General features: G+C 37.3%; 1 protein-coding gene and 1 long non-coding RNA gene across 2 annotated transcripts; both read right to left on the reverse strand.

The window, feature by feature from the left end:
- Positions 1–31,456: 31,456 nt before the first annotated feature.
- LOC129876942 (thioredoxin-like protein Clot) lies at positions 31,457–44,737 on the reverse strand. Its single transcript, XM_055952421.1, has 2 exons — positions 44,443–44,737; positions 31,457–32,003 (listed from the first exon to the last, which is right to left on the reverse strand). Exons 1-2 carry the CDS (start codon positions 44,585–44,587, stop codon positions 31,756–31,758), a joined length of 393 nt encoding a protein of 130 aa, XP_055808396.1. The 5' UTR covers positions 44,588–44,737; the 3' UTR covers positions 31,457–31,755.
- A 5,120-nt stretch (positions 44,738–49,857) lies between these two features.
- Positions 49,858–51,271, reverse strand: LOC129875505 (uncharacterized). Its single transcript, XR_008763207.1, has 2 exons — positions 51,114–51,271; positions 49,858–50,139 (listed from the first exon to the last, which is right to left on the reverse strand). It is a non-coding gene; the product is annotated as an uncharacterized LOC129875505 (long non-coding RNA).
- Positions 51,272–72,089: the final 20,818 nt, after the last annotated feature.

The raw sequence follows: 72,089 nt of genomic DNA on the forward strand, positions 1-72,089 counted from the left end.
ACATACTTATAGAATTCTCAACTGAAATGAAGGCTAATATAACTAACTGGAAGTAAAGCATGCAAGTAAAAAAGAAAATTTCGTAACTTTGCAATAAAAATATAAAAATATATGCAACTCATAAAAATATACTTTTTCCTTCTTGGAGAGTTTCTCTAACCGACAACCATCACTATGAGTCTCGTGATAATACAATATACTGCTCACATTGCTAGAGCCATCCATTACTTTGCTAGGGTAAGGGACACAAATTCAACTTATGGATCCATATAAAGTCTGTATTAGTGATTGAAGTGAGGAGTCACCTGAACTAATGGCAGGATTAATATGTTGGCTACATAGTTTATGGGGTTTGAGTTATCTAAATGCTTACACAAATCAGTGCTTAATACTACTCCCAAAATATGCAATAATGTTCATATAATAAAGTGCGTAAGATACTCAAAATACATATCATTTAGTCTCATTTGACTTTACTTTGATCAACTCAACTCTTTCTCAAACTCTATGTCTTTTCTTAAAACTCAAAAAATGCCTTTGGGACTAGTCATGGTTCCTCTAACTCATGCTCAAAATATAGTTAATGCATAATAATCTAACTTTCTCAAGCTTTGCAAATCATGCATAATAATAGTAAAGTATAATTTCATAAATTCAAGTAATGTAATGCACTTGGGACACTCATGTTCCCTCAAACGACTCTTTTTCTTCTCATGTCATGGAAATATTCATTCTCTAATCTAAAACAATGCATAATAGTAAGTAATGTAATAACTCGATTAGGGATCATATGGAAGTAAACATGAATAACAATTCAAGAATCAACATTATATCAATATTCACAATTTCAATAAGTGTACATAGAATTCAAAAAAAAAGAAATCATAACTCATTCGAAACTAAATACAATTCATACTAAGACTCAAACTTGAACTCTTTAAAGATAGAATTGAGATGTAGAGTATGAGGACGAACTCAGTCCAACGCTATAATTAGCCTCACATATCTAGAAGAACAATGTTCTTGAAGAAACTTAAAGAATTCGATGAATGCTCTTGAACCCTAATATTTTCTCTTCTTGGAACCTTATTAAGTCTTGGAAGGAAATATAAGAGAAGCTCGTGATAAGGGACTTAATTTGGTACCAAAACATCAAGGTTTTAGCTTTAAAAGGGTGGAAAAAGACCTAAATACTCTTCACTTAAAACTTTCTGAAGCCGTCTATTGGTACATCCTACGGTTCATAGAAGGTTCTACGGGTCGCAGGGGCCCTCTCATATAACCTTAGTCAAGCTATTAGAGCTACTAGAATTGCAAGGGTTGGGTTCCATAGAACCTCCTACGGGCCATAGAACCCCTTCTTCCAACATACTTAAGTCTCTGATTCTCTAAGATTTTTCTAGGGGCACCATCTATGGTCCATAGGAAATCCTACCAGTCATAGGGAGATTTGAAGTAAAACTTAAAATTATTCTAAATATAGAAGTGGACTACTAGTCCCACCTACGACCAATAGCTCTACCTACGGTCCATGGGTTCCACTCGTGGTTCACTGGTAAGGGAACTTTTCTCATTTTCTTCTGGGCTTTTTCTAAGGGGTTTGATCTAGAATACTTTAGGGTGTTACAAAGTTCTTCCTAAAGTCCTCAATTTCAAATCTTCTAACACAATCAAGGTAATTTTTTGTGTTTAATTTGAAATTTTTATAAAAAAAATATGATATAGTTTTATGTTTAACTCAATATTGGAGAACTTTCATGAAATTAAAAATAAAATTATCAGGTATTGGAATGTTTTGCTATTGTCACTTTTGTTTGTGCCCAAACAGTGATGAGATAGAAAGAACCATGGAGATAATATGAAAATTCATCAATTAAGAATCCAAAGTAAGTCCTTAATTCATCCTTTAATTGTTCTTGATTAAATTCAATTTGTACTATTGTTATGTTGTTCATGAGATGTTATAAAGTTGTAGATCTTACTAGGTATATAAATTTGTAAAAGATTGTTTTCATTTTAGAGATAGACAATTTTTATCGCTAAACATTAAAATTTCGTTGCTAATGCTATTTGAAAATGGATTATCAAAAAAATGTTACTTACAAGTCAATATGTTTAGACAGTTTATTTCATGATGAATAAATGACGATTTTCATAGTTAGTTCTTATTTTACTCCATGAAGTCTCTAGTTAAAATTGCAAAGGAATACAAAACACCGTGTGATTTCATGTCATGATCCGTCTCACGTCTTGATGGATAGAGTTACATGTAGTTGTGCTAATGAGAGGCAATATATACCTCGTGAAATTAGTTGAAATACGCATAAATTAGCTCGGACATCATAATTATTATTTTTTATTTGAAATTTGTTTTTCATTTAATGATATTACTGTTATGCAAACGAGATTATAATAGTTCAAATATTCAATATATTGTAGGTTAAAAGAAAACATAAACCAAATGTTGTTGCTGCAGCAATATCAGCATGGTCTCTCCTCCTAGCAGATATAAATGGATGGTGTGTTAATCACAAAAAATGGAAAGAGTATGACATATGCGCCTCTTCCTTTTTTACGCGTGTTTATTTTTTTATGTTTCAAATCTCTTTAGTTAGGGAAGATCTAGTGGTTAAATTATGGATTCACGTGAACCTAATAACTTTTTTTCAATCATGTATAAATTTTTAAAAATCCACTAAATATCTAACTGCGAACCCAATTATTATCGTAGCATTAACTTGAGATCACATATAAGAATAATAACATTTTTGGTCCCTCTCTACTATTAAAAAATTCTTATGATAATCCTTGTGATATTCGTAAAAAATATTATACCTTCAAATTAATTGGGCGTGTGATTTTGTTCCCTTTATGTAAGAAATGCGTTGTATTTAGACTATTTTGAGGATTATATTTTTATTAAAGAGGAAGTAAGAATATAACACTATAATGACCCTCCAGATCAAATCCTCCATTTTTTGATCTTTCCGACGTAAAGAGCTAGTGACCCCAAGTCATTTATGACTTGCTGGGACTGGCAGTTCGGTTGCTGAGTCATTCGTTTGAGCTAGTTGCGAGTTTTCCCCTTCTTAAGTGAAAGAGTTGACTTTAGTCAGCATTTATTATTTCGGGAGTCAGATGATACTTTCATAGATTCCATTATCTTTGAAAGAGCCATTTTGATTTAGTAGGATGGCTGGTTTAGATTTTAGGGTGTTCATTTTGAGTTTGTGTCGTTATGCATTTTGGCTTTGAAGTTTTGGTCAAAGTTTGACTTCGGTCAATATTCTTTTTAAACATGCTCGGATTAAAAATTTGTAAGTGCAGTAAGCTCTGGAATCCCAAGTTTGGTCTAGAATGACCTTTGGCTTAGTTCTTGAGGCTTTCAGGATGAGTTTGTGGCTTTTGGCATTTTATTTGGATTTTTCTTGTTAGTGTTGACTTTGGTCAACATTTTTATGTGGCGAACTCCCCTGGTTGTTTCACTGATTTCGTTGTGTCCAAAATGTCATTTCAGAGTGGATAGCACTTTCTATTTGAGTCGCTTAGACCCTGAATAAGTTCTACGGGTTCGTTTGAAGTTTAGAGCATTTAGGTCAAACTGTACTACTGATGCCATGGCTTTTGCGAGACTTGGCCTCTTTTTCGATAGCTTCTTTTGCGACCAAGGGGTCACTTTAGTGAGAGGCGTTGGGGGGGGGTTTCACTTTAGCGGCTGGCTCATCACTTTAGTAACCAGACAACCACTTTAGCGAGAGACGCCTAGTGGGTGGGGGTCACTTTAGCAGCCATTGATGGCTAAAGTAATGGCTGCTTTAGCGACCATTTGTCTGTTTTTGTGACTTTTGCTGGGAATTTAATCCTCTTTCTTCCTCTCTTCTTCAAAGAAAGAAACCCATTGAAGGAAAGCTCGGGCTTAGGCAATTTTGAGCATTTCTTGCCCATTTACAATGATTCTAAGGTATATTCTTTCCTTTCCCTTTGCTTAACACATTTTTAGCTTTATTTCATTGATTCGATTGTATTTTTGGACCTCAATTTCCTTGATTCCTAAGTCTTTAAATTATGGTATTTGGACCATTTGAGGTCCTAATTGGAATCCATTTTTTGCCAAATTTTGGGAGTGTGATCCTCACTTTGAGGATAATATAATGAAGGTTTAGCTTCTTAATTTTGTAATGGCATTTGAGGGTCAATTTTTGACCCGATTCTGTTCTGATATTTGTATTTATGATATGGTATCATTCTTCCCATTGTAATGCGTAGTTGATGTTGTTGATAGTCTTGAGGCATTTTGATAATATGGAGAAGAGGCAGACAACTCGTGGATAATTCGAGATTGTAGTTTAGCTTTGAGGTAGGCTACAATCTACTTTGTTGATTGAGATTTATTAGATAATATTTAGTATGAACTGCATGTTATATAGGACTTTGCTCCTCTATATTTAGACTCCCTTCTAATCTATTCTATTTTCTTGATTCCAGATTGAATCTTAGACTACGTAGTCTCATGATATACTTAGTTTAGGCTAGAGGCCTTACGTATGGTATGAATTTGTGTGAGTATGCCTATTAGGATTGATATTGTTGGGATTAGGGTAGGGTTGAGACTTAGATACCTTAGAGTGTGAGTTGGAGTGGCATGATTAGGATTGGGTGTCGTCCCTTGAGTTATTTTCTCTCCCCTTATTGATTCTGGGGCTCTTCTTGATGCCTTCGCTTGCTGATTGGCGGTAGGCCTGTTATGTTTTATTGAGATATTGTTATATTATTAGGCCTAAGACCATTGAATTGGTCGAGCATTCTCACATGTTTTGTTGTATGGTAGCCATGCATGTATTGGATTTTCACTACTATTTTGAGAAAGATTATTTTCACACTTTTAATTATTTTAAACTAGTTTTAACGGGAGTTGTACCACCCAAATCACTTGATAAACTAATTTTTGAGATATATTAGGCATCGAGGATGTGCTCCTTTTCTACTTGAAATATTTGATGCATCTGGAATATGCTCAAACTTTACTTGACTAGCCGATGGGTTATCACCCTTTCCTGCCTATGTTTGGCTACTCATTCCTCTAGTACCACGATCGACATGACTTATTGTAAGACCTGATTTGGGCCCAGCTAGTGTATATGGATTCCCTCATCCCTTATAGGTCTTTCTTGGCCATGCATACTAATGTACCGAATGAGGGAGCTACATTGGTCATACATGGTAGGCTGAGGGCCGAGGTGGGTCTATACACTTGAAATGATACATGGTTATAGATGGCACTATTTACTGATGATTTTATGGGTTTTACTCCAAACTTACATTCATATGCATCTCTTATCACCAATATAATTTGTTGTTGTTTGGTACCCCTGGTTTATGGGGGTCAGGGGTTATGTTTGTCGTTTATACCTTCTGGGTTTATGGGAGTCCGGTTGGTTATTGGATAATTTTAATTATTGTTATCTTGTAATGCATTGGTAGTTGGTTAACTGTGTGGCCTATTCTTGACCTCTTGTTGGTACTCCCTATTAGGTTTAGTTGGATTAGTCTTTCGGTTGTTATGTTGTTCAGAAGTATTGTCGATGGACCATATGGCGGTCCCCCAAAGCTGGTCACCGGGAGCAAAGATCCTTCTCAATTCTTTCACTGCAGATAGCAAGCATCCAAAACTCGGTAGGTTGCTTAGTTGAATCCTATAGTACTTTTTGTTGCGAGTAGGTTGTTGGGCTTGCATTTTCAGGTATGTTCTTTGACTCATTTTGTTTACTCCATATATCCTACTTCTTTATTCTCATTACCTATTCTATTATGTTATATCTCCTGTGAAGTTACCTATGTTGTACCTTTCTTATTTATATGTTATTTATATTTGCCTTATCTGTGGAGTTCAGTCAGCCTATGCCTACTAAGTACCATTTGTTTGGTACTCACACTACACTTCTTTATCCTGCAGATCATTATATAGGTTATCGCCGTTGATTTGGATCTCATGTAGCCACTACATTCAGAGATTAGGCTGAGCTCCAGACCTTTGGAGTTGCCGATTTCAATCTATTTTAACTAGGACTAGTCTTTATGTTGTATTCAGAGACAATATATACTTTTATTGTATTTGTAAAAGCCTTGTACTCCTATTTCGATTAGATGCTCAACTAATGACTGAATCCAGGCCTTGGGGATGGGTGTTGTTATGTATTCAGTTACCCCTCTTCCTTCTCATTATTATTTGTCTTCCATTTCATTTATTTATATTTCGCTTGATAGCCCTTTGCTTCTGGTTTCAAAATATGGGTTAGGCTTACCTACTGGTGGGTTGTAGTAAGTTGCATCATAACCTAAGAAATCGAATCGTGACAAGTTGGTATCAGAGCCCTAGGTTGATCGACAATATTGGAATGAGAGGAAAAGCCTAGTAATGTCCTGTGGATCGGTGCGGAGACTTCTGTATCCTATCTTGTGTGGCGGGTAGTATTTATATCTAGAAAATACCAGATTCATCCTATATTTCTCTAAACTTTGGATCTCATTTTTGTGAGCATTTCTTATCCGATTTGGGTATTTCAAAAAGGCAACTTGTGAGATTTTTCAAGGAGAATGCGTTGGTGAGCTTGAAAATTGATTTGGTGCATTCCATTGAGGTATAATCTTGATTTTAGTTGCTGTACTAGGTAATGTTTGGAGTGAATTTTTGAAGAACTTTGAGAATTAATTTCTTGGTCTATATAAATCCGATTTTGATGATTCAAAGGTTAAAATTGTGGATTTTTTCATGAGGATCATTGTGGTGTGATTGGTTTTAGATGTTGAGTCTTCGTTTTGGTAATTTTTTAGTTCTTAGTCTCAACAGGTAGTTCATTTCTTGATGTGGTGGACCATACTCGCATGCTTGTGTAGCTCCGTCGCGAGGCCCAATAGGGCAGCGATAAAAGAGCTAGGTAGGAGGATAGCCAGAGTGGGCAACGCTTTATGCCTAGGGAGTCATATGATCGACCCTGATAACGTCCAAATATACTTCTCGAAAAGAAATATAAATGATCGTTTGCAATATATTTACCCAACTATGAGTCGGGGTCGATCCCACAAAAAATATAGAAGAATAATGTCAATAGCAAAATTTAACTTGATAATCGTTATTTAAAAAGGGGAGATTTAAATTAAAACAAAAATAAAAAGAAAAATAATAGCTTGGACTAAATATTTATTTGTATTTATATTATTAGAAGTAACTAGGAATGTATTCCCCATGATTTCATAACTCAACAAGAATATTGTATTAGTAATTGATTATAGTTCTTAGCATGCATAATCGGTAAGTTAAGGTCACCCAAGTCTTTGATTCGGCAAATAAGTGAATTTCACCATGCAACTCAATCCGTCTACGAGTGTATGCTTTACTAACCCTTACTAATGATCCCATATTTAGCTATTTCTTGATCCATTCAATCTAATTAGATAAGAATGATTAGCCTAAAATCTCGTTGTTAAATTCCTTTTCCCATTTGTTACCTCCTTGATCTGGCAAGTAAGAATAAGGCGAGTTCTAACGTTTGCAACGGTTAAAAAGAAATCAAAGAGAAGGAAAAAATAATACATGCATAAAAATCATTCAAGAATTACTTTTTACATTAACTTATTTCGATAATTCATCATGGCTCCCACAAACCCAATTATGCAATTTAGCTACTCATAATTTGAAAATCACAATTTAGAAATTATAGACAAAATCTTAATTATGAACTTGCATAATTGAATAGAATAAATTTAAAATCTTGAATATATAATAGAAAAATAAAGAAGAAAAGAATAAACCAATTTTCTCCGATTTTCACGACGGCTCTTCCAAAATTTTCAATCTATAAAAATCTAAGTCCTAGGTTAAAAGTTAATTTTGCGTTGTGTGTTAGTTCCCTAAAATAATTATTTTTATGTACTATTTATAAATGTAGAAAACCCTAAATAAAATAACTGAGTTCAAAAGTAATTAAGAAACCCAAAACCCCGGGAGGAATTGGACTGTGTACGTGTAGCCTACTTCAGTAATTTCTTGTAGCCTCGTGAGAAACTGCCACATGGCAGTTAGTAATGAGCAATTTTTTGTTGTTGCAAATTCTGCAAATATTTGAATATTATATAAATAAAATATAATGTTCAATTTAATTCATTAAGTTGTCTGCTTGATTTTCTTCTTTGATCCTTAATCTTTAATTCGTTTTGTCTCCGAATTTCTTTATTTTTATGTCAGATTAATCTTACAAATAAAATACACTATTTAGCATAATTCATAAAATTTATGCTAAAAAATGATCAATAAAAATAATAAATATGAGGTAATTAATGATTAAAAATATGTATTTTAGTCTCACATCAGATCCCGCCAGAGATTCTAACAGGGCTAGTCCAGTCACCCATTTTAGGTCTCTCTACACACCTGAGAGAGTGACCAACACCCGTCAGGGTGGCTCTAGTGCCGCTCCGAGTCAAGGCCTAAGTGGTTTTCAGACGGGTTCTTCTAGCCTAGGTGGCCGATCCTCAGTTCGAGCCGATAGTCACAGGTGTGATACGAGTGCAAACAGCTAGACTTGCCACAGCAGCAACACCTCCAGTTAGAGGCAGAGACCAGGTCCAGGACCATCAGGGTGGTCATCAGGGTGCATGGAGAGGTCCTCGAGGAGGTAGGACAGGAAGTAGAGTCGATGCACAGGGAAGAGGAGCCCATGCCCACTTTTATGCTGCTCTAGTTAGAGTAGAGGTTGAGGCCTCGAACGATGTGATCATAGGTACAGTTCTATTATGTCACAGCCTACATCCTCTTTATTTAATCTAGGATCCACCTATTCTTATATATATGTATATTGTGCCCCTCTACTGAGTATGAGTCGGGAGCCCTTAGTTGAGCCGTTGCGTGTTTAGACCCCGGTAGGTTATTCTTTAGTAGTGGATCAGGTCTTTAGATCCTTTGTGGTGATTATTTAGGGGCGAGACACTAGGCATGACCTCATTTTACTTAACATGGTGGAGTTTGACATAATTCTGGGCATGGACTGGTTGTTCCCTTATTGAGCGGTCTTAGATTATTATGCCAAGACGGTTACCTTAGCCAGCCTGATATTCCACCGATGGTGTGGCAGGGCTCTTGTAGTCACATACTGGTTAGAGTGATTTCTTTTATTCAGGCTAGGAGATTAGTGGCTAGCGGGTGTTTGACATATTTGTCTTATGTTAGAGATGTTAGTAAGGAGGGCCCTATGATTGATTTAGTTCTTATAGTCTGAGAGTTTGCAGATGTGTTTCCTGCCGACTTGCTTGGCCTTTCTTTGGATTGTGATATTGACTTCACCATTAATTTAGATCCGGGTACTCATCCTATTCCCATCCCACAAATACCATATGGCCTCCGCAGACCCAAGGAGCTTAGTGTTCAACTTCAGGATCTATTGGGTAAGGGATTCATTCAGCCTAGAGTATCACTTCGAGGTGCCCCAGTCCTGTTTGTTAAGAAGAAAGATGGTACTATGCGGATGTGTATTGATTACAGGTAGTTGAATAAGGTGACACTGAAGAACTGTTACCCTATCCCTAGGATTGATGATCTATTTGACCAGCTTCAGGGTGTTGTTGTATTTTTTATGATTGATTTGAGATCCAGCTACCACCAGTTTAGGATTAAGGCGGTGGACATCCCTAAGACCGCAATCAAGACTCGTTACATCCACTATGAGTTCCTAGTGATGTCTTTTGGGTTGACTAATGCCCGGCCATATTCATGGACTGATGACTCGAGTGTTCTGGCCCTATTTGGACTCATTTTTCATAATCTTCATCGATGATATTTTGGTATTCTCACGGAGATGAGATGAGCATGAGAAACATTTGTGGGTAGTGCTCTAGACTTTGAGAGATCAGTGGCTTTATGCTAAGTTCTCAAGGTGCGAGTTGTGACTTGAGTTTATAGAATTCTTGGGGCACATGGTGTCCAAGGATGGCATTATGGTAGATCCAGTGAAGATTGAGGTTATTTGTGATTGCACCAAGCCCACCTTGGTGACTAAGACTCGTAGCTTCGTCGAATTGGCAGGGTACTACAGGTGCTTTGTTGAGGGGTTTTCTACCATAGTATCACCTCTAACTCGATTGACTCACCAAGATGTTCCGTGTCTGTAGTCGGAGGAATGTGAGAAGAGATTTCTGAGGCTCAAGGGGTTGGTTACTACCGCTCCTATATTAACTCTTCTAGTTGAAGTTGTGGTGTGGTGAAGTATGGTGGACAGGATATCTAAGGACCACCAGGGTGCTCCTAATAGGCAAAATATTAGATTTTAGATTTGGGGTAGGTAGTCCAGATGGTAAGGTTATTTTTGTTTCTCCTTTGGTTCCTCGTTGCTTAATTCGGTGGTTCCAGCATGGTTTGGTTTTCTCGGGTGATTTTTATAATTTTGGCTACTTTTGACTCATTTGATTGGGAATTGGTGTTAAGGAAGGAAATAGACAAGTTCTTGAAGTTTTGGTATAAACTTGAGGTTTTCTTCGAGGCCGAAGTTACACCCTGGCGATGCTCACTTCGTGAGGGTTCCTTAGAGTCTGGTAAAGCATGCGGGCCCAGCTTACTCATCTTTTTATGCCTTGAGACTACGATTATCCTTTACTTTTGCAGACGAAAGTCCTTTTAGTAGTGGATGTTGTAATAATCCTCTAGGTCATTTTCCTTATACTAGTTTTGTTTCATATCTTAGAGCGTTCCTATAGCGACTCTAGGTCATTTATATCCTGTTGGTGCTGGTAGCTCGATTGTCTGGTCGTTCATTTGGATTTTGTGTTGGTTTTTCGTGTTGGAAGGCCTTTATAACTTGAAAAGTAATTTCTGAGTTAAATTGCGGGGAAACAGCCTTAAAACAGATTTCTGACAGTTCTATCAGCTCTGGAATTACCAAATTAGGCTATGAGTGTGGTTGAAACGAGGATTTTCGGTGCAAGTTTGAACCATTTTTAGCATTTAAGCCTTGAAAAATGGCCAATGGTTTACTTTGGTCAATATTCTTATAAAACGTACCTGAATGGGAATTCTTACAGTGCGGTTAGCTCTGAAATATCGAGTTTGGTCTAAAATAACCTTTCATACGTGTTTCGAGGCTTCCGGTCTCATTTTGATCCTACTTATAGAATTGACAAAAATGGTGCTTAGATGTGGGACCCACTTTTATCGAGGAGACCTCTAATGGAAGTTTCGACTACACCGTTGAGTCCGGAATGTCATTTTCAATTAGATTCCACATTCGGTTTGTGTTTTTCCAACTTCGAATGAGTCTGAAGCGTTGAAAAAAAAGGATTTGTTAATTACTAAAATTTGGTGTGCAATCGATGATGTGGCATGACGTGGCAGGTAGTATTTGTATTTGGAAAATGCCAAATTCATCCTTTATTTCTCTGAACTTCAGATCTTATTTTCTAGAGCTTTTTTATTCAATTTTTGGTGGTTCAAAAGGCAAACTTGAGAGATTTTTGAGAAGAACTCATTGGTGAGCTCGAAAACTGATTTGGGTCATTCGATTGAGGTAAAATCTTGATTATAGCTACTGCACTGGTTAATTGTCAGAGTGAATTTTGAAGAATTTTGGGAATTAATTTCTTGGTCTATATAAACCTAATTTTGGTGATTCAAAGGTTGAAATTGTGAGTTTTTTCGTGAGGATGATTTTGGTGTTATTGGTTTTGGATGTTGAAGCTTCATTTTGGTAATTTTTCCATCTTAAGCTTCTTTTCTATGCTATTTTTGTATTAGATTTTTGGTGAATTATGAGATTTGATATCTTGACCATTTTGGGTTTGTTTTTGATAATTCTTAAGGCTAAATTGCAGGGTTTTTTGTGAAGATCCTTGTGGTATGATTGGTTTTTATTGTTGAGGCTTTATTTTGGTAATATTCCTCTCTTTTAGCTTTTGCCCATGTCTTTATTGGTGATCAAAATATGATTTTTGTGCATGTGTGTGCTTGGGCTGTATTGAGCACCAAATTGTGCTCCTTTTTAAAGCATAAGTTAGGGGGTGGCATAGAGGACCCTTGTATGGATTTAATTCCATAATTTACGAAGCAGTTCCACATTCCCCTTTTTATTTCGAAATTGTTCCATCTCTGAAGTCGATAATTTTAATCTCAAAGCGATCGTATTGATGTTGTGATTTTATTATTGGTAGCGTGATAGTGTTTGGAGGCCTTTCAAAAAGGAAAAGTTCCAATTTCTGAGTTAGAGCGCGTGCGGTTGGCCTATCGGTATCTACAGTTTTCCCTTCTTTAGACTGAGCTTCTTTAGGCATTTGTATAATGAATTGTATGAGATTGGAGGGGTTTGGGCGTCGAACATGCTAAATTCATAGATTTCATGTCCTATGCATTATTTTCGGACTATTAAAGCATGTCTTCTGTTATTGTTGATCATCCATACCTTGTGGTGTGTGCTGGGCCTTTGGTTTATGTCTTTGGAAGCATGTTTGGCCTTAGTCTAGGCTTAAACTAGTGTTGCCTTAGACTTGTCCGATTTTGGTGTAGTTGGGCTTTAGAACTTCTCCGAAGATTTTTTTGGACAGCTTAGCTCCCTGTAGACTGATATAGCAGACTTGAATCTGATAGAATGAGTTTTACCTAAGTAGTAACACAACTTTTGAACCTTATCTCCATAATGTCCCATTCTTCTATCAGTTCCACATCATTTGGTTCTTCATTTTGAAAGTCTATTCGTCGATTCTGGTTGGATGTGATTCATACTAGAGTGATTTATTAATGGTGCTTGGTTTGGAGGTATTCCCCGTGATGCTTGATTGGCCGCCAATCCTAAATCTGACTGATTCACCTTCATTCATGGTTCAAATCCCTAATTCACTCCACCAGGCGGGGTTCAAGTCTTTGCCTAGGTATTATTGCCTCGTTTTGAGTCCCTAGCCTTACTTAGCCATGGTTCAAGTCCACCTTCGATATCATCGTTGGTTCAAGTCCATCGCTCCTTATGAGCTTTGGTTTGAGTCTGTAGCTTCTATTACCTTGGTTCTAGTCCTTAGTATCATTTGCACGTGGTTCAAGTCCATGATTATCTATACCTTGGTTCAAGTCCTTGGTCTCTCTTTCACATGGTTCAAGTCCACAATTATCTATCACTTTGGTTCAAGTCCTTGGTCTCTCTTGAATGTGTTTCAATTCCATGATTATCTATTACCTTGATTCAAGTTCTTGGTCTTTTTTGCACGTGGTTCAAGTCTATGATTATCTACACATTGGTTCAAGTACTTGGTCTCTCTTGCACGTGGTTCAAGTCTACGATTATCTATAACCTTGGTTTAAGTCTTTTGTCTCTTTTGCACATGGTTCAAGTCCACAATTATCTATACATGGGTTCAAGTCCTTCGTTACTTTCAAATCTCGGTTCAAGCCCCCTGATACTCTTATGATTTTCGGTTCAAATCCTTAGCTATGATTCGGCTTTGGTTAAAGCTTCAAGAGAATGGTTCGGTTCAAGTCTGCGGGAAGTTGTGGCATTGTTGGAACTTCATCGGATTCTCTCATGATACTTCAACTATCTTTTCTTCTGGCGGGCTTATGGGAGTCTGTTCAGGTTGTTACTTTTAGACTTGTACATGAGCATACCCATTTGGTTTATAGAAGCCCGTTGGATTTAGCTAGTTTCTCTCTCTTTGTGTGTTGAGTATGCTCGTGTACATACCCACCTTGATTTCTTGTTCCTTCTTTAGTGGTGATTAGTTCTCGTAGTTCAGTTTACTTTTGCTTATCTTGATCAGTTCGCCTATGATTCCTACTGGATACCTGTTGTTTTGGTACTTATACTACACTCTACATCTATTTTCGTGATGCAGATCCGACTACCAGCTATCAACGTAGATCTCGAGCTAGCTGCAGCCGTGATTGGAAATGGGGATGAGCACACAACGTTCTGGATTTACTCGTCTCCCTCATTTTATATATATTGTATGTCTTCTCCTCTTTGAGACAGTCTTATTTCCGTGGTCCACTTTTGGAATTTGTACTCTTTTTAGAGTAGCTCTGCTCATGCCATTTTCAGATTCTGAGAGGGATCTTTTGGTTTGTATATATTTCGTTGTGCTTGCGCCGTTCAATTATGTTCTTGTTATTTCTTTATTGTTTTTAGTTGTATTATTGGTCTTCTATCCTGGCATCCCATTACTCACAGTTCCGAGATAGGAGTTGACTTGCCTACTGGTGAGTCATAGTAAGCGTCATCATAACCTTAGAAATCGGATTGTGATAGTAGGGTATCATTTGGTCAAGTGACTAAGATACCTCCCTAATGCTTTCACTTCTCATTTGAGAACACTACTTATATTTTCAGCTTGCCTTCAACTTATCTCTCCTAATCAATATTTTCACTCATTCAACACCCATTTTCCTTTTCACTTTAGGCTTGTGCACCCTATCATCTAACACCACCATTGTTTTCCTTGTTTGTATTCTTTCATTTCTGAATTCACTTAAGCACTTCCCATTTTGAAGCTTATGATGCTCTATGTTTTTTGTAGCTTGTTCCTCTTTGTGTTTCTTGGTGCACAATCCTCCAAACATAGGATTTTGCCTACATCACAATTCAATCATTTCTTCTCCCCCAAATTTAGGCTTTTAGACTATACTATTTCCAATAACCAATTAAGGAGACATGAGGGTGCCAAAATAAAGGATTACAAATGTTCAAGGTATGCATCATGGTGTCCAAAGAATTAGATTCGGGATTAATGGGTCTGACTAATATTACATAAAGGGAAGGAATATTTGTGTAAGGTAGCTAGTAAAAAAGGGCATCGATTCATCTATCATGCTGAGTCATATCTAAAATTTTGCCTTAAAATATATTTTGGGGCAAGTTCTAGACAACGTGCATATAATAGAATGAATCAAAGCCTTTTCGCACAAGGCATCACAACAAAACAAACTCTCAAGTTAGTCTCAAAATTTATTAAACCAAATGAATTTTGACAAACTATAATGGAGAGAGTTTTACTCCTGCTTGTAAATCACAAATCCAGACAAAGAATGTGTGTGCCATGACAAGAATTTCTTCAAATTCACTTTTTCCCTCATTTTGAAATTGTTTTCAACCTTCCTTTGTCAATTAATTCTTTTTGTAGTGGTCCCTTTTGCAAGAATTGTGGCAGTAGACTCAAATTAAAATTAAAACTTGCAATTTTCCCTTAAGAAAGTCGCATTATCATAGGGAAACGCCAACCTGGTTCAACACAAAATGACTCAAAAAAAAGAAAGAATTTTTTGCTCCTTGGGAAAGAATTGTGGTATAAAGAAAACCTTTGGAGCTTATTCAACTAACTAGTATTCACAAAGACAGTTTTGAATTTTACGCTCATAAATTAAATAAGAGAACGAGACCTATTAAAGGCACTAAGAGCAGTTTCCAAGCACGGTTAGGTAGTAAGATAAAGGAGCAATGTAACACTAACCCGACAAACATCAAAATTAAGCCATCATTCCAAATCCATCAAGTACTTACAAAATCTACATCTTATTCATCAAGACATAATAACAAATTTATCCACTACTCTGGCATCAAAGCCACATCTACAGAAATAACAATAAGAATGACAAAATGAAAACCCCAACCAAAATATAGCATTGTGCCCAACGCTAGAATAATAAGATTAGATGGAGAAAACACTCCCTTAATCACTCTACCTCGGTACCTTCATCATTTGCATCAACTTCATCATCATTCGCTGCTCGAATGGCGCATTAGACTTTGCTCGACCTCTCATGAGTGAGTTGACCTCAAGGATGCCTCTATGGTATGCTTCACCACCGCTTCTTCTTTATCCATCTCCACCTCTGAGATTTACATGCTCCACATCAAAGCATCTATTGTCCTGAGTGTGTTCTTCGTGGCTCTCATTACTTCTGCTAACATAGACATATCACCTGTGTCCATTGGAGCTTTCCCTTTTAGCTCCTTCATGTCGGTTCGAAGAGTGTAAATTTCTCCCTCTACCATATCAACCCGTTTGCATGGGTTGTCCACACTATTTACCAAACTCGTCACCACACTTTCAGCTACAGCGATAAGCATTTCTGGCAAGGATCTAGCCACCTGTTTGAGTTGGCAGTCATTGGAGTAGGTGACTTCCATCAATGTGCGGTAGACACCTTGATTAGGACCTCATTTATTTTCATTAAGATTAAAACTTTTGAATCTAAATAAACAATATTCATGTACATTGTACATTAACATCTAGATGTGTAAATGTGAATATACATCTGAATATTAAGATGTTGTATCTGGATCTGAATACTGAATGATTAAGATTGTTTGTTCTCAATATCTAAATGTGTGTATGAAGTTAAATGTAATATCAATAAATTTTTATAGAAAATAATATTTTGAATATTTTTATTGTAACAAGTTAATATGATTTATCTTCTAAGAATGTAACATAAGTTACTTCATTAATAAGTCTATTCTTTGCACTCAAAAACTGAGAACTAAATATGATATAAGGTAAAATAGTTTATATATAGTAGTAATATATTGTTTATAAAAACATTTTATCTTACAATAGAGATTTGTTATTGTTACCAATCAAATAATACTTTCTTATTTTTTGGTACTGTGCTAAATTTTATAAGATGGGAATGCTTATCAACTCTAATATTGTATTGATTAATTTGTGAAAGTAAAAGACTTATGCTAAGTTAATGAGGATAAAGGAAATTATAACTGTAAGCATGATATTAACATTAATTAAATAAGAAAACAACAAACTTGACTTTTATTACTTGTTGTGCTGTAGTTGAATTAAGATAGGAGTCTTATTTTAAATTAGTCTGAATAGTATTAAGACTCTGTTACAAATATATTTTGGGGCAACTTCTAGACAACATGCATATATAAGAATGAATCAAAGCCTTTATGCACAAGGCATCACAACCAAACAAAATCTCAAGTTAGTCTCCAAATTTATTAAACCAAATGAATTTTGACAAATTATAACGGAAAGAGTTTTACTCCTGCTTGTAAATCACAAATCCAAAAAAAAGAATGTGTGTGCCATGACAAGAATTTCTTCAAATTCACTTTTTCCCTCATTTTGAAATTGTATTTAACCTTCCCTTGTCAATTAATTTTTCTTGTAGTGGTCCCTTTTGCAAAAGTTGTGGTACAAGACTCAAATTAAAACTAAAAATTGAAATTTTTCTTTAAAAAAGTCACCTCTCAATCTATCATAGGGAAACACCAATCCGGTTCAACACACAAAAAAAAAAATTTTGCTCCTTGAAAAAGAATTATGGTATAAAAAAAACTTTTGGACTATATTCAACAAACTACTATTCACAAAGACAATTTTGAATCTTGCGCTCGTAAATTGATTAAGAGAACGGGACCTATTAAAGGCACTAAGAACGATTTCCAAGCACAAGTAGGTAGTAAGATAATGGAGCAATGTAAGACTAACCCCGACAAACATCAAAATTAAACGATCATTCCAAATCCATCAATTACTTACAAAATCTACATCATATTCATCAAGACATAATAAGAAATTTATCCACTACTCTGGCATCAAAGCCACATATACGGAAATAAAAACAAGAATGACCAATGCTAGCATAATAAGATTAGAGGGCGTAAACACTCCCTAAATCACTCTTCCTCGGTACTTTTATCATCGGCATCAACTTCATCATTCGCTGCTCGAATGGGTGCTAGACTTTGCTCGACCCCTGATGAGTGAGTTGACCTCAAGGATACCTCTATGGTATGATTTAACACCGCTTCTTCTTCATCCATCTCCACCTCTGAGATTCACATGCTCCGCATCAAAGCATCTATTGGCCTGAGTATGTTCTTCGGGGCTCTCATTGTTTCTGCTAACATAGACATATCACTTGCGTCCATTGAAGCTTTCCCTTTTAGCTCCTTCATGTCGGTCCGAAGTGTAAATTTCTCTCTACCATATCAACCCATTTGCATGGATTATCCACACTATTTAGCAAACTCCTCACCATGTTTTCTGGTGCAGCGACAAGCATTTCTGGCAAGGCTCTAGCGAGCTTTTGAGTTGGCGGTCATTAGAGTAGGTGACTTCCATCAATGTGTGGTAGGCACCTTGATTAGGGCCTCATTTATTTTCATTGAGATTGTGAATTCAAATACACATTTGAATAGTAAAATGTACATTAACATCTAGACGTGTAAATGTGAATCCACATCTGAATATTAAGATGTTGTCTCTGGATTTGAACACTGAATGATTAATACTGTTTGTTCTCACAATTTAAATGCGCATATAAAATTAAACGCTATATTAATAAAATGTTATACAAATCCCATTTTAGTAAAATGTATATTATTTTTATAGAAAATAATTTTTTGAATATTTTTATTGTAACAAGGTAATATGATTTATTTTCTAAGAATGTAACATAAGTTACATCATTAATAAGGCTATTCTTTGCACTCAAAAACTTTGTGAACTAAATATGATGTAAGGTAAAATAGTTTATATAGAGTAGTAATATATTGTTTATAAAAATATTTTATTTTATAGTAGACATTTGTTATTGTTACCGATTAAATAGTAATTTCTTATTTTCTGGTACTATGCTAAATATTATACTATAGTTTATATAGAGTAGTAATATATTGTTTATAAAAATATTTTATTTTACGATAGAGATTTGTTATTGTTACCAATCAAATAATACTTTCTTATTTTTTGGTACTGTGCTAAATTTTATACCATGGGAATGCTTATCAACTCTAATATTGTATTAATTAATTTATGAAAGTAAAAGGCTTATGTTAAGTTAATGAGGATAAAGAAAATTATAAATGTAAGCATGATATTAACATTAATTAAATAAGAAAACAAACGTGACTTTTATTACTTGTTGTGTTGTAGTTGAATTAAATAGGAGTCTTATTTTAAATGAGTCTTAATAGGGTTAAGACTCTATTGCAGATATGATTCATTTAGATATATTCAAACTCATTAATAGGCTTATAAGGAAATAAAAACAATTAAACTTAATGAGTTGAATCTAAATAATTAAGATTCAGACCTTAACTACAAACACTCTTAATGTGATAAATTTGAATGATTATGATTCAGACCTCCATTAAATGCAAACAAATGAGGCGTAGGACAGGGCTTCTATGATGATCTTGATACACCCAAATTACACCTCCCAAAAAAGTATAAAGTGTTCTTTGTTTAAATATAGAACCTAATAAATGTTAGGGTCGATCCCATGAGAAATATGGTTCACGCTTAAGTCAATTATAATTACTTGTGAATTTAATCATATTATTTCTGAAAGGGAGAGTTGTGTAAAATTAATGTTTGTAATATTCGAAAGTAACAAGGAATAAGGTATCAATTTTACGTTTTTTGAATCAATAAAAGACAAAACTAGGGTCTTGTATTCCCCATGACTTCATAACTTAGTAAGATGGAATACTAGTAAGTAGCCTTTTGTAGTGTGTAGCATGCAATATTGGTAAGTTAAGTTCATCTAAGTGGTTGATCCCCTAGATAGGTGAATATCAATGCAACTTGGTCCATGTACGAGTGTATGATTTACTAACTCTTACCTTTGATCCTAAATTAGCTATTCTCGGACAATGTTAAATTATTAGATAAGGGTTGATAGCCTCAGATCATTATTGCATAATCGCCTTTTCCATTCGTTACCACCTTGGTTCGTCAAGTAAGAATAAGGCGAGTTCTAATGTTGGACACCGTTAAAAAAGCAATCAAAGAGAAAGGAAAAATAATACATGCATGCACACTTATCAAGGATTACTAGTTATTAGGTCTTCTTCATTAATTCTTCATGGTTTTCACAACCCTAGTTGTGAATATAGCTATTCATTCTTGTATGATAACAGTCAATGATAAATATATTTATCATAGCTATACACTTACAAGATGAATCATAGAAATCTAAAATCTTGAATTGAAAGTCAAAGTAAAAAAAAACATCACTACGTAATTGATCTCTAAAACCTTTTCTTTTTATACGCACCCACCTTCTAGTGTTAGGTCATTCAACGTCTTTTTAGAAACTTCTTAACACTGCCTTACATACCATTCTGACTTCTATTCAATTATTGGTGACTTCCAGACCTTCCTAACTTGGTTCAGCAAGGTTTCTTATTGAAGTTTAACCATCCATGTTATTTATGTTGTCATATCAATTGCCTCCACCTTACCCTTGCAATTTTCTCATTGGTTTCCCCTTTTAGAGGGTACTTACACCTTTATCTGCTTATACCTTGCTCTATGTCTCTATGTCCAGTCTTAATTTCATCAAATATCCTTCTCCAATCTACTTGGTACTGTATCATGTCTCAGTCTATCTGTATATTTTATAACTTGATTATTGTAACATCCCCTAAAAACGTTATATACGCTATTTCAATTTTCACCTAAATATGATACAGCCTCTGTATTTTGGGCATAACTTTTCATAGGAATATCCAAATTGAGTAATTCAAATTTCTGAGTAACCACAAGATCATTACCTACAACTTTTATAAAGACCATATTTTAAGATGCAGAGTTTAAGTAGGTCAAATAAATTAATTTTTGTAAGGTAGGATGCTGTGACGAAAATGAGTGTTTATAGAAGAAAAATCATATCTCATTGTAGGTTTATACAAATTGGTTGATTCCTGAAAGATATGAAACTAGACTTCCATATCTACAATTCTTATGAAGACACCAAATCCTAATAAGGAATTTATCTTATTCAAACGCAGCTCCCAAAAAGAGTATTCTGTCAAAGATAACTCATTTCACCTACCATAGAAAGATCTAGATACATTTGACATCACTCATGACATAAATTGTCCTCCATTTAACATCATCCATGATATCAATATATTCCACTAAATTTTCAGATTTTTTTTTTATAATTATTTTATTTATTGTTAGGTCCCTCTTTCCCACCTATAAATACTCACCTTATTTCCTCATTTTATTCATCAAGCTTTCTCAAGCAAATCTTCTCTCTATACACTTCTTTACACATTCTCAAATATAGTTTTAGTTCTTAGTAGTGAAGAAATACTATTTCGGTGATTCATATACTCTGGGTAGTACACAAAACGTTCCGACGAGGAGAGAAGCTAGGACTCAAGAGTGTTCATTAAGTCTTTCGGTACCAACTAAAGCTTCGGTCTCCAGGTATGTAAGGTTTCAATGAGAGTATTCCTTCCACTCTCATGTATAAATTATTTTGATTATATGATAAATTATGTTTATTTTCTTTAAGCTTTACTCTAAGTTATGTAGGTGTTTATCCATGGGTTCTTCCACCCATGTAGTCCAAAAACTCTTTCAATTAAATATCTTGATTTCAAGTAATATTTTCTTATGTTAATTCTTAATTTTACTTAATAGTATGAATCATGGTTAAACTAATGATTATTGCTCTATTTTGATGCAACATAATTTCATATGTATGAATTGATGGTTTACAAGTAATTCTTTTATTTATCTATTTAAAGGTTCTTGAAATTCATGGTGGGTTATTTAAAGCATGATTTTTAATTAATGGATTTCAAAGTATTTATGTATATTTATTTACATACATATTTGCAAGTTGAAGTGATTTGAACCCACCTAGTTTTACTATGTTTTTAACAAAGTTTGACTTGAAAGCTTTGACTCCAAATAAATATTTATGAAAGCAATATCTATGATAAAAAAGGGAGTCATATGAAATAAAAAAATGATGAAATGATATGAATCATGGATTCTTTATGCAATAAGGACAATTCTTGCATATTTGAATTATCAAATGTTTTAATGAGCTATTCTACCGAATATGATGTTTGAATTCTCAAGTTATATGCTATGAATATTTTGAAGTATTAAATTATTCCGTGGGATTGACTTAGCACCGAATGAGGCATTGAGGTGGAATTCGGTAAGGGAATCCTAGTAGCAATCCTTTGTCTCATTAACTATGTGCCAACATAGGATCCCTTGTAGGCTTAGGCTAATGGATCCATGAAAGCCCTTAAAGTTAAAGTTAAAGAAATAAATAAAGTTGACGGAGTTCTACCTGGCAAGTAGTCTCTCCGGCCAATGTAGGGGGTTATGTTGGATTCCATGTAATAGCTCGCATGGTCTTAAATGTCGGTTATGGTTAATTTCCCACAAAATAAATGTTTTAAAGGATATATATATGATTTATTATGCATACATTAAATTATGTTCCATATTACATAAATGTTTTAATATTTTCCTCAATGTTCATGCATTCTTACATACTTAGTACATTCAAAGTACTAACGCATACTCTTTTGCCTACATGATATCACCATGTAGGGATCAGTGCTCCTCCTCATTCTCCTCCACATGGCTAGTTGATATTCTATTGAAGACTACTTTTGGTGAGTTCCCATGTTCCGGGAACAATACTCCTTTATCTTTCTAGCTTATGATATGTTAAGATATTTTACTATGGCATTTCTTCTATTATGATTGAGGGTGAGCTAGGGACTTGTCTTAGCCCCGTTAAATCTAATAGTTAGAGGTATTGTTGGACATATGTAAGTTGAAGATTTACTATTATGATTTCCGCTTGTTTATTTATCATCATTACCTATGAAAGGCTAAAAGAATGTTAAGAGGCTTGATTGAGGTACTTTCGGGTTCCTCATTCTCCATGTCACGTCTAGGCCCTAGGATTGGGTCGTGACAATTATCCACACACGAAACCTTGGCTAAATCAAGAAGTGATGAGAACCCTTCTATACATAGTGCGACACCTCATCTATTAATTTGTACTTGAGTAATGGGACCCATGGAACAACTCATCCAAGGCCACATTCTACTTGTCTTCATCAAAAATTAATTAGTACTTGTAGTAATCCCAATTTTAATTAGGCGGTACTAGTATTCCGATGATAACTGTCCAAGGTTCTCTTGAAGTAGTAGATTTATCCCAACCTATATCCTTTGCTTTTTGGGGTGAATGGAAGTTGATCCACTTATTCCTTAAGTTTGCCATTTTTATCTCCTAAGAATTCCATTATTTTTGGGGCGACGTTGTGTATACGCACCATTCTTTTATACCTTATGCCCCTTGCCCTTACTGTGTACCCAACACAGGTTTTTAACTTAGGCAACACCTACTAAGTGCGCCTTACTAGCAGACTTACTTTATCCCCGTATTGTTGTACTACACCTTTAAATTCATACTTATGTATCCCCTTTTTAGTTCATACTCATATTCAATTCATGACAGCTCTCTGGGGTAGTTCGATTAAAATTTCCTTCTCCAATTAGTTGGTGGCGAACTAATAAATTGTTATCATTGGGCATTTTCCAAAGATCGTTAGAAGGAAACTGGAATCCCTTAAACATCACAGTACTTCTTAACACTTAGCTCACGTGGTCTCCCCTTGAGGTTATCCTCGAGTCATGAACAACCTATCTAATTTATAACTAGGAGTTGGGGGCTTGGTACTTTTCAAGGAAAGTGAAACCCAATTATGGGACATTTTACCCTTCAACCTTAGCTTCTCTATTTTTTTTGCACAAATACGGTTGGAAATGCCGTGGTCTGAACTTTATTTCTCAGATAGGCTTTTGTTTCTCCGAAATAAAATTCCCTAGGTAAAAAGGGTGCCCCATATCGACGACATGGGAGTACCTCTTATATCTTTAGTGTAGCATAATATGGGTACTCGGTATCAACTTCCAGGACATTTTATAAAGCTATGTTTCATTTCCTTTTCTTATTTTGGGAAAATTTCGGCAGAGTTTCTTCTATACTCCTCACTATTCCAAAACCTTCACGCAGAAAATACCAGCAACGCCTCACAGAGCCAACATATATATTCACATCATATCATATCACAATCACACAGGGCGCCCACAATTAACAGTATGGAAATGGACTTACCTCGTATGTCCACTCGAACTGCACCTGTTGCACTTTTCTGTTTCCCTTTCCCTTCACTTTTCAACTTTATATGTCAACCGTATTTCAACACCTTACCTGACACATGTCTTTCATTCCTTTGCTTACCTACATGCTTCGTAACTTCCAATATCGTCAGTTACTTTCTTTTATCGATGTTGTTCTTCGGCTAAAATCACAGGTTATTATGAGGAATTTCATTTCCTATGACTCATCTCTATCGCACGATCTTAGATATGAAAGAAAAGTAACATCCTAAATGTCCTGTAGTCTCCTATCTATAGATGTGGTGCACAAAACACCGATAAAAAAGACTCTACTAGACATGGTCTGTAGACATTTCAAGGACGAATTTCTTTGATACTACTTGTTTCACGACCCAACCCCGTAGGCCGCGACTGGGGTCCGACCTAGACCCCCTTATGCATATCTATCAGCTATACTCAAGTTGAACCGTGTGTGATGTGATACTATACAAAAAAAACCCAATGGGTCAAAAACTTTTTCATATACCTGTCGCCTCTTTCACCTGTATCATGACATGAAATGACACGCAAGACGACAAGGCTGCCATAACACAATAACATGTATAACATGACATACTCACAACTAACCCACATACACATATCCACAAACCTCTAAAAAAATTAACTGTATCATATGGCAGGATGGGGCCCCCGCCGTACCCCTGAATAAACTAATATATACATCAAATGACTAGCATCAAAAGTTAGGCCCTAAAACAGTGGAGCACTTCCAACATCACTGAGTGGAAACCCGAAGCTGGAGGATCTCCAAAATAAACATCTGTACCTGCGAGCATAAACGCAGCTCCCCAGAGAACGAGGGGTCAATACGATATATGTACTGAGTATATAAAGCATAACATAACATAATTGAGACAACACTGAAATAGGGATGCAAGTAACGAGTATCACAGTTAACAATTCACTATACCTGTATCTTATGAAAAGAGGGCATGTATATCATACTCACATATCACTCCCGGCCCGCTGTAGGACTCGGTGTTGCCATATAATCGTATACGGCATCATACCATTATATACAATATCATTTCATATATTACAAGTACCTCACTATATTTTCATGTGTATGCCTATCTATCATATCCGGCCCTTTAGTGAGGGTCGTGGTGAAATAGTGGTGTACATATCGTACTGCACCCGACCCACTATGGGACTCAGTGCCATTATTATATAGTAAAATATACCAAGGAACGTTCAACCCAATCCATACTTTAAAATAGTGTCGAGGAACGTACAGCCCGATCCATATTTTAAAATAATGTCGAGGAACGTACGGCCTGATCCATATTTTAAACAATCCCGAGGAACGTACGGCCCGATCCACATTTTCCATCATATAATCATGTACATACCCGACCTGGGACGCTTCACTTTATCATATATGGTATTTCATCATCGTATACTTCTACATATATATATAATCGGGTCGGGACTCGGTGAGTGAAGAGTAAAGCTAGGCACAACTGCATTCCCAGCCCCCTTATGGGACTTGGAGGAAGATGGGTTACCGCGTGAACGAGTAGAGTAGTGAGAAACCATATGCAACTAAGTTATCAGTTGAGACTCAATGAAACAGTCAAGTAAACCGTCACCTGAAGTCCAGAGTAGTAGTCGTCTTAAGTACCTCCTAAACACCATTAGAGATCATATTAGCTAGAGTCTCAGGAATTGTAGACGTGTATCAAGACAAGGTTAAACAGCTTACGGAAGTAGAGACGTTTTTCATCGCAAAGACCTTAGGAATAGGAACTTATGCATTCCATTATTATTCATCAGATAAGAGACTCCAGGGTAGTAGTTCAACTACCTTAAAAATTCTAACATAAAGTAGTGAATAAAAATCATGAGTTCTACTCGGAGCTTATAATTGGACTACCTCCACCCCATATTATATACTATTTCATTTATACCTAACACATTCCGAAAGGAAGAAGATACAAGCTTTACATATACCACTTTCATCATACAGGAGCCTTAAAAGGCAGTAACTCAACTATTACAAGGGCTTTAACCTCACGAAATGAATAAAGTTTATGAATTACATTCGGAGTTTCATGAGTGGAATGTTCCCCACATTTCATATACAAACCATTCATAACTTATACCTAAGACATGCCAAAAGAAAAGAAGAATAGCTCTACATACCTGTTATGGGTTAACCGCATCCAGACTCACTTCGTTAATCCTTTAACCTATTTAACATGAAAGTAATGCTAAGGTTACTGACTTTCGACTTTCTAGATCCTAAATCCACAACCAAGCATCCGTAGGAATCAATTCCTTATTCGCCTTTCTCGACTAGTCTCGACTAGTCTTTTAGTTAGTTAAGGAGTTAACGGAAATTGGGCAGCACCTCCCCAATACCATGCCCTATCCGAATTTCCACTTACACCCCTATTCACTACATCCAACCAAAAACAACACCCTACAGCATATATACAAGCAATTCCTATCAACATTACATAATACAAACTTCCAACGACTCGCTCAAAATTACGATATCCAAAATAGGGTTTCTAGTCTCCATGTTGTAACACCTTTAATCATACGTAACAGAGGGTTATGTGGCTACAACCAGAAACACCCCCACCTTTATTAGGACGTGTTCCATACCTGCAACATACCATAGCACCACCTACATCCGTAGCACCATAAGTACAACATTCTAGTCGACTTCAATTTAAGCACAACGACTTCACTTTAGGTTATTTCTAACGTCAAGCATTTCTATGATATTTTCACATTTATAGCCTCTTACACAACATATAAATACACTTCATAAGAATACCATAAAGCCCAAATTGAAAGGAGAGGTCTTACCTTATCCAAAATTGGCCAAAACTCGCCAAACTAGCCTCGGAAGTTTCTTGTCGTGCTGAAACTTTAGCGGACTGTTTGTATCGCTTCTTCGCTGTTCTGAATTAAAGTTTCTTATTATTAAACACCGTCATATCACCGTGGTATAACCTAAATAATTAATTCACGGAATGAAATCGGGCCTTACCCCTTTTCTTGCTCAAACCCGTAGGTCCCTTCCTTGTGCTCCTAGCATTTTTCTCTTCTTCTTTCTTACTTTCCTAGGCGAAAAGCTAAAGATATGATTCCATAGATATTGTAAGATACATATATACATCTCCACGTGCTTGAGGAACACCGTATATAATTAATTCACAGAGAAAAATTGGAGACTTACCTTTTTTTTCCTTGTTGTCGTAGCTAGTCTCCCTTAGGCTTTAAGATTCTTTCCTTTGGTTTTGGCTAAGTTTTGGATGAAGAACTGAAATAAGAGTCATAAATATACATATATGGGCTGCCTTAGGAGGTGACATGTGTCATCCCCATAGGGTGACACGCGTCCAACCCTTATTGGACCAATGTAACCATGCAACCAATTAGGGAATGCCACATGTCCTTAGTGGGCCCACCCCCAAGTAGGTGGGTCACCTACTTGACCCCAAGAAGGTGGGTCACCTTCTTCCATGTGGCACTTTCCTATGCTGCCACATGGTGACTCCTCTTGCTGCCACGTGTCGTTCTATTCTTCTACGCGTGGGTTCGTAATCTCGTCTTATTTTAAGAACCTATGTAATCCTTTCTTCGTAAGCTTGGTATGTACTCAAGTGGCTTTGGTAGGAAAGACTTCTAAATTGGTAGCTTGCTTAGGTAGATCGAGTCCTATGACTCATTACTTGGCTTACAACTCCCTCCGACTTCTCATGACCCTATTTCCAACCTTTCCTACCGTGGGGTATCACATTCTCCCTTCCTTGGAGTTGTTTGATAGTGGCATAGATTATCCGTCTCATATGCTAACTTCTAAGAAGCTTAGGAGGCATTCCGAGCTCAAGAGTATGGGGTGTAACAAATAACCCGATAATTTTATTTTATAAACCCATTAAAAGTCCATTAACACAATAACCCAATAACATTTTTTTCGATTCGTTTATTGGTTGGTTTGGTTTTTGCACAACCCTGACTATATGACGTATTATTCGTAAAGAAGCAGGTTTCCCACAAACAAAAAGAAACAATGTTGTTGTCACGCCCCAACTCAAGGTCACAATTGGCACCTAATGCCAAAACTTAGGCCCGAGCTGACCCTGTTGAACCATTTGAGCATAGAAGCCACACACAATCAAGAAAACAAACAAATATATCTCAGCTTAAAATTAAGCCCTCGGCCGGCAAGGCCACAGTCAACAACTCTATAAAAGAAACAACTACTCCCAACAGTTCGTATAAAGAAATAGCCAATTAGCACACAAACCTTGATTGGGCTATCGAGGCCACCAAGATCTCTATACAGAAGCTGAAAGCAGGTATATAACAAGACAATGTATCAAACAACTATCAAGCCCACCAACACAGTAAACCAGGCCAACCTAGACATAACGTAGCTATACTACCCATACACTATTCTACAAACCTCTAAGAGTAGCAAAGTTTGGCAGGACAAGGCCCCGACCTACCTAAAAATATATACAACAAAAGTTTACAACCCTCCAAACTCTAGCAGCTCTGGAAGAAAGGGGCAATCCAACCTGATAGAAGTCAAACCTGTTGCTGAGGAGGTCTACTAGGTCATCTATCGAGACCTACAGGCATAAATTCAGTATCCCCAGACAATGAGGCATCAGTACAAAATAATGTACCGAGTATGAAAGGCGATAGACTATGAGCAGGTATCATGATATACAAAGAATAATCAGATATATAAATCAAGAATAAATTAAGTGTACTGACCCGCTATTGATTTTACAGATATCAAAAATAATCAAACATCAACCTAACCAAGCCCCTATAAGCTCGGCAGGTACAAACAGCAAACAAGACCACCTGTCGAGGCCCCTATAAGCCCCAAAGTGCTAAATCAATCTTTATACCCCTAATGGTAGTCCCCTAGCCCCGTAGGTTGTCATATAGCCCTCTTAGGCAACATCATAACCATGTACGCAGTGCATAACCCTCTTAGGCATCAGTATAGCCTTGTAATAAACTCATAGCCCTCTTTGGCAACAACATAGCCCCATAGGCAACACATAGCCTTCTTAGGCATCAATATAGCCCCATAGGCAACTCTTAGTCTTCCTTGGCAACAACATAGACCCATAAGTAGCACATAGCCTTCTTAGGCACCAATATAGCCCCGTAGGCAGCTCATAGCCTTCTTAGGTATCAATATAGCCCCATAGGCAACTCATAACCTTATTAGGCATTAATATAGCCCCGTAGGAAAAACATAGTCCGTTTAGGTGTCAATATAGCCCCGTAGGCAAAACATAGCCCTTTCATAGAGAGATCACATTCTTGCAACTAACCACAATGACCCCAAGGGCAACAATAACAATTCAATAGGCTAAAAACAAGCAATTTAGCTATAATCAACCTATATGAATACCGTCTAAGTCGTGTCCCACATAGGGCCAATACTAACTAAATTAGAATCTTGACAAAGGAGGATTATATCCACTTGAGTAGCCAACAACAAACAATCATGGCTACACGTATAACAACGATAACAACAACTTTCTCGTATTGATCCTAAGATTTAAGGAAACATGCCGAAAGAAGGGTATTCCTTAACATACCTTTCCATCGAATCCCCATAAGTGCCTCTATGAAGCTTGGCAAACCAAAAGTAATGCAATAATGAGAGAATCTACAACGTTGCAAAAATGAACCATAAGCAATCGATAAGGTATTAAGGTCGTCATCATGACTAGCCAACTTTTAACTCAACAAACCAAAATCACAATCTCAAAATAAGCAGCATCTAATAACAACAACACGAGTCTCTCAACATGTCATAAGAGCGACAAGTTTCCGAGGTAATATAACAAGTCACACTTCACGCCATTCAATCAATAATCTTTGTACGCAACACATAAAAGTGGTGCACCAATCCCCCATCCCTCCATAAATTTAATACCATCAATATAACATCAAAAAAGCTCACAACAATACAACAACTGAGCTTCCCGGAGCCACGACACTCAAACGTCATCTCGTGGCTCAAAAACAAGCAAAATGGCAAAAAAATATATAAAAATGCGAGGAAGGTGATTGGAGGAAACTTACCTTAATAAAAGATTCTATTTTCTGATCTCAAAAATCTTCCTTAAGGGTCCAACACCATCCCAACTCCCTAACTTTAAGAAAATGCATCAAAATAAGCTTAGGTCATAGGAATCGATTTTCAACTTTAACCTTTGAGATTCTAAGCAAAGTAAGTGTAGAACCTTACCTCAAAGTAGCTCAAGCATGTACTGTACTTAACAACCAGCTTACACACGAAATTGCTTCAACCACCATGAAAAATGATAAGAAATAGCACAAGACAAAGCTTGCAACGAGGAAAACATTTCTCTGAACTTCAGCCAAGAAAAAATCAAGCTAGAAGGGGTTTTTTTCTTACCTCAAAGGTCTTGGAACCCTCTTCAATGGTTGCTAGACGATTTCCTTTGAGAAAATGTAAAAATGATCCTTTTTAACTTAAAAGGCAACTTTTAAAGTCGTCCAAACCCGATTCGGATCCATGACCCAATTTGTCCGAATATGCTGCGGTAAAATGGTCATAACTCCTTATTCCGATGTCGAATTGATAAACCGCTTTGTACATTGAAAACTAGACTCACAGACCTTTGATTTGATATATAGTAGATCCACTAACTCTACATATATTGGGAGATATGCCCCTCCCAAGTCAGTACATAAATAAGATCATATCAAAACTTTCTTTTAATAACTCCATCACATAAGATTTTTGTTTCAAGGTACCCCTTGGCTTTTAACTTCCCTCTAGGAATTTCAATTGACATTACAAAGTTATTACTTGGTATAACCACCAAATTTTCATTATCCTCCCATTATCTCAATGATTATCTCAATGACGGTTGACGTAAATTACGATAAATTGACTAGTCTAACATAAGCTTGTTATTTCAAATGTTACAAAGTTATGGGGCGTTACAGTTGTTGTCCCGGAGATTCAATCTCGGGGCGCACAATCACTACAAGAGCCCAAGGGGCACTACGAAGTACGACCAACTGCTCCAAACAAACATATATGTTTTTTGGGATTCTTTCAAAACATATAAAAAAATTAAGGTTAACGGGGGCACGTGGGCTCCTCTTCCCCCTTCTCTTCAATAGGGTAGATTTATCTTGTTCACAGGGATCCGCCCTGATAAGTCGTGTGAGATGGATATACTCAAGTAGCTCAAAGGGGACAAACTCAAGATCCGCCCTGATAAGTTGTTGTGACATGGATAAATTCAAGTGGCCCAAAGAGGACAAACTCAAAATGCTTTCGCCAAAACCTTGGTGTGATCAAGTGATTCTAATACCTTCATGTTGTCAATTTCCCTTGGAATACAACAATCAGATTATTCTTGGAGAAATTTAATGATCTCAATCCAAAAAAGACTTGTAAGACTCATAAAGATCTTGATACTGAACACTGGACTTCAATTGCAAGGAGAAGAAGAGCAACAACACCAACACAACTTAATTCTTGGACAATAAACGTCAAAAATATAAATAATACTCATGAAATACATTTTTCCAAAATAACATTAAAAGGTAAACGAATTTATCACCGAGAAAGCAAGAGTAAAACAAGAAGCACTAGTTTTTGCCGCTACCACTAGCACTGGAGTCATCATATTCACGGCCAATCACGCTCGACATATTTTATTAAGACACTCTCATAATCTAAAGTATCCCCTTGAAGTAATGGGACACTTAATTTTAATTCAGAAGGGAACCAATTTTGTGATCAATGTGTGCTTCATGGTCTTCAAGTCGACCTTTGATTGCATCATTTTCCCACCGGATGAAGGTTGGAACCCCTTTGAGTTTGAACCTCCCATCTACTCGCCATGGGTGCTGTGGAGTCCTCCAAGTCGGTCTGTCCCCGACATAAGCCCTCAGCAGTGCTATATTATCAGATGATGCTTCCAGTTTCTTGTATATCACAGGTTCAGCTCTTACACAATCTAAAACAAACAGAAAAACAAAGTCATATAGAATCACTTTATTACACATATCGTAATTGAGCTATCGGTTGATTCATTCACCTGCAGTGAAAACTGGATGCCGATCCAACATAATACAATATCTGAATATCATTCAAAACAATTTGCACAAAACCCTTCCCTCCCACCAAGACGACACAATTGACTTGATGCTAAACAAATGTATGCAAAAAAATGTCACAACTCTGGCTTGCAAAGCTAATCAAGTGTTATGCTAGACTGATTTAGGGGAACAACTTCAGATCTCCAGTAAGAGGGGTCTAAAACAACTTCGCAAAAGCAAGCACTCCATTTTTAAGATTCAGTTTGCTAAAATGGTCTAAGATTCAAGCCTCAAACCAGAAATAATAGCACAATCGTGCTTGTGCTCCTGTTTACTTGTTCACTTAACTAATAACTGCTACATGTTCAAAATGAAACAATGATGTAAAGAATATTTTTCAAGACAATTAAATAAGTAAAATATGAGATAAAGGTCTAAGAAAGTAAAAGTGTGTATCTAGAGGAGAGGCCAATATAGTGTTAATACTACGAAGTCGAAGGCAATTGTAGGTTCAGACTTTTAGAGGAGAATAACGAAGTTCGTCTAGGGTAAACATAGATGGCTGCACACTACTTGATGTTGATAATGATACTAATTCCCTGAAATTGATTCTTCCCTCAGTCCGACATGGAAACTCTGAGTTAACCAAGAACAGATTTTTTAACGATCTTGCTTTACTTTATATAATTGACTGAAACACCCTGGTGTTTGAGTCTCTTCAAATAGTTAATGGTCCATTGGAAGGGGAATAAAAGAATGTTACATGAACTATGACCAGACTTTTAAAAACGAATTAAGTGTAAGAATGTTACATGAACTATAGGACCATAATTCTGCAATTGAACAAGAAAAAGACATTTAGATAATAAAACAGGCAGCCAAATGCGGATAAGAAGAATCAGTCATGCTCCAAGGCAATAGGTTATTATACTAAAGACAGGAAATTGCAGAACAAAAGGGTAGAGCTTGAATCTAATAGCAGCCATCACATTGTAAGCAGATGCAGAAAGAAAGATACCTTATTAATTTAATACAGATACAATGGCAAAATGTCAGAATTCCCAGATATAAAAATAGAGGCCTCACCATTCTCAAAAAAGAGTTCATTCATAAAAAAAAAAGAAAAAAAATGGAGGCACCAGATGAAGTAGACTATTGTTAAAAGAAACAGATACAAGTGAAACACATTAAGATGTATACCACTTCAACGAAAAGGAACAAAATGATGCAGGAACGACGGAACATTGGCATTCATATTTTGACAATGCCTTCATCCCAAGGAAAATTTCACAAGTTCCAATAAAAAATGAGACACATTTTTCTCCCTGCCCCACATCACTGTGCCAGTGAAAAGTTCTGAAGTAGATTCAACGAGAGTCAGTCAGAAATGAAAGCTGACCATATGTCTTCCTTGATCCTAAATTCCTGATCAAAGTTAAGAGCATGAAGATATGCAGAGGTTTGCTACATGCCTCTCCTCAAGGATCCAACGACACCAAAAACAGCTATTGTTAGAGGAATGCTCTCTAGCTGAATATCTCTGATGGTGTTTACAGTCAAAAAGTTTCTATCTGACATCAAATAAACCAGAACGAAAAAAAATATTCTTCCTAAAGCAAATAGATGATAGATATTAGCTACTGTTATGAATGGGCTTGGACCAGTATTGGAAAACCAGCCCAGCACTGGATTAAGTGGCTATGCCTAGAATCCGGGTTGATAAATAGTGAACTGTGAGAGCAAAATCGGTTTATGCGAATTATGTTGCAATTTTGCAAAGGCTGTTATCCCCTCATCCCCCTTCTATGTTCTAGTATTCATCTCCTTCTCTAGTATCCCTAGCTATTTTATTTTCACAACTTCCATTGCAATTCTGTCATTCAAGTATCAGTTATTTACTAATTACTAGCTATTGTAATTGAGTCAGTTCCTATCAATACAAATCGGGAGTTTGGTTACTGTTACATCGTTGTTTATTACATTGGTGCTTTCATTGATTTGGACTCCATGGATCTATACTCTTCTACCATTATCCATCATCACCTCAACGTCATCCAGGATTTGCTAATGGTACTGATGGACAATAATGCTCGTATACTCGGACACAATGTTCAGGGAAGCGTGAAGCAGAAAAAAAGCGACAAGGCTGCGCTTCACGCTTTAAGCGAAGCACTCACTTCATTGAAGTGAAGCGTAAGTTAAATGGAAAAAAGACCAAAATAAATAAAGACAATATATATGAGAAAAATTTCAAATTAAAAACTCTAGATGCATGAAAATTCTAGAGGAGAAGCAGACCAGTAGTCAAACTAAACTGGGTCTCTTGAAATAAAAGGTCACAGCTTTTCCCCCCCTTTAATCGACCTTTTAGACTTAAAACAAACTAAGGTGACGCTTCAGTGCTTCAGCCTTCAAAGTGACCACTTCTCTTCACCTTCATCACTTCTAGTCTGTGAAGCATGACTGGCTCGCATCGCATCGCTTCATCGCTTTAAGCGATGAAACGCTCGCTTTCCTGAACACCTGGTGGATGCAAATCTGTTCAGTGTAAAACCTGGTAGATGCCTCCAAGTTCATCAATTGCAACTTGGGACATTTGTACACACTCTCTTACTTGTGAAGAACACATTTCAGATTTGGGATCCAGGACTTTGTTCTGAGTTCAAGTGCCACTGTATTTTCTGTGTTGCCTCAATGGAGTAAATGTGCTCTGCTGCATCTAGACTCCATGTTTGGTGTAGTTGGCAATTTGTTTCCAGTTACCATAAAGTTTAAGCTTCACATTTCCATTCAGAGTAAGCTCTTTGACAAGCCGCGAAAGTACAAAAGTATGTTGCAAGTGGTTACCTGAGTCAATTTGTGCCTTGGAAATACATTAGGCTAACAGATTTGCAAGTAGTTTGATACTGTACAGGTTCTATGGTCTTCCTTTGATGGGGTAGAGCTGGGTTGTCCTCCTTCCTACATGTGCTTATTGTTTATTATAAAGGCCTTCAAATTCAAGATGTTGCAGATGCTTCAAATGTATGCATACTCTCAAGGCGTGATGCTCTAGTAACCTATACAACCGATGTACCTACTGCGGTGTTCGGTACTACCATAGGTAGCGACATCCCAGTGCTTGATCTAGCCGAATCATCGACAAACATCATTCTTGCTGGTTTCCTCCAACAAATACAAAAAGCCAGACAATAATTTGGTTTATTTCAGATTGTAAACCATGGAATATCTAAGCTAATGCATGATGTGATGAAATTATTTGAGTTGTTTATCATTTTTTTAATCAAGTAAATGTGTTTCATTCATAAACATGGCCAAATTGACCGAATATACAAAGGGTATACCAACAGGTAAAGAATCTACAAGATATGATTCTCTACAAACTCTGGACAATCATCTATACAACAAGGAACTTTCTGTTAATGCCAAAAGAAAATAAGAGAGTGGAGACTTCTCCTCAACTGAGAGAAACTCGACTCTACACCTTCAAAAGCTCTCTCGTTTCTCTCTCTCCAAACTGCCCAAATTAAAGCAAGTGGAACCACATTCCAAGCCATTCGTCTTTTTCTCTTTCTCCCGCTCTTCCAACTTAACATTAAATCTTTCACAGATTTTGGCATTGCTAATGAAGTGCCAAACCACCTAAACATATCCCACCATAACGTCATTGGTTGACCCGCAATGTAGTAGAAGATGATTCACGTCCTAACGCGCCTTACACATTTAAGGCCAACAGATGCAAGCATCCTTCTGCTTTCAAAGATTTTTCGCTGTTAAAACTTGGTGCTGGAGACAAAGCTCCTGAGACAGATGGATACACCATGGCCTTCTATGCCCACTGCTGGGAGGTCATTGGGGAGGAGGTAATTGGTGCAGTAAAAAATTTCCATGACGGGTGCTTTTTTTGAGAAAAGTTTCAACTCCACCTATGTGGCTTTGATCCCCAAAAAGATGGGTGCAAAGAAACTTACAGATTGTAGACCAATTAGCTTAATCGGTAGTGTGTATAAGATAATATCCAAGGTGCTACCTGAGAGGCTAGACAACTTGCTAGTGGACACACAACTACTTGCTTTCATTAAAGGTAGACAAATAATGGATGCTATCCTGATGGTCAATGAATGTGTGGATTCAAGGGTTAGAAGTTATGTGCCAGGCATCCTATGCGAACTGGACATTCAGAAAGCATATGACCACCTCAAATGGAACTTTTCGCTAGAGACCCTTTCCAAAACAGGCTTTGGTCGAACCAGTGTTTTGGATGGAAAAAGGCGATAAAAGGCGACAAGGGTCTGCCTCGCCTCGCGGCGAGGCGCTCGCCTTTTTGAATTGAGGCGTCAATTCATTCCAAAATATTAAAATATTTAATCGCATATATAAATATCAAAAATCTCAAAAGCAATAACATATATTAGCAAATATTCCAATTTCCTTCTTTTTGCTAGAATCAAACGCCATTGAAATCACTATCTATGGACAAATTAATACTATATTAATTAGTATAAAACTAAATTGAGTAGGGAAGAAATAAATATAGAAGGATTATAAAAAAATTTTAAAAATATAGGAAGATCAAAACAAAGCATCAAAAAGACTCTAAAATAGAGCATTTTAAAAAACATTGTTGTACGCTGCTCACTGCATCTGAAAGAAGAAGAAGAGAAGAAGAAGAAGAAAAAAAGAAACTGCCTCCTCGAAGAAGAGGAGAAAGAAGAAAGAAGAACTGAAGAAGAAAGAAAAAGCTTATATGCTAATTGCCTGCAAGTGCTAATGGGAGAAGGGGTCGCGAGTTGGAGAAGAGAGTTGCGAGCTGCAACTGGAGAGAAAAAAGGCAGTATAGATCGCGGAAAACCCAAAACTCCTAATAAACCCTAATATTTTTTTAAAATCATTGAATCAGGGCTTTTTTTAAAAGAAAAATCAAAAAGGCGACACCTATAGCGCCTCGCCTCACCACTCGCATGTTGCCATTTTTGCGCCTCAGCTCGCCTTTTTGAATCTCGCCTCGCCTGGGCTATAATAGGCGATAGGGCATCGCCTTGCCTCGCCATTCACCAAAGGCGCAAAGGCGAGCGCCTTTGAGAACACTAGGTCGAAGATGGTTAAGATGGATAAAGTTCTGTATCAATACTATGAAGGTTTATGTTCTCATCAATGGTTTTCCAACAGGGTTCTTCTCATCACAGAGAGGCCTAAGACAAGGGGACCCCTTGTCTCCTTATTCATTATTACAATGGAGGGAATCAATGAAATGTTGTAAATTGCCCAAGAGTTTCAAACAGAGTGGGACTTGACATGGAGATTACACACTTACAGTATGCTGATGACACTATGATCTTTTGTGATGCCAATAGAAACTAGCTGATGATACTCAGAGTAATATTTGTGCTTTTTGAAGCCACCTCAGGCCTACATATAAACTGGAAAAAGAGATTCCTATACCCAGTCGACGAGGTCAACAATCTAACCTCACTGGCTAGAACACTTGGGGGGAGAATTGGTGAGCTACCAACAGTATATTTGGGGATGCCACTGGAAGAAAAAGTAAGTCTTTAGGAATTTGGAATGAGGTGGTTGAGAAGTGTGAAAGAAGACTGGTGAACTACAAAGGTCATATCTATCTATAGGGGGAATACTTACACTCATTAATAGTGTCTTGGTTTCCATGCCTACCTACATGATGTCCATTTTTCCTATTCCAGATGGGGTTGTGGACAGACCTCATTCAATCAAAAGGAACTTCCTCTGGGAAGGAAACAGTGAAACAAAAAAATTCCACTTGGTTAAATAGGATGCACTGATTGGAAGCACACAAAAAGGAGGTCCGGGGGTAAGGAATCTGAAGACTCAAAACGAAAGTCTTATGATCAAATGGCTATGGAGATTCGCTTCTAGTGAGCATGCACTATGAAAAGAACTGATCAAGCAGAGGTATGAAATGGAGGGCCATTGGACTACTAAAATGCCTGCGAAGTGCTAACTGGGGAAGGGGTCGCGAGTTGGAGAAGAGAGTCGCGAGCTGCAACTGGAGAGCAAAAAGGCAGTCTAGATCGCGGAAAACCCAAAACTCCAAATAAACCCTAATATTTTTTAAAAATTATTAAATCAGGGCATTTTTTAAAGAAATTCAAAAAGGCGACACCTATAGCGCCTTGCCTCACCACTCGCATGTTGCCATTTTTGCGCCTCAGCTCGCCTTTTTGAATCTCGCCTCGCCTTGGCTGTAATAGGCGATAGGGCATCGCCTCGCCTCGCCATTCGCTAAAGGCGCAAAGGCAAGCGCCTTTGAGAACACTGGGTCGAAGATGGATAAAGTTCTATATCAATACTGTGAAGTTTTATGTTCTCATCAATGGTTTTCCAACAGGGTTCTTCTCATCACAGAGAGGCCTAAGACAAGGGGACCCCTTGTCTCCCTTCTTATTCATTATTGCGAGGGAGGTAATCAATGAAATGTTGTAAATTGCCTAAGAGAACCAAGGGCTAAGAGGGTTCAGAGTTTCAAACAAAGTGGGACTTGACATGGAGATCACACACTTACAGTATGCTGATGACACTATGATCTTTTGTGATGCCAATAGAAAGTAGCTGATGATACTCAGAGTAATATTTGTGCTATTTGAAGCCATCTCAGGCCTACATATAAACTGGAAAAAGAGCTTCCTATACCCTGTCGATGAGGTCAACAATCTAACCTCACTGGCTAGAACACTTGGGGGGGAGAATTGGGGAGCTACCAACATTATATTTGGGGATGCCACTGGGAGAAAAAGTATATTTGGGGATGCCACTGGAAGAAAAAGTCTTTAGGAATTTGGAATGAGGTGGTTGAGAAGTGTGAAAGAAGACTGGTGAACTACAAAGGTCATATCTATCTATAGGGGGATTACTTACACTCATTAATAGTGTCTTGGTTTCCATGCCTACCTACATGATGTCCATTTTTCCTATTCCAGATGGGGTTGTGGACAGACCTAATTCAATCAAAAGGAACTTCCTCTGCCAAGGAAACAATGAAACAAAAAATTCCACTTGGTTAAGTGGGATGCACTGATTGAAAGCACACAAAAAGGAGGTCTAGGGGTAAGGAATCTGAAGACTCAAAACGAAAGTCTTATGATAAAATGGCTATGGAGATTCGCTTCTAGTGAGCATGCACTATGAAAAGAAATGATCAAGCAGAAGTATGAAATGGAGGGCCATTGGACTACTTAAATGCCTGCGAAGTGCTAACTGGAGAAGGGGTTGCCAGTTGGAGAAGAGAGTCGCGAGCTGCAACTGGAGAGAAAAAAGGAAGTCTAGATCGTGGAAAACCCAAAACTCCAAATAAACCCTAATACTTTTTAAAAATTATTAAATCAGGCTTTTTTAAGAAAAATCAAAAAGGCGACACCTATAGCGCCTCGCCTCACCACTAGCATGTTTTCATTTTTGCGCCTTACCTCGCCTTTTTGAATCTCGCCTCGCCTTGGCTGTAATAGGCGATAGGGCATCGCCTTGCCTCGCCTTGCCTCGTCATTCGCCAAAGGCGAGCACCTTTGAGAACACTGGGTCGAAAATGGTTAAGATGGATAAAGTTCTGTATCAGTACTGTAAAGTTTTATGTTCTCATCAATGGTTTTCCAATAGGGTTCTTCTCATCATAGAGAGGCCTAAGACAAGGGGACCCCTTGTCTCCCTTCTTATTCATTATTGCGAGGGAGATAATCAATGAAATGTTGTAAATTGCCCAAGAGAACCAAAGGCTAAGAGGGTTCAGAGTTTCAAACAGAGTGGGACTTGACATGGAGATCACACACTTACAGTATGCTGATGACACTTTGATCTTTTGTGATGCCAATAGAAACTAGTTGATGATACTCAGAGTAATATTTGTGCTTTTTGAAGCCACCTCAGGCCTACATATAAACTGGAAAAAGAGATTCCTATACCCAGTCGACGAGGTCAACAATCTAACCTCACTGGCTAGAACACTTGGGGGGGGGGGAGAATTGGGGAGCTACCAACAGTATATTTGGGGATGCCACTGGAAGAAAAAGTAAGTCTTTAGGAATTTGGAATGAGGTGGTTGAGAAGTGTGAAAGAAGACTGGTGAACTACAAAGGTCATATCTATCTATAAGGGGGAATACTTACACTCATTAATAGTGTCTTGATTTCCATGCCTACCTACATGATGTCCATTTTTCCTATTCCAGATGGGGTTGTGGACAGACCTGATTCAATCAGAAGGAACTTCCTCTAGGAAGAAAACAGTGAAACAAAAAAATTTCACTTGGTTAAGTGCGATGCACTAATTGAAAGCACACAAAAAGGAGGTCCGGGGGTAAGGAATCTGAAGACTCAAAACGAAAGTCTTATGATAAAATGGCTATGGAGATTCACTTCTAGTGAGTAGGCACTATGAAAAGAACTGATCAAGCAGAAATATGAAATGGAGGGCCATTACTACTAAAATGCCTGTGAAGTGCTAACTGGACAAGGGGTCGCGAGTTGGAGAAGAGAGTCGCGAGCTGCAACTGGAGAGAAAAAAGGCAGTATAGATCGCGGAAAACCCAAAACTCCAAATAAACCCTAATATTTGTTAAAAATTATTAAATCATGGCTTTTTTAAAGAAAAATCAAAAAGGCGACAACTATAGACCCTCGCCTCACCACTCGCATGTTGCCATTTTTGCGCCTCAGCTCGCCTTTTTGAATCTTGCCTCGCTTGGGCTGTTATAGGCGATAGGGCAACGCCTCGCCTCGCCATTCGCTAAAGGCGCAAAGGCGAGCGCCTTTGAGAACACTGGGTCGAAGATGGATAAAGTTCTATATCAATACTGTGAAGTTTTATGTTCTCATCAATGGTTTTCCAACAGGGTTCTTCTCATCACAGAGAGGCCTAAGACAAGGGGACCCCTTGTCTCCCTTCTTATTCATTATTGCGAGGGAGGTAATCAATGAAATGTTGTAAATTGCCCAAGAGAACCACATGCTAAGAGGGTTCAGAGTTTCAAACAGAGTGGGACTTGACATGGAGATCACACACTTACAGTATGCTGATGACACTATGATCTTTTGTGATGCCAATAGAAACTAGTTGATGATACTCAGAGTAATATTTGTGCTTTTTGAAGCCACCTCAGGCCTACATATAAACTGGAAAAAGAGATTCCTATACCCAGTCGACGAGGTCAACAATCTAACCTCACTGGCTAGAACACTTGGGGGGAGAATTGGTGAGCTACCAACAGTATATTTGGGGATGCCACTGGAAGAAAAAGTAAGTCTTTAGGAATTTGGAATGAGGTGGTTGAGAAGTGTGAAAGAAGACTGGTGAACTACAAAGGTCATATCTATCTATAGGGGGAATACTTACACTCATTAATAGTGTCTTGGTTTCCATGCCTACCTACATGATGTCCATTTTTCCTATTTCAGATGGGGTTGTGGACAGACAAGGAAACGGTGAAACAAAAAAATTCCACTTGGTTAAGTGGGATGCACTGATTGGAAGCACACAAATAGGAGGTCTGGGGTTAAGGAATTTGAAGACTTAAAACGAAAGTCTTATGATGAAATGGCTATGGAGATTCGCTTCTAGTGAGCAGGCACTATGAAAAGAACTGATCAAGCAGAAGTATGAAATGGAGGGCCATTGGACTACTAAAATGGTCATTAGCACTTATGGAACTAGCCTCTGGAGGGCTATCAGAAACCTTAGGCAAAAACTAAAAGAAAATTGCAGCATTAGAAAAGGAAATGGCATGAAGGTCTCTTTCTGGGAGGGCAATTGGTTGGAACAAGGCTCCTTAAAAGCTCTTTTTCCAGACATCTTCATTCTGAACCAACAACAAAGGCACACTATGGCTGAAGTATGGTCAAATCAAGGATGGAATCTGAGTTTTAGAAGGCCCCTAAATGACTGGGAGATCCAAAGACTAGTAGAGTTCTTGAGAATTCTAGACCAATTCAAAAGTTCAAACTTTTCCCCTATCAGTAGTTGGTTGGCCATGGAGACTTATCTGAAAAGTTAAAATACTTCTTAAAGTATCATGCTTCACTTAGCTACTAGCTAAGCAGGCTGTTTTGACTCAAGAAAATCTCATGAAAAAGGGTATTCAATTAAATCCTAGGTTTTTCTGTGTGAAGAGGCTAAAACAGGGAACACCTATTCCTTCATTGCAGGATCACTAATATTTTGTGGAGTATCTTCACCAATCTGAAGGGCCAATGTTGGGTGATGCCAAGAAATATTAATCAGACCCTGAAGATATGGAGTAGTTTTGCTGATATGTATGGCCATAAAGAAAGATGGAAGATCATTCCCACCTATGTTTGGTGGTCTATGTAGAAAGAGAGTCATCTCAGATGCTTTCAAAACAAGAGTAACAACATCCAGAAGATGAAGATGAATTGTTTAGTTTTGTTTCATTTTTGGTGTAAACAGGAGTATATGGAAGATCTAGAATCAGTAATGAATGCTTTAGGCACCTTGTAATTTTTGCTTTTAAGATTGAAGATCTTCCTCATACTCTCCTATATTTGCAATTAGTAAACCTGTAACATGTTGTGGCAGGCTGATTTTTTGGAATAGAATACAAGTTGTTACCTTCTAAAAAATATTACCCTTCTCGTAGCTAGCCAAGTGAGGACTTGGCCTAAATAATCCAGTTGAGTACCATTTGCATCACAAAAAACCAAGGTGTCATCTGCGAACAATAAGTGAGGCACAGATATTGTCCCTACACCCCCAACTGCCGCAGAAAAATATTTGCCAATGAGGACCAATGAGGAGGTTAACATTTGCTCTACGGCTTCAAATAAGAGTCATGACGTGTGTGGAGGTAGAATTCTCTACTACACTAACAAAGAGAAGACTCAAGCAGTGCACCAAGTTGGTAGCAAATGGCATCGTGGTCAACCCTTATTGATTCCAAAAGTTGGAACCCACTACCATAATGTATACATTCCTGTTCAAGCTTGATCATGAGATGCCGTACCTCTTTCTTGTTTGTACTGATTGGGAAGATATGAAATGCTTGGATGAGTTTCGCATGCCACAAAAAGATAGTTTCAACTTAACCAAGCTCATGCTGATGTGGAGGCTAGCTGCAGGAATGCTTTCCTTGGCTCTCTTATATCGAAGTCATGTTAATATGCAGGGCAGGTAAGATGACACTCAAGTTAATAAATTTGTTACCGTCACTAAAGGCCACAATGACCAAGGTTTTGATTGCTCCATAGCAGGTGTACTAGTGCACACATTTTTTCAAATCATAAAGCATGTCTTGATATTGAGGTAATCAGTAGGAGGCCCCGAGCATCACTGTTCTTGACTCGAACCTTGAGGACAAGGTTCTAATTAGGGACAGAGGTATTGTAATGAATGGGCCTAGACCAGAATTGGCAAAGCATCCCAACACCAGATTAAGTGGCTATGCCTGGAATCGGAGATGGTAACTAGCGAACTGTGAGAGAAAAATAGGTTTATGTGAATTATGTTGCAATTTGCAAAGTCTGTTATCCCCTCATCCCCTTCTATGTTCTAGTATCTCATCTCCTTCTCTAGTATCCCCAGCTACGTTATTTTCACTACTTCAATAATATTTTTTTCATTCAAGTGTCAGTTTGATTACTAGCTATTGTAATTGAGTCAGTTTCTATCAATACAAATTGGGAATTTGGTTACTGTTACATTGTTGTTTGTTTCGGCTACCCAAACCAAACAGTAGAGAAAAACTCAAACTAATTCTACAGTAGGCCCAACCATCATGATTAGAACATACAATACCACAAGCTGAGAAAGATGGTAGAGGTCATGGTAGACTATGATTATCATTAGACAATACAACATATTTGAAAAACAATTATTCAGAATTTAACCACTTCGCATTATATCAACAAAAAAATAAAATAAAAAATAAGCCACTGGCGAAAATTCTACCATAAAATTGATATACTGAAAATAATATCATCAAGATTAGGATTCTCTAGCTTATATGACTCTGTTGAGTTGAACTTCAATAAGTAAAATGGATTTACAGTATCTTGAAAAATAAACTAACCCCACAACACACAAAAAGGTTTAACACATATGTGAATATCGCAAATAAAGTATTAACGAACAAAAAGAGTTAAATAGTAGTAATAACATCTCTAGAAATGTTTTACTTGGCAGAATACATTCCTAAACATAATCAAATTTATGGTCCAGGATTAAAAGCTAGTTTTTGAAACCAATTTCAGTTCCTCGTATATCAAAATCGAAGTATCAAGAGCACCACCAACAAAGTCGAATGCACGCAGCAAAATTGAAGCAGAAAGAATTAGCATTATATATAGAATTTATCTGTCCAGGTGGTTCAAAAATTACCAGGGCACCAACTAAGGTTGGTAGAAGGGTCTATATCAGCCAGGAATAGGATGAAATTAGCTTTGTTTATGGGCGACTCTGCTCTAAACTTTTCGAAAACTCCATCAAAAGTTGCTATGGTTGCGTCCAACACCTTCAACGGCATTCTTACTGCTGCAATTCGATTTCAGTTACCCCTAGTTCTGGTAGGCTTAAGGATTAGGTTGAATTTATTCCCAAGAAAGAAAAAGAAAACGTATATTTTCTCTCCTATATAATTGCCCTTTCTTCCATTTTTCCTATTAGTTCACTGTACGTGTCTTCCACCTGTTTCTCACATTAATTAATAAACTACATACTCTATACAAGAAAAATAAAATTATTAAAATATAATAATTGACTCTAAAATAAATTTATACATATCAATTTAAATGATATAGCAATTAGTGTTTAATCAAACTTTTTAAAAGTATTTCTAACAGATTGTTTGATCAAACTTCTAAAATCAATTTATTTTTAAAAATGTAAAAAAAATGTTTTTAGAAGAATCTACTTTTTTAACTTCTGAAAATAATTTTTGCTATAAAACACTTATTTTTCCTCAAAAATTTAGCCTAAGACCTCTCTTTTTAAAAATAAGCACGTTTGAGAAGCAATTCGTGTTTCATCAATATTTTCAAAAGTGCTTCTAAATGTATTTTTAAAAAACATAGGGGATCCCATCTTTACTCCATTCTTTATAAAGATTTTCCTTCTACACAAATGAATCAAACATTTTTTTCTCTCTTTTGCCAAAAATATACTCTAGCACAAAGACAATCATTAACTAATGACATGTATTCTCTCGCTTCACTTTTTCCATTAGAATTGGATGGAAGGCTTACTATGCTCCCATTTTGTGTAGTGTAATGGCTTGATCAAAACATAAAGAATAGATTATCAAAATTTGCCTGGTCTCCCTTTTTAAGACATTTGTTTGTTTTTTTACTTTTCGTGGGTTTAGGGAAATTACAGGGTTTCTCTTTTACCTCTCTTTCATTTGATTTTTTAACTTTTTAGATCTTTGTTGGTAGGCAGGTACCTGGCATCTTCGTAGCAATATCTTAGACTCATTGTGCAGATATTATTTGTTCTCTGCCAGGAGAACTTCTAGATTCAGATTCGGACTACTTCTTTTTCTTCTTTCTTTTTCTTTTTCTTTCCTTTTGCTTGTTTTCCAACGAATACCTCCAGATCTGTTCAGATTTGGCCTAGATCTATTGATTTCCGATGTCGTCTCGCGGTTTTCCATTTTTCTGGCGTGAACAGTGTTTTCCGGCGTGAACAGTATTTCCGGCGTGAATCAGGTTCTTTTCAACTGGAGTTGGTACCTCTGGTTTACCTATATTTTTGTTCATACACTTATCGTTGCATTTTGCTAACTTTAAATTTTTGAATAACTTATTAATTCCTACATATTTTCGTGGCTTTAGATAGTGATGGTAGACTAAGGTCATGTTCTCATTCAGGGATGGGGTCGGGGACGAGGGTAAGGAGGGGTAAGTGGGTTAAAAGAGCGTCTAGACTGAGAGTTGGTTCTTGGAACATTGGAACGTTAACGGGCAAATCCATAGAGCTAGTTAAGATCCTAAAGAAGAGAAAGATTAATATAGCTTGTGTCCAAGAGACCAAATGGGTAGGTTCTAAAGCTAGGGAGGTAGACGGGTATAAGCTTTGGTTTTTAGGTAGATCGAAATATAGGAATGGGGTAGGCATTTTAGTAGACAATGATCTAAGGGATCAGGTGGTGGAGGTTAGGAGAGTCAACGATAGGATGATGTCGATTAAGGTGATCGTTGAAGGAAGCACATTCAACATTATTAGTGCTTATGCGCCACAAGCGGGCTTAAGAGAGGAGGATAAGAGGCACTTTTGGGAGGATTTGGACGAGTTAGTGGGAGGTATACCACCTACTGAGAAGCTTTTCGTGGGAGGAGATTTCAATGGGCACATCGGGTCTATTTCAGGAGGGTACGATGATGTGCATGGAGGCTTTGGCTACGGGGACAGAAATGGAGGAGGCATTTCACTTTTGGAATTCGCAAGAGCTTTTGGGTTGGTCATAGCCAATTCGAGTTTCCCAAAGAAGGAAGACCACTTGGTAACATTCCATAGTTCGGTGGCTAAGACTCAGATAGACTTTTTACTCCTTAGAAAGGTCGATAGAGGTCTGTGCAAAGACTGTAAGGTCATTCCGATAGACAACCTTACAACCCGACATAAGCTTTTGGTGATGGATTTAGGGATCAAGATGATGAGGAATAAGAGGGTCGGGGATGATCGATCTAGGATTCGATGGAGGAGTTTGACCACTGCAAATGCCGTGGAGATGGGAGAGAAGTTGAAGGTCATGGGGGCTTGGGATAGTAATGGGGATGCGACTAGTATGTGGGATAGAACAGCTAGTTGTATTAGGACTATGGCAAGGGAAGTGTTGGGAGTCTCGACTGATAGTCGTAGTCGGCATCGAGGAGACTGGTGGTGGAACGAAGAAGTGCAAAAAAAGGTGGAAGTAAAGGAGATGGCGTACGCAAAGTTGATAGAAAGCACAGATGAGGTGGAGAAGTGGACGAATATGGAACTTTATAAAATAGCGAAAAAGGAGGCGAAGTCGACGGTTTTGATGGCAAAAACAACAGCTTTTGAACGCCTTTATGCTGAACTAGAAGAGAAAGGTGGGGATAGAAAATTGTTCAGGTTAGCCAGGGCGTAGGAGAGAAGGGCACGCGATGTGGACCAAGTGAAGTGCATTAAGGACGAGCATGGAAAAGTATTGGTAGACGAGACCCTCATTAAACAGAGATGGCAGTCCTATTTCCATAAACTCTTGAATGAGGAAGGGGACAGAGACTTTGTGTTGGGAGATTTAGAACATACAGGGAGGCGTCGCGATTTTGGGTATTGTAGGAGTATTAAGGTCGAGGAGGTTAAGAGTGTCGTTCGTAGGATGCGCTGGGGAAGAGCAACCGGACCTGATGAGATTCCTGGGGAATTTTGGAAGAGCACGAGCTCGGTAGGTTTGGAGTGGTTGACTAGGTTATTTAATGTCATCTTTAAAATGGCAACGATGCCCGAAGAATGGAGGTCGAGCGTAATGATCCCTCTATACAAAAACAAAGGGGATATCCAGAGTTGCAACAACTATAGAGGTATGAAGCTACTAAGCCATACTATGAAACTGTGGGAAAGAGTGGTAGAGATGAGGGTGAGGAGAGACGTGTCTATTTCAGAGAACCAGTTTGGATTTATGCCGGGACGCTCAACTACAGAAGCCATCCATCTTATGAGGAGACTGGTGGAGCAGCATAGGGAGAGGAAGAGGGACTTGCATATGGTATTCATCGACCTAGAAAAGGCTTATGATAAAGTCCCAAGCGAAATACTATGGACATGTTTGGAGGCTAAAGGTGTACCTGTGGCATACATTAGGGTGATCAAGTACATGTACGAGGGAGCCAAAACCAGGGTAAGGACAGTAGGAGGGGACTCAGAGAACTTTCCAGTGGTGATGGGGTTGCATCAAGGATCAGCTCTTAGTCCTTTTTTATTTGCCTTAGTGATAGATGGATTGACGCGACAAATTCAAGATGCGGTGCCATGGTGTATGCTTTTCGCGGATGACATAGTCCTGATCGATGAGACTCGCCGCGGAGTTAATGCTAAGCTGGAGGATTGGAGACATACCTTGAAGTCTAAAGGGTTTAAGTTGAGTAGGACAAAGACAGAGTATTTAGAGTGCAAGTTCAGTGAGACACCTCAGGAGGTTGGCGTTGAAGTTAGGCTTGGTGCTCAGGCCATCCAAAAGAGAAGTAGTTGCAAGTATCTTGGGTCTATCATGCAAGGCAGCGGGGAGATTGACGATGATGTCACACATCGTATTGGGGTAGGGTGGATGAAATGGAGGCTCGCTTTCGGAGTGCTGTGTGACAAGAATGTGCCACCAAAACTTAAGGGCAAGTTCTACAAAGTGGTGGTTAGACCGGCTATGCTGTATGGGGTGGAGTGTTGGCCAATTAAGACTTCTCACATTCAAAAGATGAAAGTTGCTGAGATGAGAATGCTGAGATGGATGTGTGGGCACACCAGGAGCGACAGGATTAGAAATGAGGCTATTCGGGACAAGGTAAGAGTGGCCTCGGTGGAAGACAAGATGCGGGAAATGCGACTGAGATGGTATGGACATGTGAAGAGGAGAGACACAGATGCCCCAGTACGGAGGTGTGAGAGGCTGGCCATGGATGGTTACAGAAAAGGTAGGGGTAGGCCGAAAAAGTATTGGGGAGAGGTGATTAGACAGGACATGGCACAGTTACAGCTTACGGAGGACATGACCTTAGATAGGAGGGTGTGGAGGACCCACATTAGGGTAGAATGCTAGTTCATAGTCTCGTTATTCTTCTCTATTCATTGGCGTAGTAGTGCATTACGATCTCTTGCGCTGTGAATTCTGATTTCTGTTATTTATGTTATTATTTATTACTTTCTATGCTTTGATTACTCTATTGAACCTGTGACGCTATCATTATTTATTTAATCGTTATTTGTTATTTGTATTTATTTATTATCTATTCGTTATTTGTTTGTTGTTTTTCTCATAAAGCTTTTAATTTCCTATTCTTATCTAACCTTTTTTTTATGCATTTATGCTTTTACTGAGCCGAGGGTCTCCAGGAAACAGTCGTTCTACCTTGGTAGGAGTAAGGTCTGCGTACATTCTACCCTCCCCAGATCCCATGTTGTGGGATTTCACTAGGTTGTTGTTGTTGTTGTTGTTGTATTGAGCTTAATTAATTAATACTTATGGTGTAGTCTTTTAATACTTTAACTTATTTTCAAGATTACAAATTTTATTTCATATGAGGGTGAAATGTAAATGTCACTTGATTTTGTGTTAACACAAGTTTTTATTGATTATTTTGCCATCTATTTGTATTCTTCTAATATGTGCCTCTAAATTGGTTCACATAAAATGATTTCTTTTGCATTCGGATCATAAAATTAATATTCAAGAGAAAATTACAAAAAAATACAATCAAAATTCATCGTACACATGTTACACTTTATCATTTTATTCTTTTTTTATTCGACCTACCTAAAACTTGAAATTAGCAGTATTTACCTCCTTATCTAATTATTTTCTACGGTAGAAATTCTCCTCTGATATACATAGCGCCCCAATACCTCTTTTGTTAGATCATATATATTTAAATCCACATTGTACTTTGAAACTTAATAGAACAATTATCAATTTTTGGAACCAATAAGATATTATAAAATATTTATGTCACGCCCCGAGAGGGTACCCTAGGCGTGGCCGGCACTCAGAAACCATCTCTGGCTTCCGAGAGAACCACTTGGTCTCATTACTCATTTGTTCATCGGCGGAAGACTTAATAATACTAATGTGGGATTGTCATAATCAAAGGAAAAATAGATAATTCTTAGAAGAAGTAGTTTCTAAGGAGAACTACTTCGATTACATCATCAGACTCTGTCTATGAAGCCTCTAATACTCTTAGATGGTGCCAATGACATGTCCATGGCTACCTCAAAAGAAACATCACACTTAACAATAATAAAAGGATATGGAGTTCCTTCGAATACAAGAAGGACTCACCAAATAGCTGAAAAGAAATGATCTTCAACGATGCGCCTGTTGAGGATCTATAACACCTGTATCTGCATCATAAAACGATGCAGGTCGAATGACGTCAGTACGTGGAATGTACGAGTATGTAAAATGGCAGGAAGGTAAGGACAGATATCAAGAAACTCCTCTCAAGAAAACTCAGCTCAGAACTCAACATCATCTCAACATGAATATGTAATACAAGTTTAAAATATAATAATAAAAATAATAGTAATAAGCAATGCTTACTCAGTTGGGAGTTTCTCTAACCGACAACCATCACTTATGAGCTAGCGATGATACAACGAAGCGATGTCGTTGCCACATCCATCCAATACCTTGCCAGGGTAAAGGACATCACCATCTTGGATCCATTCATCAAAGTCCTCTTTTTGGGACTTAAGAGGCATAGCCTCCATCCTACGCTGGCTACGTAGTTCTGGGGTTTGAGTCAATTAAACTCTTACCCAACTCGGTGCTCAATACTACTCCCAAAATATGTGCTCATATTAAACTCATCATCTAGTCTCATTGGACTTTAATTTAAATTATCAAACTCATCTCATTTCATGTTCATCAATCATTATACTTCCAAAAACATCATTTACATCTCATCAAAACATCTTGCTCAAAATATCATTTTTCTCAAATTCATTCAAATTCAACTCTTTTACTCTTTCAAAACTCAATAAAATACATATATAGTATTAATTCATATAACTCTCTTTTTATCAATAAAAATAATAAAAAGCCAACATCTTTACTCAAAACATATGTAAAAATATTCATGAACATCAAATCAATTAGAATTCATGGGAAAGTAGCCATGAACAATAATTCCAATAATATGAGAGATAACAATAATAATAATATTAATGCATAAATATATCAAACTCAATAGAAGAAGAATTAATTCATCTAGAATTCAAGATTTGAATAAAACTCAACTATAACTCAATTATAATAAATTTAAATATTGGGCGCATGGACGAACTCAATCCAATGCTATGAAAGCCTTACATACCTTAAATCCGAAGGTTTACTCCGAATTGAAATACTCTTGGATCCCTAGCCTTTTCTTCTCGCCGGAGCGTTTTGTGTACTACCCGGAGTATAATAATAACCGGAGTAGTATTTTTATACTACTAATACTAAAACTATATTTGAGAAGAAGTATATAGAGAGAAGAAATGCTTAGGAAAGCTTGATGAATAAAATGAGGAAATAAGGTGGGTATTTATAGGTGGGAAAGAGGGACCTAACAATAAATAAAATAATTATAAAGAAAAATTTGGAAATTTAATGAAATATATTGATGTCATGGATGATGTTAAATGGAGGACAATTTATGTCATGCATGATGTCAAATGCATCTAGATGTTTCCATGGTAGGTAAGATGAGTTCTTTTTAACAGAATACTCATTTTCGAAGCTACGTTTGAATAAGATAAATTCCTTATTAGGATTTGGTTTCTTCATAAGAATTGTAGATATGGAAGTCTAGTTTCATATCGTTCAAGAATCAACCAATTTGGAGCAACCTACAGTGAGATATGAATTTTCTTCTATCAACACTCAATTCCGTCACAGCACTATATCTTGCAAAGATTAATTTATTTGACCTACTTATACTCCGAATTTGAAGTTATGTTCTCATGAAAGTTGTAGGTAAGGATGTTGTGATTACCCAGAAATTTGAATCACCTAATTTGGACCAACCTATGAAAAGTTATGCCCAAAATACAGAGGCTGTATTATTTTTGTCGAGAATTGAAATACCGACATACAACATTTTAGGAGTTGTTACAATATCTCCCCCTTGGGATCATTCGTCCTCGAATGAAGATGAAAATAGGAGACATAAAGAATGAATATCATCAATACATCAACTCCGATACTCAAATGGTTAATGACTCAAACTTAAGAATAAACATCGACTCAAAGGTAGAAGTAAGGAATATTACCTTGAATATCGTCATCAGAAGGCATAAATAGATGAGGATAGTTAGCCTTCATATCTTCTTCAGCTTCCCATGTAGCCTCTTCAACAAATTGATTTCGCCATAGGACTTTGATAGATGCCACTTCCTTAGTTCTTAATTTGCGAACCTGACGATCAAGAATTTGAACTGGAATCTCTTCATAACTCAAACTCTCTTTCACCCCAATGCTCTCAGCTGGGACAACAAGTGAAGGATCTCCCAAACACTTCTTAAGCATAGAGATGTGAAACACGGAATGAATAGCAGCTAATTCTGGAGGCAACTCCAATTCATAGGCTACGTTACCTACCCTCCTCATAATCTGATAAGGACCAATGTAGCGAGGACTAAGCTTCCCTTTCTTTCCAAATCTCATCACACCCTTCATGGGTGAAACTTTCAAGTATACCCAATCGTACACTTCGAACTCTAAATCTCTTCTTCTAACATCAGTGTAGGATTTTTGGCGACTTTGAGCAGTCCTCAACCTCTCTTGTATGGTTTTCACCTTCTCCATAGCTTGGTGAACCAAGTCTGGTCCAATCAACTCAGCTTCACCAACTTCAAACCAACCAATTGGTGATCTACATCTCCTCCCATACAGAGCTTCATAAGGAGCCATTTGAATACTCGAATGGAAACTATTATTGTATGCAAACTCAATAAGAGGTAAATGATCATCCCAATTACCTTTGAAGTCAATGACACAGGCTCTTAACATATCCTCCAAAGTCTGTATCGTACGCTCTGCCTGGCCATCTGTTTGCGGATGAAAAGCAGTACTAAGGTTCACTCTTGAACCCAAGCCCTTCTGAAATGACTTCCAAAACTGAGCAGTAAATTGAGCTCCCCTATCAGAGATGATAGACAAAGGAACTCCATGCAGTCTAACAATCTCTCTAAGATACAGTTTGGCATAATCCTCTGCAGTGTTCGTAGTCTTAACCGACAAGAAATGGGCCAATTTGGTCATCCTATCCACAATCACCCAAATAGAGTCATGTTGTTTGCGGGTTCGTGGTAAACCGGTGATGAAGTCTATATTGATCATTTCCCACTTCCATTCCGGTATCTCTATATTCTGAGCCACTCCACAAGGCCTTTGGTGCTCAACTTTAACCTGTTGGCAATTTGGGCACTTGGACACAAACTTTGCTATATCTCTCTTCATTCCACTCCACCAGTATACTTCTCTCAAGTCATGATACATCTTTGTTGAACCTGGATGGATGGAATACTTAGAATTATGGGCTTCTTTCATGATTCTCTCCCTAATACCATCAACACTTGGAACACATAATCTTTCTTGATATCTCAACACTCCATCTCCCCCTTTGGTAAAAGCCATTACCTTCTGCTTGTGAACCTCATCCTTCAGTTGAAGAAGAATAGGGTCCTGATCTTGCTTTTCTTTCACCTCTGCAACTAGAGATGATTCAGCTCCATTTCGTACTATTGTACCACCCTCACTAGAGTCAATAAGTTGAACTCCCAAACGCGCAAGTCTATGCACTTCCTTTGCCAACTCCTTCTTTTCCTCTTCCACATGAGTTGTACTTCCCATAGATAACCTGCTAAGAGCATCAGCAACTACATTTGCTTTACCTGGGTGGTAGAGAATGCTCATGTCATAATCCTTGAGCAACTCTAGCCATCTCCTTTGCCTCAAATTCAGCTCCTTCTGGCTAAATACATACTGCAAGCTCTTATGGTCTGTGAACACATCCACATGTACACCATAAAGATAGTGACGCCAAATCTTAAGAGCAAATACCACAGCTGCCAACTCAAGGTCATGAGTGGGGTAGTTCCTCTCATGAGTCTTAAGCTGCCTGGAGGCATAGGCAATGACCTTACCTTTCTGCATCAATACACATCCCAACCCAACTCTTGAAGCATCACAATAGATTACAAAACCATCCATTCCTTCGGGTAGGGATAGTACTGGAGCAGTAGTCAATCTAGCTTTCAACTCTTGAAAACTTTTCTCACAAGCATCAGACCATTGAAACTTAGCCTTCTTCTGAGTCAGCTTAGTCAATGGTGAGGATATGGATAAAAATCCCTCAACAAACCTCCTGTAGTAACCAGCCAAACCTAAGAAACTCCTTATGTCGGTTGGAGAGGTGGGTCGGGGCCAGTTCTTAACTGCCTCAATCTTTTGAGTATCAACTTGGATTCCATCCCCAGATATAATATGACCTAGGAATGCTACAGACTCAAGCCAAAACTTACACTTTGAAAACTTAGCATACAACTCCTTCTCCTTAAGAGTTTGAAGGACAATCCTAAGGTGATTAGCATGCTCACTCTTACTTCTAGAGTAGACCAAAATATCATCGATGAAGACAATTACAAACGTATCTAGGTATGGCTTGAATACTCGGTTCATGAGGTCCATAAAAGCTGCTGGAGCATTTGTCAATCCAAAGGACATAACAAGAAACTCAAAATGACCATAGCGGGTTCGAAAAGCCGTCTTCGGGATGTCACATTCTCTCACTTTCAACTGGTGATAGCCTGATCTGAGGTCTATCTTAGAGAAACATGTGGCACCCTGAAGTTGGTCAAATAAATCATCTATTCTGGGGAGAGGGTACTTGTTTTTAATGGTGACCTTGTTTAGTTGTCGGTAATCAATGCACATTCTAAGGGACCCATCTTTCTTTCGCACGAATAGGACAGGAGCGCCCCAGGGTGAGACACTTGGCCTAATAAACCCCTTATCTAGGAGGTCTTTCAGTTGTTCTTTCAACTCTTTCAACTCAGCAGGAGCCATCCTATAAGGAGGAATAGAGATAGGTTGTGTATCAGGAAGGATATCAATACCAAAGTTTATCTCTCTATCAGGAGGAATTCCGGGTAGATCCTCAGGAAAGACTTCAGGAAACTCATTCACAATGGGAACTGACTCAAGAGATGGAGTCTGATCATTAATATTTTTGACTCGAACTATATGATATATACATCCCTTAGAGATTAATTTTCTGGCCTTAAGGTAGGAAATAAATTTACCCCTAGGCACTACAGAATTCCCCTTCCACTCTAAGATAGGCTCGTTTGGAAATTGAAACTTGACAATTCGGGTCCTACAATCAACCGAAGCATAACAAGAATAAAGCCAGTCCATACCAAGAATCACATCAAAATCAACCATGTCCAACTCAACTAAGTCAGCCATGGTATCCCTATGATAGATTGACACAGTACAATTTCTATAGACCCTCTCAGCTAAGATAGAATCACCAACAGGAGTAGACATACTGAAAGGCTCAAGAAGACACTCAGGAAGGATCTCAAATTTACTAGCCAAGTAAGGAGTCACAAAAGATAATGTAGCACCCGGATCAAGTAATGCATACACATCAAAAGAAAGGACTCGAAGCATACCAGTAACAACATCGGGTGCGTTTTCTTGGTCTTGGCGACTACCCATAGCATACAGACGGTTGGTTCCCCCACCTGCACTTGAAGCTGCACCTCTATGATTACCTCTATTCTGTAGAGCTGTAGAAGAAAACTGAGCTCTACTACTTCCATCTCCCTGCCTTTTTGAAGGACACTCATTCTGGAAGTGACCTATCTTTCCACATCCGTAGCAAGCATTGGTGCCCACACGACACTCTCCCAAATGGAGCCTTCTATATCTAGCACATGGTGGTTTCCCTCTAGAACCTTGAGCCATACTTAATTGGGACTGAGAACCTTGAGATCAGAAGTTTTGGTGACTTAGAGATCTTTGATCATACCTGGTATTAGGTGTAAAAGTATTTGTTGGGGAAGGTGCATAATTGGAAGACCTTTTCTGAAAGAAAGACTTGTTACCCTTCCCTTGCTTCTGCTCATTCTCATGCCCAGCAGACTTAGCCTTCTTGCTTAGGTGTTCTTCTCGGTCCTTTTTCTTATCATCCTCAACCTACTGAGCATACACCATCAATCTAGAAAAATCCATGTCAGAAATTATTAGCATTGCCTTACATTCTTTCTTTATATGTTTGCCTAGGCCAGAGACAAACTTCCTCATCTTAGACCTCATATGGGGAATCATTTCTGGGGCATATTTGGACAATTGAATAAACTTCAAACTATATTCTTTCACAGTCATACTCTCTTGCTTGAGGTTCACAAACTCCTCAATTTTTGCTTCACGTAGCTCTTGGGGAAAAAAGTTATCAAGAAATGCTCTTTCAAACTCATCCCAAAGAGTAGGCTCTGCATCTTCACCTCTACTTTCTTCCCACTGGTTATACCAGACATTTGCGACATCCTTGAGTTGATAAGACACCAACTCAACACCCTCAATCTCTGTAGCATGCATCGCTTTTAGTATCTTCCACATCTCATCAATGAAATTTTGGGGGTCTTCATCAACGTTAGAACCCGTGAAGACCGGTGGATTCATTCTCAAAAAATCTCTGATCCTCGTGGCAGCAGACGGCTCTTGATAACTAGAGCTAGGAGTTGGTGAACTCTGGCTACTATTTCGAGCAGCCACCAACTGGGTGAGCATAGCAATCGCTCCTCGAAAATCATCCTCAGAAGTAGGAGTGGTCTGAACAGTAGGTACTTGGGGTACCTCAGTAGACCTTGCAGGTCGGCCCCTAGTTCTCCGTGGAGGCATCACTGACTGTGGAACCTCAGTGCTGGGAGCGTTCCTCTGACTAGCTGAACGTTTAGGAGGCATGTCTGAAACGTGTCAACGCACGAATTAGAAAGAAAGCTTTTATAGAGTTAAACTCTATCGCACGAACTCAGATTATGAAAGAAGTGAAATAATTCCTAATGTCCTATAGCTTCCTGATTATAAGTGTGGTGCACGACACACCTATAAACAAGACTCTACTAGACACGGCTTCATAGACACCCTAGGACTCTTGAACTCTGGGCTTTGATACCAAGTTTGTCACACCCCGAGAGGGTACCCTAGGCGTGGCCGGCACTCAGAAACCATCTATGGCTTCCGAGAGAACCACTTGGTCTCATTACTCATTTGTTCATCGGCGGAAGACTTAATAATACTAATGTGGGATTGTCATAATCAAAGGAAAAATAGATAATTCTTAGAAGAAGTAGTTTCTAAGGAGAACTACTTCGATTACATCATCAGACTCTGTCTATGAAGCCTCTAATACTCTTAGATGGTGCCAATGACATGTCCATGGCTACCTCAAAAGAAACATCACACTTAACAATAATAAAAGGATAAGGAGTTCCTTCGAATACAAGAAGGACTCACCAAATAGCTGAAAAGAAATGATCTTCAACGATGCGCCTGTTGAGGATCTCTAACACCTGTATCTGCATCATAAAACGATGCAGGTCGAATGACGTCAGTACGTGGAATGTACGAGTATGTAAAATGGCAGGAAGGTAAGGACAGATATCAAGAAACTCCTCTCAAGAAAACTCAGCTCAGAACTCAACATCATCTCAATATGAATATGTAATACATGTTTAAAATATAATAATAAAAATAATAGTAATAAGCAATGCTTACTCAGTTGGGAGTTTCTCTAACCGACAACCATCACTTATGAGCTAGCGATGATACAACGAAGCGATATCGTTGCCACATCCATCCAATACCTTGCCAGGGTAAAGGACATCACCATCTTGGATCCATTCATCAAAGTCCTCTTTTTGGGACTTAAGAGGCATAGCCTCCATCCTACGCTGGCTACGTAATTCTGGGGTTTGAGTCAATTAAACTCTTACCCAACTCGGTGCTCAATACTACTCCCAAAATATGTGCTCATATTAAACTCATCATCTAGTCTCATTGGACTTTAATTTAAATCATCAAACTCATCTCATTTCATGTTCATCAATCATATACTTCCAAAAACATCATTTACATCTCATCAAAACATCTTGCTCAAAATATCATTTTTCTCAAATTCATTCAAATTCAACTCTTTTACTCTTTCAAAACTCAATAAAATACATATATAGTATTAATTCATATAACTCTCTTTTTATCAATAAAAATAATAAAAAGCCAACATCTTTACTCAAAACATATGTAAAAATATTCATGAACATCAAATCAATTAGAATTCATGGGAAAGTAGCCATGAACAATAATTCCAATAATATGAGAGATAACAATAATAATAATATTAATGCATAAATATATCAAACTCAATAGAAGAAGAATTAATTCATCTAGAATTCAAGATTTGAATAAAACTCAACTATAACTCAATTATAATAAATTTAAATATTGGGCGCATGGACGAACTCAATCCAATGCTATGAAAGCCTTACATACTTTAAATCCGAATGTTTACTCCGAATTGGAATACTCTTGGATCCCTAGCCTTTTCTTCTCGCCGGAGCGTTTTGTGTACTACCCGGAGTATAAGAATAACCGGAGTAGTATTTTTATACTACTAATACTAAAACTATATTTGAGAAGAAGTATATAGAGAGAAGAAATGCTTAGGAAAGCTTGATGAATAAAATGAGGAAATAAGGTGGGTATTTATATGTGGGAAAGAGGGACCTAACAATAAATAAAATAATTATAAAGAAAAATCTGGAAATTTAATGAAATATATTGATGTCATGGATGATGTTAAATGGAGGACAATTTATGTCATGCATGATGTCAAATGCATCTAGATGTTTCCATGGTAGGTAAGATGAGTTCTTTTTAACAGAATACTCATTTTCGAAGCTACGTTTGAATAAGATAAATTCCTTATTAGGATTTGGTTTCTTCATAAGAATTGTAGATATGGAAGTCTAGTTTCATATCGTTCAAGAATCAACCAATTTGGAGCAACCTACAGTGAGATATGAATTTTCTTCTATCAACACTCAATTCCGTCACAGCACTATATCTTGCAAAGATTAATTTATTTGACCTACTTATACTCCGAATTTGAAGTTATGTTCTTCATGAAAGTTGTAGGTAAGGATGTTGTGATTACCCAGAAATTTGAATCACCTAATTTGGACCAACCTATGAAAAGTTATGCCTAAAATACAGAGGCTGTATTATTTTTGTCGAGAATTGAAATACCGACATACAACATTTTAGGGGTTGTTACAATTTATCTCTTACCATATGTTATAAAGCACAAAGTTTATTCAATATAACACTATATGAACAATTATAATCAATTGCTATTTTCAAACTATTAAATCAATATTATATAGATCTTGATCAACAAATATTGTCACGACACTCATATCATAGATTTATATTTTTCATCATATTCGGAAGTTACTCATTGGTTATATGTGGTCAACTGTACTTCAGGATGCATCTCAATCGACTTGTTATATGTAGGAAGAATTAGTAAAAAGAAATGGTGCTCTCTCTTTGAAAAAAATATAAACATTATTGACATCCAATTTTCTCCCTCGCCCCCCCCCCCTTCCCTCCCCACACCCATAATTTAATTAATTTTTAAGCTTCTTCAATTTTAAATAATTTGAAATAATTATTTCGAAAACCAAAAATACTTTTGAGATCATTTTCAAGGCAATTTTGCCATTTTTTTCTATAAAAGTATATCTCTATATATCTATAATATATAAATTTATATACTTATTACTTTTAATAAAGATTTAGGAAGGTCATTTTACCGAAAATAGTGTTTTGATTAAGTATGCATTTTATTTTGTTTAAAATGGATTAATTAATAACAGATTTTTCCTTTCGAAATAATTATTTTGTATTGTTGAAGTTAAAAAGCTTAAATAATTAATTGAGTTTATAATTTGTATCGCTTCCATCTTTCAATTTGTATGAATTCATACTGATTTCCAGCTGCTCACCTTATCTTTTAAGGGATTTTTGAATTTGGTATTCTCCCACATCGATCCAAACCTTAAAAATTTCTAAATTTCCACTCGTATAAATACCCATCTTTATTCTCATTAAGAGGACGCTTTTGTGGAGGCTAGAAAAAAACACCCTCTTGTTTGGAGTTCTTAATTTTTCTAGAAAGTTTTCTCTCTATTTGTTGTCCTAGTTAAGTTTGGAGAGCTAGAAACAAAGAGCACCCATTAGATTTGGGAGTTATGAGTTTTTTGTTTCTGAGAAAATTCTTCTCTTTGGTCATCCTAGTCATGTTTTTGTGGTGGAGTTCGTCGCGTCCAAGCTCGAGTTTTACTCGTTGCCCCTGAAAAGGTGAATTCTTTTCCAATCTCTACTTGCTTTAGTTAAATATGTTGTTTGCTTTGTGTTGCTTGTAGATATGATGTTTTCTTTATCGATAGATTGTGATTATCCTTTAACGATTTCCATTCTGTCATTTAGTTTGTCCAAGATCTTATTGTAACACCCCATACTATTCTAGCCTAGATCAAGTTCAAGAACCAAGAGAAAACCTAAGTTAAAAGAAAGAAAGTAGACTACCCAAAGCCCATGAGTGGTACCTATGATCTGTAGGAGTACCTACGAGTCGTAGGTGGCCATTCGTAGGTTATCCCAACACTTAGAGAAAATTTGAGTTTCTTCAACCCACCGTATGAGTGGCTCCTACGGCCTGTAAGAGTTCTTACAAACTGTAGATGAGGCTCGCAGGTGTAGCTTAGAGATCCCAAGCTTTTGGTATGCAGGACGAGTTGGTAGGATGGTCCGTCAAAGGGTCTACGACCCGTAGAAGGGACCTGTAGACCTAGTGACAATTCAGTAGACAAGGCTAATACACCCGAGTTCTTCAATTGGGTCCTATGACCTGTAAGTCCTTGTACAAGCCGTATGGGGTGGCTCATAGACTCTACCTTCAGAAGAAGCCTCATAACCCTTCCTACGAGTTAAAACGACGACCTGTCTAAGGGTCTACAACTCATAGGAAGGTGATCGTAGACCCATATGTACAATTTTCAATAAGGTCAAATTTTGGAACTAGTCTTCTACGACTGGCCTCCTACCGTCCGTAGAAGACTCTACGGTCCGTAGACGGCTCAGAGTCAATTTTAATAAGGTTAGTTTGGTCTTTTTCCACCCTTTCCAAACATAACCCAAGCTAATTTGGAACTAAAATTAGTCTCATATCAGTACCCAAAGGGGTTTTTCTCTTATTAACACTTAGAAACTTTTGAAAGCAAGGATTGAAGAGAAGAAGAAGAGCTAGGGTTCATGAGTTACAAGCCAAAACTTCGAAGTTCGCTTAGATAAATCTTCTTTTTGAGTATGTAAGTCTATCAGAAAGTTGGTCTAAGTTTGTCCTCATGCCCTACATGTTCCTATAGTCAAGTTTAGTTTGGGTTTGAGTTTCAATTCCCATAAAGTGAATTCTTGAGTTATTTATATAATTTCTTATTGAGTTACAATATATATTTGATTATATTTTGTTGAGTTGAGTTTTGGGATTATGGATTCATGTTTGTATTCACATTAACCCTAGTTGAGTCTTGCATTTAATTATTTTATGCAATGTTTTGAGTTAGAGAATGATTATTTTTATCAATTCCTTGAAAAGGAGTTTGAGCATGAGTTGAGTTTGAGAAGTATCTTAATTAACATTTTCAGTATGGATATAAATACCTTTATACATTTATTTTGAGATTGAGTTGAGAAGAAAATTCATGTTTTTAATGCATTCATTAAGTTGAGATCATATCCTTTAAAGAGAAAATATGAGTTGAGAAGAGTTGAGTTGAGCTATGTCCAAAAGAGACTTAATGAGTTAATTGAGTAAATATACTCGCTTGAGTTATGAGCATAGTAAACTATATTTTGGAAGTAGTATTGAGCACTGAATTGGGTAAGAGTGTAGAACAACTCAAACCCTATAAACTACGTAGCCAGTGTAGACTAGGATCATACCGTTCATTTGGGCGACTCCTTATTGTCCCAAAAGAGGACTTTTATTGGATGCAGAGATGAGTTTGCACCCCATACCCTAGCAAGGTATTAGATGACTATGGCAACGATAGCAGTTCGTTGTATCATCACGTATCTCATAAGTGATGGTTGTCAGTTAGAGAAACTTTCTAAGAGTAAAATATTATACTTTCATATATTGAGTTACATTCATTGTTTCATGTCTTTTAAATCATTGTTTTCATTTTATTGCACGCTTATTTAGTTAAACTATTTTCAGAGTTGAGTATCATGAGTAAGTTTTATTTTAGCTATTTGATATACCATATATTCCATGTACTAACATTATTTGGGGCTGCATCTTTTTATGATGTAGACAGGTGATAGAAGTCCTTAACAGGCACATCGGTGAAGATCCATTTTTCTATCCAGCTTTGGTGAGTACTCTTTACATTCAGAGGCACTCCTGAGTCTTTATTTTTCAGTTATTACTTATCAGCTTGAGGTAGCCGTGGGCCTGTCCCGATACCTATTTTAGAGTCAGTCTTAGAGGCTTCGTAGACCAGTTATTCAGAGTCCATTTTAATCATTGAGATGGGTTTTAACATTGAGATATATCTCTTATTTATATGATTGAGTATTGAGACTTATTTTGAAGTTAAGTTAATGCACTTATTATTTCCATCTGAGTACTTTTATAAGTTAAATTTTTCCTCTTAGTGAGTTAGCCCAACCAAGGGTTCTCTTAGGAACTAACAATGGTTTTTGAGTGTCGGCCATGCCTAGAGTGTAGATTTGGGGCATGAAAAGCTTATTATCATAGCCTAAAGTTCAAGAGTCCTAGAGTGTCTATGAAGCCGAATCTAGTAGAGTAATTCTTATTAGTATAAAGTGCGCCACATCAAGAATAAAGAGGCTACAGTACTATAGGAATTATTTCACTTCTTTATTACTCCAATTCATGCTATGGAGTTTAACTCTATGAAAATCTTCTCCCAATTCATGCATTTCACGATTTCAAATCATGCCTTTCAAAAGAAATTTGATCTAGATAAACGTCGTTGAAGATGAGATTCCACAACTATCTGGTATGTAGACCCAGAACCGAGCTTGAGTTGCTGAGAATGAGAATGAGGTTAAAAATAAGACTCAGGAAGTTCCACAGACTGCTCAACCTATAATGACTTTTGAGGCAGAATTTAGGAGAGCTATCTCTATGCTCACCTAGTTGATGGCGACATAATCTAATCGTTAAAACACTCTAGTGCCAAGCTCTAGTTCTCAAGAGCCATCTGCTGCCAATCAAATTAGAAATTTTCTGAGAATGAACCGACCAGTCTTCATTGGGTCTAAGATTGAGGAAGATCCTTAGAATTTTATTGATGACATGTGGAAGATCTTGAAGGAAATGCATGCCATTGAGATAGAGGGAGTTAAACTTGTGGGAGGAAAGTAGAGGTGAGGATGTTGAACCTGCAGTCTGGGATGAGTTTGAAATTGCCTTCCTAGATCATTTCTTATCGAAAGAGTTGAGAGAGCAAAAGTAGGGAAGTTTGTAAACTTGAAGTAGGAAGGGATGACTGTCAATGAGGATAGCCTCAAATTCATTCAGTTGTCCAATTATGCTCTGAAGATTGTTCCCGATGTGAGAGCCAAAATGAGGAAGTTTGTTTCAGGTTTAGGCAGACATGTGAAGAAGGAGTGTCAGGCAACTTTATTGATCTTAGAAATGGATATCTCCAAACTCATGGTGTATGACCAACAAGCTGAGGACAATAAGAAGAATGATAGAGAGGAGAATCAAAGAAAGAAAGCTAAGTCAGCTAGTAATGAAGGCAACCATCAAAAGAGTGAAAATGACAATCGCTCTTTCTTTTAGAAGAGATCTTCTAGTTATGCACCATCTACAACTAGTTCACCTGTAGCTAATAACATGAATGACTAGAGATCTTAAGATAACTAGAACTTCAGAGCTCAATGCTCTTAAACTCAGAGAAGTATGGTCCAAATTTCTTTACATAGACTACCTTATGGTAAATGTGGTAGACATCACTTGGGGGAGTGTTGAGATGGCACCAGTAGTTTTTACAAGTGTGGCCAGATGGTTCATTTTATGAGAGATTATCCATCATATAGGTAGAGTAATGAGGGAAATAGAGCATAATCTTTTTTGGCAGCACCTCCCAATAAAGGTAATTATAGAGGGGCTACTTCAAGAACAGGTAGAGGTCCAAACTGTCTGTATGCTATGGCTAACCTCCATGACCAACAAAGTTTATCAGATGTTGTCACTTCTATGTTTCAAGTCTTTTTTCATGATGTTTATGCATTACTTGATCCAGGTGCTAATCTGTCTTTTGTGACTTCTTATGTAGCTATTAAGTTCGAAATTCTTCCTAAACGAATCTTAGAACCATTCGGTGTTTCAACTCCTATTGGTGAGTCTATTCTAGCTAAAATAGTCTATCACAATTTATAGTCTCCATCTATCATAAAGATACTTTTGCGGACTTAGTTGAGTTAGACATGATTGACTTTGATGTCATTCTTAACATAGAGAGGCTTTATGATTGTTATGCCTCATTCGATTATAGAACCCGAGTTGTCAAGGTTTAGTTTCCAAATGAGTCAGTCATTGAGTGAAAATGTAGTTTATCTTTACCTAAGGGTCGATTTATTTAATACCTTAAGGACAGGAAGTTAGTTTTCAAGGGGTGTATCTACCACATTGTCCGATTTAGAGATGATAGTGTGGAGATACCATACTTATAGTCAGTTTTCTTCATAAATGAGTTTTCAAAAGTGTTTCCTGAGGATTTGCCTGGAGTCCCTTGCTATAGAGAGATAGACTTCGAAATAGATGTTCTTCTCAATACTGAGCCTATTTCTATTACACCATATAGAATGGATCTCGTAGAGTTAAAAGAGCAATTAAAGGATCTACTAGATATGGGTTTCATTAGGTCGGGTGTCTTACCTTGGGGTGCTCCTATCCTATTCGTACGATTGGAAAATGGTTCCTTGAGACTGTGTATCGATTACCTCCAATTAAAAATGGTTACTGTAAATAATAAGTACCCTCATCTGAGAACGGATGATTTTTTTGAACAACTTCAGGATGTCATTTGTTTCTCTAAGATAGAACTCAAATCAGGCTATCATCAGTTGAAAGTGAAGGAAAGTGACATCCCGAAGAAGTGTTTAGAACCATATATGGTCACTATAAGTTACTAGTTATGCCTTTATTTTGACTAATGCTCCTACAACATTTATAGACCTCATGAATAGAGTGTTCAAACAATATTTAGACATATTTGTTTTTGTTTCTATCGATGACATTCTGATCTATTCAAGAAATGAGAAGGAGCATGTAAACCATCTTAGAATTGTTCTTCAAACTCTCAAGGAAAAGGAGTTGTATGCTAAGTTTTTGAAATGTGAGTTTTGTCTTGTATATGTGGCATTCTTAGGCCACATTATTTTTGGTGATAGTATTCGAGTAGATTTGCAGAAAATTGAATTTGTTAAGAACTGGCCCAAACCCACATTCCCAACTGATAGAAGAAGTTTCTTAGGTTTGGCTGGTTACTATATGAAATTCATTAAAGGACTTTATCCATATCATCACCATTGACAAAGTTGACTCAGAATAAGACTAAGTTTCAATGGTCCAATGCTTATGAGAAGAGTTTTCAAGAGTTAAAAATGAGGTTGACTACTGCTCTAATTTTGTCCCAACCCAATGGAATAGATGGCTTCAACATTTATTGTAATGCATCAAGAGTTGGTTTGGGTTGTGTGTTGATGCAGAAAGGAAAAGTCACAGCTTATACTTCTAGTCAACTTAAGATTTATGAGAGAAATTATCTGAATCATAATCTAGAGTTGGCAGTAATAGTATTTGCTCTCAAGATTTGGTGTCATTATCTTTATGGCATGCATGTGGATGTGTTCACAGATCACAAGAGCCTGCGATACGTATTTAGTCAGAAATAGATGAACCTGAGATAGAGGAGATGACTTGAGTTGCTCAAGGATTATAACATGAGTATTCTCTACCATATAGATAAAATAATATTGTTGTTGATACTCTTAGTAGGTTGTCCATGGGAAGAACTGCTAATTTTAGGGAAGAGAAGAAAGAGTTGGCCAAAGAAGTGCATAGACTTTCATATTTCAGAGTTCTTCTTGTGTACTCAGATAAGGGATGAATTATTATCTAGAATGGGGTTGTGTCTTCATTTGTTGTGGAAGTAAAGGAAAAGAAAGATCAAAATCCTATTCTCCTTCAATTGAAAGAAGATGTTCATAAATAGAAAGTGATGGCTTTTGTCAAAGGGGGAGATGGGGTCTTGAGGTATCAAGGTAGATTATGTATTCTGAGTATTGATGGTCTTCGAGATAGAATTATGAAAAAGGTCCATGGCTTCATATATTCCATTCATCCAGGTTCTACGAAAATTTAACATTACTTAAGAGAAGTCTATTGGTGGAATGATATAAAGAGAGATATAACAGAGTTTGTATCTAAGTGACCGAATTGCCAACAAGTCAAGGTTGAGTATCAAAGGCCTTGTGGTGCAGCTCAAAATATATAGTTGCCAGAATAGAAGTGGGAGATGATCAACATGGATTTCTTTGCAGGTTTACCCTATCTCGCAGACAACATAATTCAATTTGTGTGATTGTGGATAGGATGACCAAATCAGCCTACTTTTTGCCCATTAAGACTATAGATTCAGTAGAGGATTAGGAAAAGTTGTACATTTGGGAGATAATCGGATTGCATGGAGTCCCCTTACCCATCATCTCCGACAGAAGTACTCAATTCACTACTTAGTTTTTGAAAGTCATTTCAGAAAGGTTTGGGTTCAAAGGTAAATCTTAGTACCGCTTTCCATCGATAGATATATGGATAGGAAGAGCATATAATTTAGACTCTTAAAGACATGTTGAGTGGCTATGTTATCGACTTTAAGGGTAATTGGGATGATCACTTGCCACTTATTGAGTTTTCTTATAATAACAACTTTCATTCAAGCATTCAAATGGCTCTATATGAGACTCTTTATGGGAGAATATGTAGATCACCAATTGGTTGTTTTGAAGTTAGTGAATCTGAATTGATAAGGCTAGACTTGGTTCATCAAGATATAGAGAAGGTAAAGATTATTCAAGAGAGGCTAAAGACTCCACAAAGTCATTAGAAATCCTATATTAATGTTAGGAGAAGAGACTTTGAGTTTGAGTTAAATGATTGGGTATATTTGAAGGTTTCACCCATGAAGGGAGTTATGAGGTTTGGGAAGAAAGGAAAGTTGAGTCCACAATATATTGGTCCTTACTAGATTATAAAGAGAGTTGGCAATATCGTTTATGAGTAAGAGCTTCTACTAGAGTTAGATGTCGTTTATCTAGTGTTCCATATTTCTATGTTTAAGACATGTTTGAGAGATCCTTCACTCATTGTTCCTACAGAAAACATTGTAGTGAAAGATAGCTTGTCCTATGAGGAGGTTCCTGTCCAAATTCTTGATCGTCGGGTTTGTAAATTGAGGACTAAGACTTTGCTGCAGTCAAATTTTTATGGAGAAAGTAATTCATTGAGGAGGCTACATGGGAAACCGAAGAGGATATGAAAGCCAAGTAACCGCATCTATTCGTTCCTCTTTGTGTAGTTGTTGAAGGTAATATTGCTACACCTATCCTTGAGTGAGTTATTCTTGAGTTGATGTTTTGAGTTCTTGCATTATATTCATATCGTGAGTAAATCCTTAGCTTGTTCAACCTTCGAGGTTGAATGATACCAAGGGGGAAATATAGTAATACCCTGTACTATTCGAGCCTAAATCAAGTATGAGAACCAAGAGAAAACCTGAGTTAAAAGAAAAAAAGACCTCCTAGTGCCTACGAGTCGTAGGTTGCCAATTGTAGGTTATCCCAACACTTAGAGAAGATCTGTGTTTCTTAAATCCACCCCTACGAGTGGCTCCTACGACCCGTAGGAGTTCCTACAGACTATAGATGAGGCTCGTAGGTGTAGCTCAGAGACCCCAATTTTTTGGAATTCAGGACGAGTAGCTAGGATGGTCCACCAAAGGGTCTACGACCCATAAAAAGGAACCATTGACCCAGTGACAATTTCAGTAGCCCCGACTAATACACCTGAGTTCAATGATTGGTTCCTACGACCTATAAGTCCTTGTACGAGCTGTAGGAAGTGGCTCATAGACTCCACCTTTAAAAGAAGCCTAAGAATCCTTCCTACGAGTTAGCAGGACAACCCATGTAAGGGTCTACGACCCGTAGAAAGATGTTATTAGACCCATATGTGCAATTTCTAGTAAGTTCCAATTTTTGACCTAGACTTCTATAACCAGCCTCCCATGGTCCATAAAAGACTCTACTGTTCGTAGAAATGCCCGTAGATGAGCCAAAGTCAATTTTAATCAGTGTTAGTGTGTATTTTCGTAACTTTCCAAAGCTTAACCCAAGCCATTTTGGAACTAAAATTAGTCCCTTATCAGTACCCAAAGGGGTTTTTCTCTCATTAACACTTAGAAACTTTTGAGAGCAAGGATTGGAGAGAATTCTTGAGTTATTTATATATTTTCTTATTGAGTTATGGTAGATATTTTATTATACTTTATTGAGTTGAGTTTCGAGATTATGGATTCATTTTTGCATTCACATGAACCCTAGTTGAGTCTTGCATTAATTATTTTATGCACTGCTTTGAGTTAAAGAATGATTATTTTTATCAATTCTTTAAAAAGAGTTTGAGCATGAGTTGAGTTTGAGCATAAGTCTCTTAACTAACATTTCGATTATGAGTTGAGTTGAGAAGTATCTTGATCCTATTTTGAGCATGAGTAAAAATACATTTAAACATTTATTTTGAGATTGAGTTGAGAAGTAATTCATGTTTTTAATGCATTCATTGAGTTGAGATAATATCCTTTAAAGAGAAAAGATGAGTTGAGTTTGAGCTAAGTCCAAAAGAGACTAAATAAGTTAATTGAGTAAATATACTTGCTTGAGTTATGAGTATAATAAATTATATTTTAGGAGTAGTATTGAGCACCGAATTGAGTAAGAGTATAAAACAACTCTAACTCTGTAAACTATATAGCCAGCGTAGGATAGGATCATACTGTTCATTTTGGTGACTCCTCATCGTCTCAAAAGAGGACTTTTATTAGATCTAGAGATGAGTTTGCTCCCCTTACACTAACAAGGTATTGGATGGTTGTAGCAATGACAACAATTGTTGTATCATCACGTAGCTCATACGTGATGGTTGTCGGTTAGAGAAACTTCTCAAGAGTAAAATATTATAATTTCATATACCGTTTTATGTATTTCAAAGCATTGTTTTCATTTTATTGCACACTTTATTGAGTTGAGCTATTTTTAAAGTTGAGTTTCTTGAGTTAAGTATCATGATTAAGTTTCCTTTAAGATATTATACATACTGTACATTCTATGTAGTGGCATCATTTAGCCTTGCATCTTTTTATGTAGACACATGTGATAGAGATCCTTAAAAGGTGCATCGTTGACGATCAAGCTTTTTACCCAGCATTTGTGAGACCTATTTGCATTCAGAGGCGCTCTTGAGTCTTTATTATTTAGTTATTACTTATCAGTTTGAGGTAGCCATAGGGCTGTTAGGTACCTATTTTAGAGTCAGTCTTGGAGGCTTCGTAGACCAGTTATTCAGAGTCCAGCTTAATCATTGAGTTATTTTTAAACATTGAGCTATATCTCTTATTTATATGATTGATTATTATGACTTATTTTGAAGTTAAGTTAATGCACTTATTACACCCATCTGAGTACTTTTATGATTTAAAGTATTCTGCTTAATGAGTCAACTAGGCCAACGGTTCGCTTAGGAACCAACATTGGTTTTTGAGTGCCGATCACACCTAGGGTATAGACTTGGGATGTGACAAGTTTGGTATTAGAGGCTAAAGTTCAAGAGTCCTAGGGTGTCTATGAAGTAGAGTCTAGTAGAGTCTTTCTTATTGATGTGAAGCATGCCACATATATAATGAGGAGGCTACAAGACTTCAGGAATTGTTTCACTTCTTTCTTACTCCAGTTCATGCTATAGAGTTTAACTCAATGAAAATCTCCTTCTAATTCATGTGTTTTACGAATTTAGATCATGTCTTCTAAAAGAACTTTGATCAAAAGGAACATTGTTGAGTACAAAATTCCATAACCATTCATTATGTGGACCCAAAATTGAGTTCGAGCTGCTAAGAATGAGAATGAGGTCAAGAACAACACTTAGGAAGTTCCACAGACTGCTCAGCCTACAGTGACTTTTGTGGCTAAATTTAGGATAGCTATCTCTATGCTTACCCAGTTGATGGTTGCACAATTTGGTCGTCAGATTACTAGAGTGCCAAGATGTAGTTCTCAAGAGCCATATGCTGCCAATCGAATTAGAGATTTTTGGAGAATGAACCCACCAGTCTTCAATGGGTCCAAGGTTGAGGAAGATACTTAGAATTTTATTGATTAAATGTGGAAGATCTTGAAGGCACTGCATGCCACTGAGGTAAAGGGAGTTGAACTTGTCTCCTACCAACTTAAGGATGTTGTTAACGTCTGGTACAACTAGTCAGAGGAAAGTAGAGGTGAGATGCTAAACCTATAGTCTGGGATGAGTTCAAAAATACCTTCCTAGACCACTTATTTTTGAGAAAGCTGAGAGAGGCAAAGTTAGAGGAGTTTGAGAACTTGAAGAAGTAAGGGAAGACTATCAAGAAGTATACACTCAAATTCATTCAGTTGTCCAAGTAGGCTCTGGAGATGTTTCCCGATGTGAGAGCCAAAATAAAGAAGTTTGTTTCAGATTTAGGAAAACATGTGAAGAAGGAGTGTCACGTAGCTTTATTGATCTTAGATATAGACATCTCCAAACTCATGGTGTATGCCCAACAAGTTCAGGAGAATAATAAGAAGGATAGAGAGGAGCATCAAAGCAAGAAAGCTAAGTCCACAGGTAATGAAGGAAACCATCAAAAGAGTGGAAATGCCAACTGCTCTTTCATTCAGAAGAGGTCTTCTGGTTAATCACCATCTACAGCTAGTGTAGTTGCAGCTAATAAATGGAATGACTAGAGATATCAAGGTAACTAGAACTTTAGAGCTTAAAGCTCTTAGTCTCAGGAAAGTATGGTCCAAATTTCTTCCTGCAGTCCGCCTTTTGGTAAATGTGGTAGAATTCACTAGGGAGAGTGTCGTAATGGCACTAGTAGTTGTTATAAGTGTGGCCAGATAGGTTAATTCATTAGAGATTTCCCATCACACAGGTAGGATAATAGGGGAAATAAAGCCCAATCTTCTTCGAAAGTGCCGCCTAATAGAGGTAATCAAAATAGGGCTACTTCAGGAGCATGTGGAGGTCCAAATTATCTATATGCTATGGCTAACCTCCACGACGAAGAGAACTCATCATATATTGTCATTAGTATGCTTCAAGTCTTTTCTCATGATGTTTATGTATTTCTTGATCTAGGTGCTACTCTATATTTTGTGACTCCTTATATAGCTATTAAGTTCATAATTCTTCCTGAATGACTGTTATAACTATTTAGTGTTTCTTCTATTGTTGGTGAGTCTATTCTAGCTAAAAGAGTCTATATAATTGTATAGGCTCTGTTTATCATAAAGATACTTCTGCAGACTTAGTTAAGGTAGACATAGTTGAATTCAATGTCATTCTTGTTATGGACATGCTTTATGCTTGTTATTCCTCAATCAATTGTAGAACTCGATTTTTCAAGTTTCAGTTTTTGAATGAGCCAGTCATTGAGTGGAAAGGTAGTGCAGCTTTTCCTAAGGGTCGATTCATTTCAAACCTTAAGGCTAGAAAGTTTCCAAGGGGTATATCTACCATATTTTTTGAGTTAGAGATGATAGTGTAGAGATACCATCCTTATAGTCAATTCCAATCATAAATGAGTTTCAAGACGTCTTTTTTGAGGATTTGCTTAAAGTCCCTCTTGATAGAAAGATAGACTTTGGAATAGATATTCTTCCTGATATTCAACCTATTTCTATTTCTCTATATAGAATGGCTCATGCTGAGTTAAAATATCTAAAAGACCAATTGAAGGATCTACTAGATATGTTACACCTCACCCTTTTAAACTCAGAATGTTTCATAAGTTCATTGGACATTACCATATGAACCGGATATGCTACGACACTATCA

The sequence above is a fragment of the Solanum dulcamara genome, chromosome 12 (assembly GCF_947179165.1).
Source record: "Solanum dulcamara chromosome 12, daSolDulc1.2, whole genome shotgun sequence".
In the NCBI taxonomy this organism is placed as follows: Eukaryota; Viridiplantae; Streptophyta; class Magnoliopsida; order Solanales; family Solanaceae; genus Solanum; species Solanum dulcamara.

Coding starts and splice junctions, on each gene's coding strand:
- LOC129876942 (XM_055952421.1), bottom strand. CDS start 44,587: ATGCCGTTGAAGGTGTTGGACGCAACCATAGCAACTTTTGATGGAGTT. Junction 32,004..44,442: donor CAACCTTAGTTGGTGCCCTG/GTAATTTTTGAA, acceptor TGTTTGTTTTAG/ATTGTGTAAGAGCTGAACCT.